The sequence below is a fragment of the Eupeodes corollae genome, chromosome 1 (assembly GCF_945859685.1).
Source record: "Eupeodes corollae chromosome 1, idEupCoro1.1, whole genome shotgun sequence".
Taxonomy (NCBI): domain Eukaryota; kingdom Metazoa; phylum Arthropoda; class Insecta; order Diptera; family Syrphidae; genus Eupeodes; species Eupeodes corollae.
In genome coordinates, this window is record NC_079147.1 from 80,426,317 (window position 1) to 80,489,061 (window position 62,745).

At 33.3% G+C, this 62,745-nt stretch overlaps 1 protein-coding gene and 1 long non-coding RNA gene across 3 annotated transcripts; one reads left to right on the forward strand and one right to left on the reverse strand.

Annotated features, from left to right (window-relative positions):
* Positions 1-11,526: 11,526 nt before the first annotated feature.
* LOC129953792 (protein Skeletor, isoforms B/C) lies at positions 11,527-60,740 on the reverse strand. Of its 2 annotated transcripts, none has more exons than XM_056067252.1 (9): positions 60,390-60,740; positions 29,297-29,446; positions 28,876-29,226; positions 28,550-28,809; positions 22,529-22,649; positions 15,172-15,356; positions 14,508-15,075; positions 14,200-14,393; positions 11,527-13,898 (listed from the first exon to the last, which is right to left on the reverse strand). In XM_056067252.1, the coding sequence occupies exons 1-9, from the start codon at positions 60,442-60,444 to the stop codon at positions 11,862-11,864; spliced, it is 3,921 nt and encodes a 1,306-aa protein (XP_055923227.1). In that variant the 5' UTR covers positions 60,445-60,740; the 3' UTR covers positions 11,527-11,861. The 2 variants fall into 2 exon arrangements, with proteins under 2 accessions (XP_055923227.1, XP_055923228.1); XM_056067253.1 differs by having other exon boundaries at positions 22,529-22,628; positions 60,390-60,738.
* On the forward strand, positions 53,414-53,862 carry LOC129953793 (uncharacterized). The gene is made up of 2 exons (XR_008782588.1): positions 53,414-53,520; positions 53,581-53,862. It is a non-coding gene; the product is annotated as an uncharacterized LOC129953793 (long non-coding RNA).
* Positions 60,741-62,745: the final 2,005 nt, after the last annotated feature.

Below are 62,745 nucleotides of genomic sequence, written 5' to 3' on the forward strand. Positions count from 1 at the left end.
TTAAGATAATAGAGAAGTCGAAAAAAGTGGGTCCCCTTAATCCGTTCGTTGGAGTAGATTGAGTTCAAACTTAAAAATTAAGGTTTAAAGGCGTTTTTTCATGTTTTTATTTGGCCAAGAATTGAAAATTTAAATCTTCTCATAGACGGACCAATAGGTTCCTATTAAATTGCCTCTAAAATTTGTTTTCTTTCAATAATAAAAACATATTTATTAACTTCCCATAGGAAGTTATTGTAATGGGTCCGATTTGTCAAATTAAAAATTTTGACATTTCTCGACGTTTCAAGGTCCCTAGAGTCGAAATAAAAGATTTTTAGAAAGAAGTCTGTGCGTGCGTGTGTATGTACGTCCGTACGTTTGCGACATTTTTTCGTCTACCATAGCTCAAGAACTAGAAGTACTATCGACTTTAAATAAATTTTGTTATACAGATAATAAAGCAGAAAAATGTAGAAAGGGTTCTCAGGGAAATTTCGTGGATGGTTTTTTTTACCATAGCAGTTTAAAAAAATGGCATAATGGTTAGTGCGTTGGACTGTCATGCCAGAGGTCCTGAGTTCGATCCCTGCCTGTGCCATCTAAAGTCCTTTCACGGGTACTGCCTCTTGAGAGGAATTGATAAATTCTCCAAGAGTAACTCTTGTCATGAAAAAGTACTTTATAAAACTAGCCCTTCGGATTCGGCATATAAACTGTAGTTCCCTCCATTCCTGACAACATTACTCGCACACAGGAATGGTTGAGAGTTGTAAGTCACTGGGTCCTAGTTCTCAACGGACTGTTGTGCCACCCACTTTCGATATTTTTTTATTAATCAAAAAAATTGTCACCTAGAAAATTTGACGATTAAAATATGATTTCTTATCTAAAACAATTTTGTGTAACGAAAAATAATGTTTTCGACGTCTGATAAAATTTTGAGAAAACTCGAATTGACAGTTTTTCTTACAAAAATAAAAACCTAAACAAAAAAATTAATAAAAGTTGGTAAAAATTGATTTTCGACTCAAAAATCTTTTCAAAAATTGTAGATATCGGCTTAAAACTACTTTTATCTTTCAAAAAATATTGTTGTTAACATTTAGTAAAATTTTGAAAAAAATCGAATTGACAGTTTTTGTACAAAAATTAAACTCTAAAAAAAAACAATACTAGAACTTGGTAAAAATTTACTTTCGACTCAAATAGCTTTTCAAAAATTAAAAAGAGGCTGGGATGCGACCCACACTGATAACTTCCCATCCCGTCTGTCGATTTGTCTTGCTTAAAAGTTTGTCTATATAAACTCGTATCAATTTTTACCAAATTTGCGTACTATTTTTTGTAGATTTTATTTTTTATGAAAAAACGAACTGTTGGATTTTTATATAAAAATATCGAAAACAATATTTTCTGTAAAATAATATAAGTTTCAAGCCAATATTTTTAAGTTTTGAAAAGCTATTTGAGTCGAAAGTAAATTTTTACGAAGTTTTAGTATTGTTTTTTTTAGAGTTTTATTTTTTGTAAAAAAAACTGTCAATTCGATTTTTGAAAAATTTTACCACATGTTGAAAACAATATTTCTTATAAGTAAAAATTAGTTTGAAGCTATTATCTCAAATTTTTGAAAAGATATTTGAGTCAAAAATCAATTTTTACCAACTTTTGTTTATTTTTTTTAAGTTTTTAATTTTTTGTACAAAAACTGTCAAATCGATTTTTTTCAAACTTTAATTGTATGTTGACAACAAAATTTTTTGAAAGATAAAAGTAAATTAAAGCCAATATCTCAAAGTTTTGAAAAGATATTCGAGTCGAAAAACAATTTTTACCAACTTTTATACATTTTTTTTTAGGTTTTTATTTTTTGTAAAAAAACTGTCAATTCGATTTTTCTCAACATTTTTCAAAATGTTGAAAACAATGTTTCTTATAAGATAAAATAAGCTTGAAGTTTAAATTTCAAATTTTTGAAAAGATATTTGAATCGATATTCAATTTTTACCAACTTTGAGTAATGTTTTTTTTTAGATTTTTATTTTTTATAAAAAAACTGTCAATTCGATTTTTCTCAAAATTTTATGAGATGTCAAAAACATTATTCTTCGTTGCACAAAATTAGTTTAGAGATGAAATCATATTTCAGTCGTAAAATTTTGGAGGTGACAAATTTTTTTTTCAGTTTTATTGATTTTAAAAAAAACCGTTATATTGTTTTTTTTTCAAAAAATATACTTGTTTGGTATCATGTTACAATATATTATATAAAATTTAATTCAAGTCTCTAGCGTTTTTGGTTCGTAAGATATTTGGGGTTAACCAAAATTTTCACCTTTTTTTCAAACTGCTATGGTAAAAAAACCACCCACGCAATTTTTTTGAGAGCCCTTTCTGCATCTTTCTGCCTTATTATCTGTATAGCAAAATTTATTTGAAGTCGATATCTCCTCTGGTTCTTGAGCTATGGACGACGAAAAAAACGTCGCGAACGTACGGACGTACAAACGTACGTACACACGCACGCACAGACATCTTTCTAAAAATCTTTTATTTCGGCTCTAGGGACCTTGAAACGTCGAGAAATGTCAAAATTTTCAATTTGACAAATCGGACCCATTACAATAACTTCCTATGGGAAGTTAAAAATATTGGCTTCAAGCTTATTTTATTTCACAGAAAATATTGTTTTCAATATTTAGTAATTTTTATATAAAAATCTAACAGTCCGTTTTTTCATAAAAAATAAAATCTACAAAATATAGTAAAATAAATATATAAAAATTGATACGAGTACAAATCAAATCAAATCAAATGGGGTGGCGCAACAGTCCGTTGTGAACCAGGGCCTAGTGACTTACAACTCTCAACCATTCCTGTGTGCGAGTACTGTTGTCAGGAATGGAAGGGACCTACAATTTTGGGCCGAATCCGAACGGCTAGTTTTGAGAAAGCACTTTTTCATGACAAGAATTACTCTTGAGGATTTGTCAATTCCTCGCAAGAGGCAGTACCCGCGAAAATTATTTTTTTAAATTAAGGTGGCACAGGCAGGGATTGAACCCAGACCCCTTGCATGACAGTCCAACGCACTAACCATCATGCTACGGGTACTACATCTACACTAACCATCATGCTACGGGTACTATATACGAGTACAAATAGACAAACTTTTAAGCAAGACAAATCGACAGACGTAATGGTAAGTTTTCAGTTTGGGTCGCATCCCATCCCCTTTTTTCTAATTCTTTTTTCGAATTAAGTTTTTGCATTTTTCGACGTTTCATGGCCTCTAGAATTTAAAATCTGTCGTCTTAGTGAAACTAGATTTTGAGAACAAAAATTAAAAAAGAAATTTAATGGTTGCATTAATTTAATCAAAACTTTAAATTTTGACTTACAACTCAGCTTAAGTGCCATTAGAAAAATACAAATGATATTTCTTGAAAGTAGAATTGACCTTTGAATAACTGCAATTAAATTCAAAATTAAAATTTTAGTTGACTCTTCAGTCCATATATTCTAGATTTTAAATCTATTCAGTAGGTTTCTAATTTATTTACAAAAAATACATGGGTTTTTAAATATAAACAACAGTACTATATTGTATAAGGTATTATGAGTTTGAAGTCAATTTCTTTTGTTATTCACAAGATATTTGAATCAAAATCAATTTTGGACACGTTTCTTGACTGACTTCGATTTGTTTTCAAAAATGTGCTACAAGTCAAAAACGTTATTTTTATTATTCTAGATTTAATATTTTGTAACAAAAAAAACTATAATTTTTTATTTTTATTATCTTATTCTGTGTGTCGTCACAATGTGCAAATATAATTTAATTAATAACGATATATGGCAAATCAGAACGATTGCAATGACTTCCAAGAAAGTTAAAGAAAAAATTATTTTAATTTTATAACTAATTGTGAAAAGGTCCAAACAAAAAATGAAATTTTATAAAATGAATGACATCCTTAAAGTATGGCACAATCCTTAGAAAGAGTTGCTCTTCAGATTTTTCTGTAACATAAAAAACAAAAAAAAATGCACAAACTACTGTACCAAAAATAATGTAGTAATAATGTCTGAGGTAACTACCTTCTTAAAACTTGATGAACCTTACATGCTTCAAATTTATTTCATTTTATGAATAAAATTCAAAATGATAGGAAATTGATTTAAGTGCTCAAATATCTTGAAAAGAAACATCTTTAACTTCAACTACTGATTCCTTTATTAGAAAGTCACCACTGGAAAGTTATAAAAGTTTTTCTTGGCATCATTTCTTACTGCCTTTGAAAATAAAAAATTTGTTCTACATCTAAAAAATTGCAAAACCAATACTTGACCTTTTTGTAAACTAGATAACAAAATATATTGAAGGTTTGAACCAATATTTAATTCAATACAAAAACCTCTTAAACAAATTCGCTGCAAGTTTAGGTATTCTAAAGCTTTTAATTTGAAAAGAAAAAAAAAGAAAGCTTTGTGTGTTGTCTTCTGTTTTAAAAACAAAAGCTTAATTAAAATACTTATTACCTGAAAATATTGAATTTAAGAAGCATCACACAGAAAGTCTCAATATCTCATTTTAATGAAATACATTTCTAGTTAAGTAAAATAAAAATAAGGACATCAAACGTTTTCTACAAATTGCATAAAAAAGACTCCTAAAATCTGTCCGAAATTTAGGTATTTTCAAAATTATTTCCGCTTCTATGGTTCCCAACACGTCAACATCACTTCATTACTCAACAACAAATCTTGTTTCCTTTATTTTTATTCCTGTTATTAAGTATTTCTATGGCTTGAGTTGACTAATCTGTGGCCCATCAAAAACACCAGCTTTAAATTTGTCTATACTTAGTATATTGGAAACTTGCGTGAGTTAAGTATGAAGTGGTGGAATTATGATGAGGTCTTGGCTAACTAAAGTATTGTTTATCACATTTTTGGTGCCAGCATTTAGATCTTGCCGTACTGGCAAAACTTTTTGTGACCAATAGTTTTGTTCATCACGACACGACGGCTGTCCCAGAGACACATGAAACAAGAGAACTTCGTGTATGTTGACTACATATTTTTATTTCAATACAAATGAAGGTTTTGTAATTTTGATAATTAATTTCTTCTTCTTCCTTGCTAATATATTTGTATTCTTCATTTAAAGTCACTGAATGTGCAATACGTATAATTCCGCACTTATTACCGTTATTAAGAAAAATAAACTTGAAACTACTTTTGCTAGGTTGGTACTTTTTGAATCCCATCTTTTGCAAAATACCACCAACATTGTTATAAAAACGGTTTTCGCAGCAATTGGTCCACTGGTGATCCATGGTTTATCTCACTGAACAGTGGAAAAAATCTTCACATCGTTTTGGTGAAAGTAAGATTTTTGTGCTTCATATTTCGAAATCATTTGATAAGTTTGGCATCAAGCTCTCTTATCGAAAATGCGTGAATTTGGTATTGATACATTTTTCTTCGTTGGGTTAGTTCCTATATTTCGAACGGTTAAACCAAAGAAGTACTGGGCTCCGTTTTTTCTCCGACATATTTTTTCTCTATATTTATGAAATGTATCAATGATCTTTTGGGTGAAACTTCTTAGCCACTAAATTGTTTCGCTGATAACAGTACCCTCAGCTTTTCATATTCGTTTTCAGATTCCCATCCTAAAAAATCGTGTAGAATTTAATGCTTCGAAAACTCAATGCTGTCTGCTGTCGCAAAATTTCAATTGAGTCCAATTGTGGAAGTACACTTCGTGTCACATGGATAGGGACAAGAATTATAATTAGAGGCAAGGGCCTAGCCAAGGAGGAAATAAGCCAAATTCGAGCTTACAGGGATTTCGGAAAAACCATCCGTTTTATAGCCAACAAAATTAAAAGAAGTTAAAATGCTGTATACAACTACACTCCGACTCAGAGAGGTATGGAAAAACCACAAAGGAAGAGTCAAGAAAGCCACATCATTTGAGGAAAGGCAGCTAATTTCAAGGTAGGAGCTAGGGTAAAAATGCTAGTAGATCGACTGTTGCTCAGGCTATACAGAATGAATATGAATAGTGATGAAGAAAAAACCATCATAGAATGCTGATCGCAAGAGCCAACGCCTTAATTTCGAAACAAATAATATCTGGTGGAATACAACTTGGTATGCCATGCATCGCCTTTTGCGATGAAAAAAAATAATTTGGACGGGCCTGATGGATATAGCTGTATTTCCTTTTTTATGAAAGGAAGACATCTATCTTGTAAAACGGCACAGACATGGAGGTTGTGTAAAGTGGTATGAGGAGCAATCACCTATCACGAGGCCGTGTAGCTGGATTTTCAAAGCTCTAAAATGACGGCAATCACATAAAAATCGATTCTGGAACAAGATTTTCCGCAGTTTTCTAAAGTATTTGGTGGACAATGAAGTCTAGGAAAGGAAAACAATACAAACAAATTACTGAAGAGATTATTGAAGCTATAAAGCGGTCCTGGGCATAAACTTCAAACTCAATTATATAACATAACTCTATGGTTCTATAACCCACAGTTTATGCTTGAAGTAACTCAGAAATCAGGAGGCAGCAGTTTTCTGTTTCTGATTTCTTAGAAAATAACGGTTTTTCATCATGAGTAATTCAGATCTAGAGGCTAGAGAGATGGCTTTTTGAGGTGATGTCTTCGATGATCCTATATTGACAGTGAAGACGAGGAACTTGTACCTTTACTGGATTTTGAAAACCTGGTTGGTAATCGTGAGGTGGAAATTCAAGAAATCGAAACTTTCGAAACTGGATTGGACGGCTCTGACGGCTTTTCGGAATCAGATAATATATCTTTTGCGGAATTGTTTGGTAGAAGACCAAAAAACGTACCACCAGCTACCTGCAATACATAAGGAATTTAAGGCTTCTAAAGCTATAGAAATCAAGATTTAAATTTTCAGAAGGACGTGACACATGTTTCATATGTCCCAAAAAGAAACAAAAATTACATTTTTGACAATGCATTACGATGTAGCAATTGATCCGCATTCGCATGCAGAATGCAAACCTGAAATAATTGCTTTTTATAATCGTACGAAGTGTGGTGTTGACGTTGTTGAAAAAATGTGCAAACAGTACAGTGTTCTAAGGAACTGCCGCCGATGGCCACTTACAGTATTTTTGATTTAATGAATATTGCTGGTACCAACGCTCTTGTTATTAACCAAATGAACGTGAGCCATGAAAAAATTGTGAGGCGTATATCTTTTTGCAGAACTTGTCATACAAAATGATAACCGGTTATCGATTGAAACAATTCCTAGGGAACTAAGGACTAGAATTCGGATGCTTTCAGGGAAATCTGAACAGATGAGGCGAGTTGGTAGATGCGCTGAATGTTGCAGAGCCCGAAATAGATCCACCAAAAATAGTGAAAGACTTACCACAAATGGATTTGCCCCCACCACTAAGCTGTAAAGAAATGATCTACCATAGTAGACAATGGTGGTAAAAAATAAAGCGCGTGTACTCCAGTAAATTCTATTTTATTTCTGGTCGCGATGTGAGAAGAAGCAGCCTAAAGCTTCTAATTGGCTAGAACAAGGCAACACATAACATCATAGGTTTAATAACTCTTTAAGGGAAGTTTAATAATTTAGGGCAGTGTTTTTTCAACTTTTACATGACACGGAGCCTTTAGTACGAACAAATATTTGGAGACCCCCCCATCAATTGCTTTTTTCGTACCGTTGAACTTCGATAGCTCGAACTTCGATATCTTGAATTTTGTTTAATTAACATAATGTGGCAATAGCCTTAAGAGCTTTTCTTTCATACATTCTAACATCTCCAACTTCTGAACCGTCAACTTCTACCGGAAGTGATGGAACAAAATAAAAAAGTGATGGAATTATTTGAAATGCGGATTTACTATGATTGCGAATAAACCACAGTGTGTTATTTGCTTTGAAACTTTATCAAGAGAAGGCATGAAGCCATCGAAGTTATTACGCCACCTCAATAAAAAGCATCCAAACGAAAAAAAATAACCCGTGGAATTTTTTGAAAGAAAATTCAAAGCTCTTCAACTTCAAAAAACTGTGGTAGAATTGCTAGCTAGTTATCGAGTAGATTTTCGTATGGCTAAGGCAGGAAAACATAAAACTATTGGCGCTAATTTGATTCTGCCAGCGGCTTTAGATATTGCGGAGATTATAATTGGCAAAGAAGAGGTCGAAAAACTCAAAACTATGCCTCTCTCTGACAATACCATTCAACGCAGGATAAGCGATATGGCGGCTGATGTTCGTGATCAAGTCATAGATAAAATAAAATAAAGTACTTTTGTGTCCATGCAAGTTCACCGATTCTGCGCAATTTGTGGCTTTTTTTTAGTAAATAAATGTAACTTTCAGTTTAGTTAAAACAAAATAGCAAAAAAGTGTAACTTTCAGTATAGTTAAAACAAAATAGCAAATAAAAATAATTTTTAGTTTACTTAACACAAAATAGCAAATGGTTTTAAAAACTTTAATCTACGTATATTGAAATCAAACTAGCAAAAATATTTCTTAAGAATTTAAAAAAAAATTTTTTGCGGATTCTTCTCTGTAGTTCATCGCTTCAATGGTAAATTTGTAGAGCACCATTCAGATAGTTGAAAGGAAATTCTCCTTGTGTGAGATTATTTTTCCCGAAGTTATATCGCCTAATCTTCTTAAGTATAGGGCAAGTCGCCACAAAGTGTAATGTCTTAACTTTCGTGTAGATTGCAAATATTACATGTTTCAGCTTTCTCTGTTCGATGTGGCAGGTAATTCAATTTTAACAGCTCTCCTCTTATTTTGAAAACTGTGCCTATTACTAAACAAGAGTAGGCATTGGCATAAAACTTTATCTCAGTCGACAATCTTTGTCTGTTAGAGATATTACTTTCGGACAAAGACCGTTTCTAATTGTCAGCATTCATGTCCAAGAAATTAATCGACATACCGTAGTTGGCAGCAAGATTAATCCAATCCTTACAAAATAGGTTTTTGTTAAGACCTGCATACTGAAGAATAAGCTTGGAAGCCTAGTGTCCTCCATTTTTTAAACTTTTAGCAAATAATCTGTATTTAATTTCAGTGTTGAAATGAAAAGTGTTGTGAGTCCTGTTTCCAGGTAGTACATATACTATGGGGTACTTATAGGCACGTAGACAATTTTTCTGAGAACAAATCTCAATATATATTCCACTGGTTCATATTTATGCACTCCCCAAAAACCTGGGCTCCGTAAAATAAGATATTCCACTATAATTTGCTGATTCTTTTGGATCTCCTTTCTTAAGAATTGGTAGTATCCAAGCTTCACAGAAATGATCTGGTACAGTTCCAAATTTGAAAATTATATTCAGAGCTTCTGATAATTTCTGCTTAAAAATGTTAGCACTGTATTTATACAACTCAGCCGGTATAACGTTGGAGCCCGCCGGCCGCTTTTCCATCTTTTAAGGACCTCATCAGATCTTCTACTTCGCCTTTCGTAATTTGCTCATCAAGTAAACTATCATGATAATAAGGTTGATTCGTTGAACTAAATAGATTAGCAAAGTGAATTTTCATCTCATCAACTGTAATATATTTTGTTCCCGCATTTCCGGTGAGCTTTTTCATTAACATCCAAAATTCCGCTGAATCTTTAAAATTACTTAATGTTATTCCAATTTTTCTTCAAAAGCCCTCTTTTTTTCGGTACAAACTTGTTTATATTGTTTCTTGGCTTCTACGTACTCTGCTTTGATTGTAACTAGATAATTTTTCCTCAACAAATTTAAGAACGACCGGGATTTTTTTTTAATTTTTCGCAGGTGTAGTCGTGCCATTCATTTTTTTTTTTTTGTGTAAAGTGGATGACTTTTTCATAAGACTTTTTCTTGAATAACAACTTCCAGTTCGCAGATTGGTATGAAATCTGCAATTGCTCTAGAAATTCTCATCGATGTTAACTGGCTGGCTTTTTCTTTAAATTCATTTGCATTTCTGCTAGAAGATCTCCATTTTAATTTATTAATTTCTACGGTTCTATCATCTACCAAATGAACTTGGTCACTATCACCTTTAACGGTTATAGTTATTGGAAGATGGTCAGAATAAGTTTGTTCTAAAACCGCGAAGTCCTGAATTATGTCATGCCACTCTCCACCTATGGGATTATAGTCTATAAGTGAGCTGCCCTGTTTTCCAATAAGAGTGAGCTCTCCTTGAATGTCTCCGTTAACGCTTCCATTTGATGTGCATAGACCAAAATCGTTACACAACTCTATCACTTTACTCTAAATCTCTTTGAGAATTCCTTTTGAAATTGACTTTTCTTTCTGACTTATTTGAGCATTTAAATATCTTGAATAAAAGTCTTCAAGGGCGGGATGAAAATGTCATCACTGCTAAAGACAAAATCCATGGCTTTACCAACAAAAGTGAATTTTGGTCATCGACTTTTAATCAAAACCACTTAGATTCATTTCTCTCGACACAATCTTTTATTGACGAAGTCGTATGTGAGATAAATATCAAGGAATTTATACCTAGTATGAAAATGGTGTTGAAAGAAGAAATGTGTCATTACTTCCCGATGGAAAAGATATCGAAGAATATTGGGCAAAGGTGGATTTTAAATCCGTTTTAAATGAAGTTGGAAATGAGACAAATTTGGCAATCAAGCTCAAGGAAAGTCTGCTGGATGTATCTGCCGATGAGATGCTGCAATTTGAATTTAAGTCTGTCAATTAAGATACCTTTTGGTTAAAAAAGAAATTAGAATACGCTAAATTAACATAAGAGGCTTTGAAGTGTTTGATTTTATTTACCACCTCGTACCTGTGCGAGTTGACATTTTCATTAATGGCCCAAATTAAAAGCAGGGAACGATATCACTTAAATTTGGAAAACGATTTAATTCTCAATGTAACAAAAACGGATCCACGATGGAAGAAATTGTTTTCTGAAAAACAGGCGCAACCCTCGCATTAAGAATATTTTTTTGTTAATTTGGTTCATTTTTTTTTTGTTTATTTGACTCCAATGAATATGTCCTTTAATTATCATTTTTCTTAAAATATCTTTTAAGACTTTATTGTTTTTTTTAACTACATTATTTTCTCAGCCTTTTGGAATTCCTCTTAAGTATCGTAGCGACCCCTGTAAAAAACCTAAGGGGTCGCGACCCACACGTTAAAAAAAAACACCGAAATGCATGTACAAACATTAATCTAAGTGTGGCGATAAAGTTATCAATCGCCAGCCCATAAACCTAACCTAGCTTACCTATACTTGACCTTAAAAAACAATTCCATTGCAACAACAACACACAATTTTTTCTGAACATATTTTTTTTATTTTGAAAAAAAAAGTTCACATACAAATATAAATATGAACGCTTTTTTAAATTTTATAAATTTCGTTTTTTTTTCATTAAAAAAATAAATCAACTTAATCTAAAATTATTCGAAAAGATTGTTTATAGCCTTCTTTTTTATTATTTTTGTAAAAAATCACTTAATTTTTATTTAAAAAAAATATAAACTAGCATCTTATTTAAATTTACTACATAAGGTACCTAATGAAACAAAAATGATAAAAAATTAAGTACCAAAAACAAACATTAAATATACCACAGAAAACACGTATGCATGGAGGTCTTCGTATTTGCGTACCTACCTAAAATAATGAATGAATACTAAAATATTACGAATATTCGTGTCACACCGGGGCCCATTCGTAGTCTCAAAATAAATTGAATCCCACTTCGAAGACTTTGCGAATAACCCACTCAAGAATACGAATATCCCGCTTTTATTATATTTATAGAGAAAATTTGCTAAGTTTTGTGTTAAAATGGACTCTCATCACGATGTTGATTTGAGTAGACTAAGTTTTGTTGAAATGGGTGATGACGTCACGCTACGAGATGTTGATGTAAGTCCTTCAAGTGTCAGAGGATTTGTGTACTCTGTGATTGGTTTTGAGAAAGATTTATCATTCTCCGCTGTGGCCAGAAAATCTGGAATAGACGGAGGCATTTCTCCTCGGAAGGGTCCAAATTGAGGAGTATTGCGAACTAGAGACTCGCTCTTTGACAGACCTTGAGTACTTTTGAGGGTGTCGCGAGCCTCAAGTTTTGGCGGATTTACCAGCGATGTGTCAAGAACTGCTTTGCCATCGTATGTCACAACAGCCCCTGTTGGAAGCGGCCGGGGGCTTGTTGTTGGCTTCTTGTCGGGCGGGAGATAGTAAGTGTCAACACGTTCAGCAGCGACGGCCATTTTGTCGTCGCCATCTTCTATCTCCATGTCACTCAGGTTGGCCGTCAACTTGGCAGCCGTGCTCTGATTGTAGATGATTGTGTCGTTGGTGCTGTCTGGTGGTGAGGGAATAAACATGGGTTCAAAGTTTTGGTTTTGGGAATTGTCCTGACTGAGGAAAAGGGTGTCGGTTTCCATAACTTCGTCGATCTCAGAACCGGGATCGTCTTTTCGTCGTGAAATTTGTACCACATTCTCCCCGATGACTTCTTCATCAGTCTTCTTCCGATTTATGGGCTTGAATCCACCCTCGACTACCACGGTATCGGGTTTGAATCCCTGGTTGACAGCTGGTTTCAGGGCAGTGAGATCGATATCTTCCTGGGACTCTCGCACTTCATAGGGGGTCTTATAAACGATGGTGGGAAGTTTTTCGGGCAACAGGGGCTTTTTTTCCTTGGGCGACAGGCCATTGCCGTTACCGTTGAAGGCAAAAACAAAGTTCTGGATTGTTTCTTGCGGGGCTATATCAGCATATGGTACTGGAATTATGCCATTCGGTTTCGGTTTGGTTGCCTTTAGAAGTGGTTCCGTTTGACGTTTGTAGTCCAATTCCGTCGGTTGACCTAGGAGCAAAACTGACGGTACCGGTTTAACTGGATATGGCTTATCCTTGAGGAAGGGTTTCATCATTGAGGGAATAGGTTTGCGGTAATGATTAATTATCATCGAAGGCTGTGGAATGGCAACTGGCCTTGGAGCTGGCATCATAGACGCCAAGAGGGATGGTGGATGTGGACGCTTGATAGGGTGACGGTCCTTTTTCATCGGATAAGGACGGCGTTTGATGGGTCTATAGGGCATTTTAGTTTGGGGTGGTCTCAGAAAAGTGATGGGTCCTGAACTCTGGGATGTTAGTGGGTCCTGTGGCATAGATGGATGCATGTTGGTTGGTAAGCTGAGGTTTTTCATGGTTTCTCCACTCAAGATTTCCGGGGCCGATGTTGAAATTTGTGGGAATTTAGGTGGAAACATCTGACCTGAAGTTGATGATGACGATATTGATGATGATGATGACGATGACGGGACCTTTCGGGTTTTTAAACTCTCCTCGAGAGCCTCAGCAGCGCGGATTCCATCTGAAATCAGTTTAGTTATTTCCGATGACTTCGATAATTCAAAACTCAATTTTGGCGGTGTTCCGTTCATATTGTGATTCTTAATCAAATCTGTTTGATGCTTCAATAAAAAATTATCGTTTGGGCTGACCTTAGTTTCGTGTCGAATCGATGATTCGGCTGTGTAATCCTCCTCTGGCTGGGCGATGGTTTCATCAATCTCCGAAGCTGCAGCACCCTCATCGCAACTATCGTGCACATGTATCTTCCATCCAAGATGGCGATGCGTGTAACAGTGATAGTAAACGGTGTCAGGTGTATTACGGTCTGGCGTCCAAGTGATCACACCAGGCTCGCCGTCGTCACATTCTAGCGTCAGGGTACGTTGATAGGCTCCGAAAGATTGGAAGTCATCAGCTGGAGGGCCATCGGGATCTGGGGTCCAGTTGCACAGGCGGCCAACGCCGGTTGGTGTGACCTTGCCAGACCGTGATTTGTGGACGCCAGCAAACACTTTTACAGCCTAAAACGATTTATTAAAAGAAAAGGGATAAATTGAGTACAATTTTATAGTCCCCCTACAAAAATTGGATGCCACAGTGAGCTTTACAAATGTCCTTTGAGGCACAAATTCATAGCAATAAGCTTTTAATTGAAATCAATTCGTAAGCAGCTCTAGGAGCCTTATAAAGCCCTTTTCCACCTATAAGTAAAATACCATCCAATTTTCGTTGTCAATTTTATCAAAATTAGGTCTTGGTTAATACTCTTCCATCGATTTCGAACACCACACACTTTGACCCAATCCCTAACCATATACTCACAGCCTTTTCTTCGTCCGTCTTGTATTCGAAACCACCAATTGGATCATCCGAAATATAGAATGGATGATATTTAGCCGGAATATCGGGATTATTTCCGCCTTCAACAACAAACGTGTATGCCTTTCCCCTGACCAAATGAATCTCGGGTATCAGTAATCCGTTTATGTACCACGATATACCCCAGCCAACGTGTCCTGGGAAGAAAAATAAGCAAACATCAAACACGCACAATGCAAATCAGAAAACTCAAATGCAAGGAACTACTCTCAAAGCCAAGCACTTTTAATGCAATCAAAACCTCAACCGACCGGTAATTGCCGGATATCCATGTTTGCCTCCAGTTGGACCCATCTGTGCGTAGAATACTCCATCTTCTGGTTCATAGCATTGAATTGGTGGTATGTCCCATGCTCCCTTGGTATTTGCTGGCTTTGGTGTAGGCACTGGTTTCCGGGAAGCTGATGATGATGAGATCTCTTGCCTTCTTGTTGGGCGCATGAGGGCTTGTGGGGTTGGCTTTTGAGTTCGGCTGTCATAGAACTCTTCTTCTTCTTCTGCGTCCGATGCATCTCCCTGTTGCTCTTCTGCATCATCCTCCACCGCATCTTGTACAGATTTTTCACCCTCAGGCATTGGACAGTTCCATGTCGGTTGTCGACCAAAATTCACTAAATGTACGTTTTTCGTGTACTTGGAATGATAGGAGACTTCGTTGCGTTGATTAAGTGGACCGATGGCCCACACAATAGCCTGAGATGTATTCATGACTATGGGTAAATCGTAACGGTCGGCAGCACCAAGAGAGCGTTGATACGTGACTATTGAATAGCCATTGACCATGGCCGCATTAAGAAGTCGAATGGAATTCGTGTTTTCCTGGCAAAACATTAAAAAAGGTTTTGTTTTTATTGTGGTTCGTTTTTGCCAGAATTTTTGAACAGGAATTGCAGGGTTTTGAAGTTAATAATTTACCTCGATATTCGCATCCGGACAACTACCACGTTTGCCAGAACACTGGGACTTGTCATCCAGATAATAGTCCTGGGCATAGCCCTTGCCAGTTTCTTTGTCTACCCAAGCAACTACAACATCTGATCCAATCATGACTGGCCGGTTATTGTTTGATGAAATTCCAAAGGACATGTATTCGCCATCCTCTGAGGAAGATAAAAACAAGAAATAAACAGAAAATTGAAATTTAGAAGGATTCAAATTGTAAATGACACTTAAAAAGGATTATTGGCCAGTTCGTGTTTTCATTTGGTCATAACTAGTAAGCTGTTTTAGGAACTGAGCCTAGAGCAATGACGAAGGAAAAACGAAAGTTGGGTTCTTAAAAGTTGGGTCGAGAACTTTATTGACCGAAAATTCTATATTTACGTAACGTCGTAACGTCTTATGTAGATTTGGGAATTCATTTTGATGCTTTTGATGTTTCACCTACCAAATTTGTAAACTGTTTTTCTGAGAGCACAAAATGATGCTATATTTCAGTATAGTTAACCAATGAAGATATCTGTGGTTTATTTTGACCATTTGGTAAATATTTTAAATAAAACTTCATCAAAAATAAAAAAGATAGCGAACTTTGTATGCATCTTCATTCTTTCGATTTTAGGACTTCAACGAGTTGAGACTCACTTATTTGTAAATAGTGAGCCATATGAAAGTAGCTTTTTAAAAATGCAGTAAAATGATCAAGGCGTCGGACAATACGCCCAGTTTTGACCGGAAGATATGACCAGTCTGAAAAAAGTTAATCTTGACCAAAACGTGATGTTTTTCGATCCCCAGATGTGCCAATTTTGTTTGTTAACTTAACATCTGAGACGACAATGCGATCCGTCAAAATGTATGCGGTAAAGAAGCCGTTTTTAACTTCCCATAGGAAGTACGTTTATACGTTCGCGACGTTTTTTTTTTCGTCGTCAAGAACCAGAAGAGAATAATATAGACTTCAAATAAATATCGACTTCAACCAAAAATTTTTACCATAGCAGTTTAAAAAAATGTGAAAATTTTGGTTAAACCTAAATATCTCATGAACCAATGACGCTAGAGACTTGAATTAAATTTTATATTATATATTGTAACGTGATAAAAAAACAATTGTTTTTGGAAAAAAAATCCAATTAACAGATTTGTTTTATAAATCAAAAAAAAACTGAAAAAAAAATTTGTCACCTAGAAAATTTTACGAATAAAATATGATTGCATCTCCAAAACAATTGAATTTCGACACAAATATCTTTTCAAAAATTTAAGATAATGGCTTTTAACTTATTTTAACTTATGAAAAATATTGTTTTCAACATTAGGAAAAATTTTGAGAAAAATCGAACTGACATTTTTTCTACAACAAATAAAAACCTAAAAAAAAAATAATAAAAGTTGATAAAAATTGATTTTCGACTTGAATATCTTTTAAAAAATTTTAGGTTTTGGCTTCAGACAAATTTTATCTTATAAGAAATATTGTTTTCAATATTCGGAAGCATTTTTAGAAAAATCGAATTGACAGTTTTTTTTACAAAAAATAAAAACCTAAAAAAAATCAATAAAAGGTATTAAATATTGATTTTCGACTCAAATATCTTTTCAAAACTTTGAGACATTATCTTTAACTTTTTTTATCTTTTTAAAATACTGTTGTCATCCATCCAGTAAAAATTTTGAGAAAATTTCAAGGTACAGTTTTTTACAAGAAATACAAACTAAAAAGAAAATTCAACAAAAGTTGGTAAAACTGGATTTTCGACTCAAATATCTTTTCAAAACTTTGATATTATGGCTTCCAATAATATAAACTAACAAGAAACATTTTAAAACATTTTGAGAAAAATCGAATTGACGGTTTAAAAAAAAAAAAAAAAAAACCTAAACAAAAAAGGTAATAAAAGTTGATAAAATGTGGTTTTGGACTCAAATATCTTTTCCCAAACTTTTAAGTTTTTTATTTAACTACTTTTATCTTTTTATCTTTTAAAAAATATTGTTGTTAACACTAAGTAAATTTTTTTTTTACAAAAAATAAAAACTTAACAAAAAAAATAATACCAATACTTGGTAAAAATTTACTTGCGACTAAAAAGCTTTTAAAAATTAAAAATATAGTCTTTAAACTTTTTTATTTCACAGAAAATTTTATTTTCAATTATTAGTAGTTTTTCTTTATAAAAATCCAACAGTCCATTTTTCCATAAAAAATAAAGTCTACAAAAAATAGTGCTCAAATTTCGTAAAAATTGATGTTCAGTCCTTAATATCTCTGAAATTATTTTCATTCATCCAATTTGTAAAAATTTAAGAAATGCTAATAAAATTATTACAAATTTGTTTTCAACTAAAAATCTATTTAATGAATTTCGATTTTAAAACTTAACTATTTCTTTATATGAAAAATATTATTTGTAATTTAAAAAATTTTAAGAACAATTCAATTGACAACTTTTTTAACCGAACACGAAAACCTACAAACTTTCAAGCAAGACAAATAGACAGACGGGATGGGAAGTTATACGTGTGGGTCGCATCCCAGCCTCTTTTTTCGTTTTATTGTTAAGTGAAGTAGACATTGTAGGCGAATAATCCGAGATCCTTGCTCAGGATTCTCCTAACGCCTCTGCATAAAAGGTATAGCTGTTAAGATTGTAGTTTTGACTATTTGTCAAGGTTTTAAGCACTACAGAACCGTTAAAATAAGCTTTGGTTTAAGTTTAGAAACAACTGGGTGTCCCACATTTCAACAAACAATTTTTGCTTTGCAGCTTTGCATTTTTTTCTTTGCAAATTTCTTTTCAGCAAACGCAAATTTGCAAAGAGGAAATTATTGAAAAAAAAAAAAAAACAAACTTAAATTTGCAAAGTGTTCAAATGGTAGACATGTGCATTCAAGAGGACACAAGCGTCCACAGGTTTTTCTTAAAACAAACCTCTGTCTATCAACTCCTACTCTCACCTCCACGTGGTGAACATCGGGTGCCTAGTACCTCAACTAGAGATTGGGTTCCAACCCCAGTGGAAAGTTGTTGGGGGCAGCAAACGAGAGAGGTGGGGAGAGGTGTTTCCACTAAGGCACCTCTCCTTATCCAGACGGCAGCGGAGGAATTCCCGAGATGGAATCAACGGTGGCGTCTACAGTTCCAGTAAGGTTGAACTACTTAGTGAACACCTTATAGGGCTTCTTCGACTTATTCGGAGCCCAGGCCTGTAAGGAGCGGTTTTATCCGGCTCCCCATCCTTGGAGTTATACTTAGGATCTGGCCCTCCAGGTTGGGGGTTGTGCCGGGCAGAAAGAGGATCAAAAACTGCAATATTTACTATGGTCACTGCTACCACGAAAACCAACAGCGCTTATTTGGATGCGGCTTCGTCATTGGAGCCAGACTTAGGCAAGAAGTCTTGAGCTATAGGTGCATCAATGAGCTCCTCATGACCATACGCATCAAGGCTAAATTCGGCAACATTAGCCTGATATGCGCGCACGCCCCCACAGACGAGAAAGACGACAACACCAAAGATATGTTCTTCGAGCTCCTAGACAAAATATATGAGCAGTGCCCTAGCTACGATATTAAAATTGTCCTGGGCGATTTTAATGCCAAGCTTTGAAGGGAACACATCTTTGGTGGAATAATCGGGAAGAACAGCCTGCACGACAATACTTCCGACAATGGATTCAGGCTCATAGATTTTGCTGCGGGGCAAAACGTCATGGTAGCCTGTACGCGTTTTCCACACCTAAACATCCACAAAGGAACTTGGACTTCTCCAGATCAATCTACCGTCAACCAGATTGACCATATTGCGATCGACGCCAGACACGCTTCCAGCATTATAGATGTACGAACTTTTTGAGGAGTTAACATTGACTCGGACCACTACCTCGTTTTAGGCAAGGTAGCACTTCGGATTTCCAGACCCAAGGCAGTGAGGTGCTGGGAGAAGGTATGTACAACCTCGAACGGCTACAATCGCCAGAGATCGTCAAATCCTTTTCCGACCGAGTTACAAGTTACCTCTCTCGAAGTTCTCTGCCGCCAACACAATGTATCGAAAACCAGTGGCAACATTGCCAAGATGCAATCAGAGAAGCCGCCTCTGATGTGCTGGGTTTTAAACAGCCACCAACAAGGAACCCCTGTTTTGATGAGGAATGTCGGCAGGCAAATGTAGCCAAACAAAAGGCACGCAAAGCGGCGCTGCATAAAAATACGAGAGCTGCTCGTGAGCTCTATGAGCAGAAGAGGCAAGAGGAACGCCGACTTCTCAGAGGGAAAAAGAAAGGGCATGAGAAGCGTGCGGTCGAAGATGTTGAGAGGTATAAAGCAGGAATGAGGTTCGAAAGTTTTATGAACAGGTGAAACGAAATTCACAGGTAAATAAACCTAGAACCGAAGGCTGCAAAGACGAAAGCTTAAACATCATAGTGGAACCGCAGTCAATGCTGAGAATATGGAAGGACCACTTCTGCAGACTGTATAACGGCGACGACGAACTGAATTCCGCTGTCAGGCAGGATGATCCATTCAACATAGACGACGAAAGCCAACAATCCCGTCCTCCCGACTTAGACGAAGTAAAGATTGCCATATCTAAGTTGAAGTTTTATAAAGCCGCTGGAGCGGATGGCTTGAATGCCGAGGTCTTTAAAGCAGCTGGAGATAAGTTGGTTAGGAGCATGCACCAACTTAGCTGTAAGATATGGTCGGAAGAAAGCATGTTCGATGAATGGAACCTCAGTATTGTTTGGCCGATCCTGAAAAAAGGAGACCCTCTAAACTGCACCAACTATAGAGGAATAAGTCTACCTAACATCGCCTATAAAATCTTCTCTGCCGTAATATGTGAACGTCGAAAGCCCATCGTCAACAACCTGATTGGTCCTTATCAGTGTGGTTTCAGACCAGGAAAGTCCACAGTTGATCAAATATTCACATTACGGCAGATCCTGGAAAAAAACCAAGAACAACAAATCGACACCCACCATCTTTTCATCGATTTCAAGGCCACATATGACAGCATCTACAGGGACGATCTGTATAGAGCCATGTCTAGTTTTGGCATCCCTGCCAAACTCGTCCGTTTGTGCAGGATGACCATGGAGAATTCACTCTGCTAGCGAAGGGTTGGAAACAACTTAACAGAACCTTTCGATGTCAAAAAAGGTTTTAGATAAGGTGATGCGCTGTCATGCGATTTTTTCAACCTCGTGCTTGAAAGAATAGTGCAGAGCTCATACGTCAACACTAGATGCACTATATTTCAAAATTTGGTCCAATTACTAGCATATGCTGATGACATTGTCTACCTAGGCTCTGCTGTAAACGCAGAAAACAACACCAGCGCTGAGATCAAACGCAGAATAACTCTTGCTAACCGCTGTTTCTTTGGACTAAGAAAGCAATTAAGTGGTAAAGTCCTCTCTCGAGGGACCAAAGTGTTGCTATATAAGACCCTTATCATCCCCGTACTGCTATACGGTGCAGAAGCATGGACTATGACAAAAGCGGATGAAAGCACCTTGGGTAGGTTCCAGAGAAAAGTTCTTCGTGTGATCTATGGTCCCGTATGCATCGAAGGGGAGTGGAGGAGAAGATGAAACGACGAGCTGTACGGGCTGTACAGCGACGTAGACTTAGCCAGAAGGGTAAAAATCCAACGACTAAGATGGCTGGGTCACGTAGAGCGCATGGAAACCAATGCTCCGGCCCGGAAAGTCTTCGAATCCGCACCCACAGGACAGCGCAGTAGAGGAAGACCGCGGATCAGGTGGCGCGCACAAGTGGAAGGTGACCTCACCCAACTTGGAGCGCGAAACTGGAGACATCTAGCTAGGGACCGAGCTAGATGGAGACGTTTGTTGGGTGAGGCCCTAGTCCACACAGGACTGTTGCGCCACCTTAATTAAGTTAGTAAGTAGAATAAGAACAAGAAAAATTAATTGTACCAAATATAAAAATTCTATAAAATATATCAAACATGAACTTTAATTGCACTTTGTTATTACTTTTGTATCTGAAGTCATTTTGGATGAGAAAAACATTTAAACTTTTTATTGAAGGGGTATACGAATATGAAATTGATGCACTGTGTATCAACATTTTCATAACAATTGAATTCTTTTTAGTTCTTTTTAAATGTTTTATACACATTCTAAATAAATAAGCAATTAGGAAGAAAATGCGTTCATCTTTTATTTCCTTCATTAGTTCAAACCGAATGCTTTACGTTGAAAGTAGTATGTCAAAGAATTATTTTAAATCATGGATCTAGAAAGCCAACGTCCTAAGACTCTACAATTCTTGAAAATGGAAACAGATTTAAATTATTATTGCGATAACGGGTAAAGGTATTCAGCAGAAATATTTCTCCTTGGTCGTCGTTTTCGTGTCATTATGGTAACATGTAAAACATGCTCGCTCTTACACTTCTTACATTTGCCTTTCCGCAATGTTATTATGCAATAATAACACAATTACAGTGAATCCCGATCCGCCATATTATATTTACAGTACATAATATTGATGCAGTTGCTACTTAATGCATTTGTATGGTCTTGGACCGGTCGGTTTAAGTGTCGGTGCCGCTCCGCGTGCTATGTGCTGTTAGTGTTTACCGGTGGACTAGACGGACACATTGGGTACCTGTATACGTTTATTTTTACTATAGTTTCCCTTTGCGTGCCAAACTGTTAACGCAGAAAAATACATTAAACCGTTGTCAGGGGGCTCGAGGCTCTGCCAATAACATCATTTGCCACTGGCCATATGAAAGTTGTCCGACCACAATACGACCATACAAGCCATGATATACAATCATACGACGACAGCCGCGCCAACCGATCCGATATGTTCCATCGAATGGAGGTGATATTGGATACCTGACTTGATGGAATGTGACCTGTTATGTCATCCGTTTTGTGTCCATGTTGTTTTGATTTTTCGTTTTGCTTTTCTTTCTTTCTGTTTACACCATAACATTTCACTTTTATGCGGAGTTTTGCTCAAGCTTACTACACGTTGTTTTTTAGGGGGGACTTCAATGGCAGCGCAATAACCTTTCGAATGATTATACAAAATAAATGCTTATGCTTCTAGTCGGTCGGCTTGCAGGCTTAGCGGTGTATTTTCTTTGTATATTACGACAGTGATGAAAGATACCGCCGCTAAGTGGCGGACATACGTATAATCAATGCGATTGTTTTGTGTACTTGAAGTTGTATTTTTGTTAATGACACAAGTGTCACAATTTGTCATTAATCAATGAGTAAGACAACAAAGAATATTTAAAAATAAAATGAAAAGTCTATAAAAAAGCTAACACTTACCTAGTTTTGCAACAAGTTGCACAACGATACTTTCACCAGCGACAGCCCAACGCACTTCAAACGCCAAATCATCATAAAGTACTTCGCAATTAAGTTTTGACTGTAAATGTAAATTTGCACGCTAATGAAAGAAAAAGGGAGAGAGAGAGAGAAAGAAACAGAAAGAAAAGGGATCAAATCAAACCAATTTGCTTAAGGTGACAGTTTTACTAATAGAAGATCTTCCTGATGTTCTTTTTATTTTCTTACTTAATCGAGAACCACATTTTCCTTTTATTTTTGTATGACGTATGGACATTTGAAGAAATTGACATTTTTATTTCGATGAACTATTTACCATGGACGCTTAAGTGGTAGAAATTTGTACCTTTCCTTACCTAAAACTAATATGTGTATGTTTATGGATTCTGTAAACTTAATATCGAAGAAATGTACCTATGTTTGTATGTGTATATGTATTGTTAAATTAATTTTGACATGTAATGCGTGTGAAATGTAAAATGTATGGTATGTGTACTAACGTTCGTTTTAATAAACAATTTTTTTAAAACGGTGTGTCTTTCTTATATAAAATAAACTTGAGGAACAATATAAAGATTTTAAGGGTAGCCTCTTAAAAGAATAGATAATAGGTATGTTTTGCTTATTGAACTGTCAAAAATTATGATATAATATAAACGTCATTTTCCTCTTTGAATTAGGCATGTTCAAAATACTAAGCACGTAGGTACTACTAAATACTTGACAGTATTTTTGTGAATGTTTCACATTAGTTTAGGAGAACCTTAATAGTTGAACTTGCAAGATGTTGTTAGAAGACGTCATAAACCAATTAAAAAGAGTTTTTTGAACAGTCAAACACAAAACTGAGAGATATTATATGTAATTCACTCTATCTTCTTTTCATACCAAATATTTGCTTCGATTTGGCGAAAACTTACGATCTTATGATTTGTTTGAATTATCAACATGTCTTTTTATCACTGCATGCCGTAAGCTTTTGTGTCTTTTCGGAACATTCGGCTCCGATTTCGTGTTGGATTTGAAAAAGCTATCATCTGATTCAGTAACAAAAGTTGTTCATATAAACGTTTGTGTGTTTACACAAATATTAAACGATATCAATGGCGGACCCAGGAGGGGGTTTCGCATGTGTCATAACCCTCCATGGAAGATTATTTTATTTTAATTTTCCTAGGAATTCAAACGAATTCAAAACTTATCAAATTGCACTATTGGATATGACCCCCTTAAATTTTTATTTATTTACTTTATTTCACTGCTTTAAGCTTTGTTTGCTTAAAATACTACTTTTACTGAGGACTTGACCAAGAATCGGAAATACAGGACTATTCCAATCACTAAGCAAAAGTTTATCAACTTTTCTACAATTAATGATCTATGGGGGTCATATGAGCCATAAAGCTTATAGAGTTTAGTTGTAAAAGTGAAGATTTCATCTAAAAATTTGTTAGTAATTTACGAAATTTAGCAAAAAGTGGTTTGCTATCAAAAACAACTAAAATCTTTGTTTTCACAGTTTAAAATCGTAAGTAATGCTTTAAATTATTTTCGTAAGATCTTTTCTGAGAGAAAGAGCAAATATTCATGTTCCTAAGAAGTAACCTTGAATAAAAGATTTGATACCAAGTTGTCTTTAAATTCCTGAAACTTGTCTTCGCTTTGATGCACAAAAAAAGTGTAAGACTTTTTTAAAGAGATTTTTTTTTTCTTTCAAAATTGATTTTCTATAAAATACAAAAGCTTTTAAGATCCTAAAAAATTAAAGAAATCTACTTTTTGAAGTTAATTTTATTTGGATGCTCTAGAACTGAGATTTAAGCACGAATTTCAAGAATGTCCAAAGCACAGTGAAAGTGACACTTTCATTAAACGAATGGCTGATTAAAAAATAATAAACGTTTCATATTTATTAATTTCATACAAAAGCTTTGTTTTAAGTTTTATTAACTTCTTTGAAATCAAAATATTATCAAAAGGTTCACACAAAACAGTATTTTTTTAGAATTTGTCTTCTACCATCAGTTCCTACCTACGAGTAAGTAGACTTGGTTATGATAGTAATAATAGACTCCCAAAAATAGAGTCCGAAAAAATACGTCAGAAAAAGCCATTCAATTCTTTATAGCAGATCATGTTTTATTTTCCTATACGAAAAAATATCACATTGTTCCAGCAAACTTCTTCATTTTCTGGCTTTTTGCATTTATATTTTTCAAGCATTCTTCGCATTTATAGAAGTGCCGACAAGAACAGAATATATTATTTTTGCAAAAAAGCTACGTTTTATTACAATTTCTAACATTTTTGCGTGAAATGCATCAATAACCCTGTAAGCTATTGTATTTTAACTCTTAAATATGGCAAAATTTGGAAGATTGGAATGCTTTCATAAGTTTTCCAAATTGAATAGTTAGATCATATCTTGCTGGACAATAGTGTTCTAAAATGATCTAATAACTAAAGTTGTCTCTTTACCCCTTGAAACATCTTAATGTAAGGTTAAGTTACATATTGTGTTTTTTAAATATTGTCAGCCTCTTTTAGGGAAAATTTACAACTCATTTTTATATTAAGTTTGTGGAACCTCCCCCCCTCCATTAAATGTCTGGGTCCGCCCTTGAACGACGACGCACGTTCCCAGAAAACCTTTTTTACTTTTATTTTATAGATGTAAATGTATGTGTATTTTGACATAACAATGCTGCCGGATGTGAAGACTCGGATTATTCGCTTATAAGGTCCAATTGAAGAAGCCCGACCATCGTTAAATTGGGTTTCAGAGCAGTTTGAATTGTACAAAGATTTTTGGGAAAAAAAAACACATTTTCTGACCATTTACAAACTAGAGTGACAAAATATGATATTGCGAAACCAGCCTGGACAGCCACTTAAACGAAGTTAGTTAAAATGTATTACGTCAACTTTCAGTGATTTTAATTTTCAAAAACCACGTGCATATATAACGCTTTTTGATGCTATCTTAATTTATAAAGTAGCTTAATAAAGTCCGTGATGGTTTTCAACATCTATAATCCCTATAATCGTATAATATATTCGAAAAATCTTTATAAGTTTAAGACTTCACCTGTCGTACAAAAATCTAAAAGAACCGCTAAACCATTTATACTAAATTGGTTTTCAATAGAAAACCACAAAACGGTTTGAAAGTAAGTTTTGTTCTTGTAACGAATCTGTTGACCTAAGAATCTAATATATAAAATTCTTCTGCCACAGTGTTAGTTGCCATACTCCTCCGAAACGGCTTAACCAATTTCAATGAAATTTTCCATAAAAATTCGGTAGGTCTGAGAATAGGTTTTTATCTACTTTTTATATTCCTAGGTGTTATTGTTTAATTGCATCAACATCGCACAAGGTGCAACGAACTTAAAATAATATTCAGTGACGCTTTGTTTTGTACAATGAAGCATTGATGTCTATTGAGGATCTTTGCGTTATCATTGCCAACTTTCCACTCAGTCGTTTCGGTAGGTATGCATTCACCAAATCGAATTGCATCTGATTTAATAGACACTGAATTGAATCGTGAACTACAATACAATACTGTAAAAATGGCAGCGATTGTTGCTCGCAATGTCCCACTATTAAAATGAAGAAAGAACCATTTTGGACCACATCATGCTCGCAGTTTCGACAGGGATAGGTGGATTCTTTTTTTTGGAGGTACCAGGTGGAACTGACGAAACATTCCTTATTCACTAATTCTTACTAAAATACTATCAAATAATGGTATCGCATCTTATGGCATTGCGGCAACTTTATTAGATGGAGGCAGAACAGCTCATCCAGTATTTAAACTGCCACTAAATATTCAAAATAACCCAGACGCTGTTCAGATACAACATTTGTCAGCAGGAGACTTGGTGTTATACAAATCTCTTGATACAGTTTGTGATGCTTCTGAAGCTGTTAATAATCTTAGTGAGTTTTTTAACTCATTGGATTTACCAGGAATGCCACCGCATAATTTACAACTGAAGGTTGGATCTCTGGTAATTTTGTTTCGTAATTTGATTAGTAATTACAAAATAAAGAAAAATGTTATCGAAGCCATTATTCTAAATGGCAAATCCCGAGGTGAAAATATTTTACTACGGCGAATCCCTTTTATACCCACAGATGTGACAATTGAATTCAAACGTCTTCAATTTCCAATTTTATGTATATGACAGCACAACGTTTGGCGAGTCAGCTAGTTTTATTATATAAAATGTTTAATACATATTAAAAATAATAAAAAATGTTGAAATCGGAATATTGACCAAATAGTAAAAATTAAAGCACTAAAAATGTAGTCAAAAACTTAAACTTAAACTTAAACTTAAACAAAAACAAAAAATGTGACAGAAACATTTTAAGGTGAGATTTAAAAAAGTATTGTCATCATTGTTGAACAGACTAAATAACGTAATTTCGTCGACCTGTGTAATTAATATGAATATTTGCTCTTACTCTTTAAGTGTTAAAAAAAGAAAAAAATGTGTGTGAAGTTCTCTAAATACTTGATTTAAGCCAACATTTTTCCATAGGAAAAAAAAGACGTACTAAAATTAATATCCACAGAATTTGGTATGCTGCTATCAACATATTTCTTTTAAATATTTTCAAATTGCGGATTTTCCTAAAAGTTGACTTCAAGGTTCTTCAAAATTTATTCAAAAAATTACTCCAAAAGATCAACGAACTTTTCTTCAGTAGTTTTTTTTATATATCTATAGTTGATTAACATTAAACAGCCTAATCTAGTCCTATAAGATTTAAACAAGAATATTTGACACTTCCAATAAGTCCATGTTAATAAATTCCCTTATTTAATGTAGTCATATTTTTGATTCGTTTACATGAATTTCAAATGTCTTACCATCACTTAAGCCTGCCTTAAAATGGACATGAACAGCAGTAGAGTAGGCTTTTTTAAAACTTCCGTAAAACAAAGTAAACAAAAATGGTTTGAGAAAATGAACACCTGAGCAAATTGATTTGATTAGTCCAAGCACCACAACCAAAAATATTAAAATTATTTTTTTTCTCTTTTAAACAAAAGCAGTTTTCTGTGAATAATGTAACGAAAGATGTTTTAACAAGCTTCAAAGGCGTTTTATCTGAATTATAATTTTTGATTGTATGTTTCCGAAAAAGGTGTGAATTATTAATAAATTTGATTGGTCGAAAAGGTTAAAAAATAAATAAAAATGTATTAATTATTATTTTGTTTTTTGATTGTATTGTTTTTGTTTTTTATAAAGAGTAATACAAAATGAAAAATTGTTAAAGCAAAGTTTAATTGAAAGAAAATAAAATAATAATTATTGTGTAGCAATTTTTTATGATTTGAGGAAAATTTTGAAAAAGATAGACAACTGCAATAGTTAGTAGCCAATGAAGAAGAAACTTAAAATTTTCTCAAGAAAGAAGGAAAAAGATTAAGCAAGAAAAATATTTATAAAAAAAAAACTAAGCAAATTTGAATACAGCTTCCATTTAAAACTTGAGAATAAGAATCAACAAAATAAAAATAAACAACAAATGACGAGAGCATATCAACGAATTTAAAATTAAAACAATTTTTCATTTTGTATTAATAAATAATAATAATTTATTTCCATTAATTCTAAAAACTGAATTTTTAAATTCCAATTACAATATTATTTTAATTTTGTAAGCATAAATATTTATAAATATGTTTTTAATTTTGTTTTGTTTATATTTGTTACGAATCACAATTGCTGCGCAAATAAATTTTTAAATATTAATTTTGATAATAAGCAAACAAAATAAAAGATTTTGTCAAAATAAATTCTTCTTAAGAATATTAGTTAAATATTTTAACATAAATAAATATTGAAATTAAAAAAAAATAAAATAAGGAATATATTATTATGTAATGTAATTTTTAAATATTTTTGAGTGCATATATTTACTACTCTACGAGTTATGGATAATTAAATTGATTTCCGAAGCAGATGGCTTCTTTACCTGAGGACTAATACCGAGCATTTTCAATGAGGGTGGAACATTAAGGCCGTCTGGGATTCGAACATGGCCAAAGTCAACTGTGAAAGCCTCGCACCAAACACCAAAATGACCAATATCGAATATGGTTAGATCGGCTGGGAGGGTTAGAACAATGGTCTTCTGGTCGTATCGACGTAATGCGTTTTCCTTGCCATTTTCATCGGGAATCCGGAGTCCTTGTGGGGAGGGTTTGGGACCGCGGCCAACCCAGAATTTGGCATCTAAAATCAACACAAAACAATAACAATAAATTCTAAGCTTTTTTTTTTTGGGTTATTATTTCGAACCTGGTGCTTCACCATCATAACTGAAATTTGGAATCAGCAAAGTTTGAGCATCAACAATCACAATACTGTCTGATCGAACACCATGAACTCCCTGGAGTGAAGCGATCTTCTGGGGTCTTGGGAAGTCTAGATTTGGTGGAATAGAAACGTCTCCGAAGTTGACGGAAAATTCATCACACCACACGGAAAACCATTTGATGTCCCGTAGAGTTTTTCCTTCTGGGAGGGATAATGTGATGTCCTTGTTGCGATAGCGACGTGTTAACGAAGAAGTTCCACCTCGTTCATCTCGGAGACGACTGGCACCCTCATTAGTGGGTTTCTTTGAGTTTCCAACATAGAAGTAGGCAGCTTTGGAAAATTTGAATATTTTTAGTAAAAAGACAATTTTGAGTTTGAATTAGTTTTTAAAATTATATACCTGGAGCATCTCCATCGTAGTTGAAGTTTTTCAAAAATATTGTTCGCGAATCAACGGCATAAACATCACCACCAACACCATGGTGAAGACGTTTCAGAGATCCAATTTTTGTGCCATAATATGGGAATGAAGCTTGAGTTTTTGGAATAACTGAAAGAAAGAAATAAGTACATGAGTTAAGCTTTACACTATTTAGAAATATTCTAATTGTTCGAAAATCTGAATCCTTTGTGTTATTAGGAAGCTAAAAAATTGTACTTAAATTCTACATTTAAACACGTCTTAAAAGTGACAGTTTATAGAAAAAACAAACGAACCTAAATCTGGGGAACGGATCTATAAATTTGAAATGTCAGAATCTCGAATGAAGATTTGTGATTTGTACCTAAATTTGTTTTAAATTATCAAAAGTTGTTTCTTATTAGTAACTAATTTATTAAAACGTCTTGAACAACTTGCTTAATAGTTTTGAGTGTTGAATAACATAACAAACATCAAACAACTAATTTGTTATTTTTTGTTTTTCTTAGGACTTGTTTTGAAATTTTCAAAATGCAAAGCTTGTGAAAAAAAAAATTATTTTTTAGGTGTTACAGCCAATGATTTATAATATTTTTGTAGATTCACTTTAAAGAAACTTTTTAAATCGTAACTATTTTCTTAATAGTCATTTTTATGCAAAGCAGCAGAATTGTTTAATCCATATTTATTTATCTTAAGCAGAACTCTTGACTCAGATTGTGAAATAAACATTCAAACCTGACTCCATTAACTCAGGTAGATATTACAAATATATTATTAACAACTACCCTATAGTGAGAAAATTACTATTTGTTCCTTTTTAAACAATAAAATAAATAACAACAAAAAATATAACGAAAACAAATTTACGTAAACGATATTTTTATTCAAATTTTAGTGCCAAATTTAAAAATATAATATTATTTTTGTTGTGAAATACCATGTACAGTGGACTATTTGAACACCTTTAGTTGGATAAAAAATAATAACATACAAAAAATTAATGAATAAGTCATTGTTTCTTATTCTCATCTAATTTTTGTACACATTCAAGTTCGTTGACATTTAGATTTCAAAAAAATATATAAAGCGATCACAAACACCATTGAATGTTATTCGAAAAAAAAAGAATACAAAAAATATTTTAAAAAAATTGCATAGTAAATAAAATTTAAATAAAGAAAAATGTTGTAGAAAATAGTAAGTTATTTGTTTTAAATCTATGTCAAAGTAAATTGAAGAGCCCGTTTTAAATATTTGCAATCCACAGACTCCAAAACTTGAAAACACATTTGAAGAACCAGCTCCTTAGACATTCTTAACTTAAAATTTGAAGTATTTATTAATTGGTTGTCATGATAGTTTTTTTTAATAATAAGCGCACTTAAGTAAGTTGCAGAAGCACCAGCCCAGCATTGGAAGTTATACTCAAGCTTTGGACGTATATAAGTCTTGTAGATAACAACCAATTCAGAGGGGGAGAAAAACTTCTTGCATCGCCTTAGAAAACCCAAACATCTTGCGTCATTTTTGGCGAAATCGCTTATGTGATCGTTCCACAAAAGGTGATTAGTGATACACATACCAAGAATATCGAGATGTTTAGTCTCCTTGATGCAAAAGCCATCTATGGATAATGGAAAGAGAAGTATAACTCGCTTTAACGATAGAAGACAGCATTGGGTTTTCGAAGCATTAAATTGCACGCGGTTTCTTATTCCCCATTGTACAATGCTGTTTAGGTCAGAATTTAATGAGCTTATCATATTTTGCCGTTGCAGTTCCACATCCGAAGAAGAGGAATGTGAATCTGAAAACGAATATAAAAAGCTAAAAGTGCTATCGCCAGCGAAACAATGTATTCAATTAGAAGTTGCAGACAGGAGATTATTAATGCAAATGAGAAAGAGTGTTGGAGATAGAACAGAGCCCTGGGGCACACCACACCAGCATTTATTTTGTAGATTTCAGACTTGAATCCATCCAATACAACTTGCATTGAACAATTCGAAAGGTAATTACTAATCCAATTATGGAGGGATTGATGAAAACCCAAAGCACGCATTTTTGATAAGAGAGCAATATGCCAAACCCTATCAAATGCTTTTGAAATACCAAGTGCAATAATATTACTTTCTCCAAAGCGGTATAAAGATTTGCTCTACTTTTCGGTGAGATGAACCATGAGATCACCAGTGCTACGGTATTGTCGGTCATTAAAAAGCTTTCGATCTTCGAGATATTTCTTGAGCTGATAATTATTCAGTGTTTCCATGACCTTGGAAAGAAGGGACCTAAGTGCAATCGTCGGTGATTAGATGGCGAAGAAAATTCGCCTTATTCATATCTTATGCAAACGACCTTTAACTGTGGTCAAAAACTCATTAATACCTTAGAAAATATTTAGCATAGTAATAATATGTCCAATGAAACAATAGGAATTATAACTCCTTGAGTTGTTTATTGTGGCTTAGTTTTAAGGACAGTTTTCGAAAATGTAAGAATGCGACAAAAACAGCGAACTTTTCCTTCCAGAGCTGGTTATTAAATATTAAATAAGAACTTGTTTACTAAACTTTGGAAAAAAAAGTTAGTCCATATACTAAAATTAAACATTTTTCAATATTAAATATTACCACATACTTCAGACTTTCTCAGACGACGACGTTTAAAACTGTCAAATGTCAGAGATATACTCAAAAACAAATATCTCACGAATACATAATTTTGTCGATTTTCAGAGAGTTGTGTATGATGTTATTCTAAAGGGTAGTTAAATGTTAAGGTCCAATGTTGATTTAAAATAAAACATACATTATTTAGGAAATAAGTGTTATTTCTTTTTATTATGATAAAATGGTGTAGTTCAATTATGTATGGAACAAAATAATTGCCAATTGGCCACCGTGACTTCGGCGGTACACCTAAATCCAATGGTCAATATTTTCGATGGCAATGAGGCATTGATGTTCTGTGCCTTTAATATGCCTCATTATTTCATTCTTTAAGTCTTGAATTATTGCTGGCTAATTAACGTATACCTTTTATTTCAACTAACTCCAATGAAAGAAGTCCAATATTAAATCAAATGATCCTGGCGGCCAATTGACATCGCCACTACTTGAGATAACATGGCCATTGAACTTGTCACCCAAAAGATCCATTGTTTTTATAACTGTGTGGCTACTGTCAAAACCACATATTGTCCACATCCATACTTTCCAATTCAGGTCATTAAAAGTTCGTTGTCGTCTCACGATAATGAAAACCATTTACAGTAACTTCCTGACCGGACTCATTATGGAAAAAATACGGCCTATTGATGCTGCCAGCCCATAAACCGCAGCAAACATTCCCTCTCTGTGGGTGCATTAGTTTTTCGACAATCGCTCTTGGCTTATAAGTCGCCTAAAAGCGCCAATTCTGCTTAATACCGAATCCATTGATTTTAAAATATGCCTCATCACTGAAGCTAATTTTCTTCGAAAACTGATCATCCAATGTTAGCACTTCTTGCCACCATTCTGACCCTTGACGACAGCAAGAGGCTTTATTTCTTTAGTCAACTGCAACTTGTTTTCATATCTTCTACATATCTTTTTGGATTGTACGCTTATTTGGACAATTATATTGAACAAAAAATCACAAAGTGGACGATATGAAGTTTGATTTGAACATCCATTTTCAGAATATATTCAGAATATAACTTTAACGCGTAGTTCGTTTCTGTATCTTTTCATGGTTTAAATTGAATAAGTCTAAAATTGAGAAATGTTACATGAAATGCAGAAAAAAAGTTTGACGTTTAGGTGTGGGTCATATTCAACATCTGCCCTTAAAATTTAACCATACTTTTATAAATAAACTGGTACTCGATTGCCGATCGCAGTATAGCCAAAACTTATAAAAATATTTAAATTTTTGTTTATTTCTATGAGTTTTAAACTTATACAAATTATCTTTAAATTGAGCCTACGGACACTTGTAAATATAAGGGTTTTCAAATAACAGCTTTTCCAAAACTAGCTTTTATACGATTTTTTTTCAAATTCAAAAAGTGAAAAACAGTATTATTGAGTGATCTTTTTTAATCAAAATGTTTTGTCTACTTTTGGAAATTAAAAACGTGGATGGGACAGATAACTTCCCTTTTTGCCCTTTAGAATGACTATTTTTTGCTATAAGCTCTATTATCATCTAAGGAACTTCGAAGAGTATGCAGTCTATAATTGAAGTTTAAGCTTATTTTTGTCGAGGTTTTCTGACCTTTTTAGGCTTACATTTTTCTACAAGAAAATTATCAATTGCGTTTTTCGAAAAAAAGATTATAAAATGTGTTAACAATACAGTCTGATAAGAACTAGGGCCTAGTGACTTAAAACTGTCATTTCTGTGCGCGAGTTATGTCAGGGATCGATACCGAATCTAACCCTTTTCATGACATGAATTATTACTCTTTGAGTATTTGTCAATTCATTGCAAGAAGCAGTACCCGTAAAAAAAAAAACTTTTGGTTTGAACAGTTAGGGATTGAACCCCAGCCCTGGCATGACGGTCCTATGCACTTTAAAAGTCCTTTCTTCGCATCCATGGTTTATTATCTGCAAACCAAAACTTATTTAAATAAGTCAATACCTCTGCTGGTTCATACGAAATAGCCAAGGAAAAAATTTTCCCGAACGAACTCAGAGGCGTCTCTCTAAAAATTATTGATCTAGATTTAAGAAACCTTAAAACCGCTTGAAAACTCAAACTTACTGCACTTTTCGAATATTTCGTTTGAAAACAGAAAATACATCACATTTTTAATGTCTAATTTTCCAGTTTTTATAAAAAAAAGAATATAAAATAAAAAGAAAATAAAAATGACAAGTTATTAAAGCATTAAATATTTTTTTGGTAAAGATTGTGAAGTTATTAACGTTTAAAAAGTAGTCTCGTAGGTGAGGAAATTAAAATCTAAACAAAGGTCAAATTTTGAAAAGTTTTACCCCTTTTTAACATTTTATAAATACCACAAACTCATTTTCCATTATATGTATATACTTTCTCTCACTTAAGCCAAATATGATTTTCCCAGGTTAAGAAACAACTTATTGTTCGAAGGAAAAAAATTAATGATTTATTATGCCTACCATTCTATTTTTATATGAAAAACATGTTTCTTCTTTTATTATTAATTAAAAAACCTGACAACTAAGAGATTAAAAAAATAAATAAATACAACTAATTTACATATAACGAGGATTTCAAGTGGTAATTATCCGTTGATTCAATTTTAATTATAATAAATGCTCACGCTCTTCACCTGGCCAAGACACTCTTCAGAATCCACTACAGATAGTGATACCACTACGAGTATGAATGTTCAAAACATTAAACGAAACCTTTGCCACGTTAATTAACCGCAAATGACCATTGAAAGTGAGACTTGTTATAAACTTAATAATGAATTTAATTCTCACCTATTATTTTGTAATATTTTATAAGAAGGTATTATTCATTTTACACGAGTCTTCACTCCCACACTTTTTATTCAATGAAGAAAAAGTAGACATATCCATTGTTTCAAAGATGAATGATGTATCTTCATCCATCATCCAACATTTAAATCAACTATTTGAATCTTAGACAATTGAAGAAGCTTGAAATTCGAGAAATATACAAACATTAAAAAAGATAGGTTCAGAAAAATAGAGGTACATATATACTTTCCATTAAAAATATGTTAATTTGTTTATGTTGTTATTTTTTCTTACTTTTTGTTTGTTATTTTTGCCGGGATTAATTGATATGACATACAAAACGTAAACATGTTTAAGTTAATTTTAATTTATTCAAAAAGAATTGTGAAAAATATGCGCAATTTGATACCACTTTAAGTCAGAAAATATAAAAATAAGAAACAAAAAAAAAAAAACAATTGGAATTAAAAAAAGAGTTAACGATGAAATTGAGAATTGGACTTTGTTTATCATGATCATGAGAATTAATACAATATTTTATTTGTTTCTTTTTTTTCATTAAAAATAATTTAACCCAAAATGGAAATTTTAAGTAATAAAAATGGAAAATTTTAAGATTACGTTACAGACTTAATTCCTGTCGTTATTTTATTTTAAATACAAATGAGATGACGACCCTCAAGCGAATAATATTTATGGTTTTAATACAAATATTTCGTTATAACTTTCAATTATAGGAATTCATTAATATTGTGACTCAAGTCAGTAGTTTTATTTAACTCAAACAATTCAACATTTGATATTAATTTATAAAAAATTCCAAACACTGCATTACGCATGAAGTCCTAAAATGGTCTTGGTTTATTGGAATGAAGTTTTAACCAGATGATAGTTACAAAGTTGCTGGGAAAATTAAATGTATATAAGCCGACACTGATAACTTCCCATCCCATCTGTAGATTTGTTTAAAACTTTAACAATATCTTTCTTTGTCCTCATAATCCTTTACTCGAAAACCATTTCATATCAGTTTTTTGTTGTTTCTGAAGGTTTCCAGTTATTTTTTCTTAAAACTTAACTAAAAATCACCAATAAAATTTTCCGTGTTCTAAAATAGTTTCATTTCAAAATCTATGTTCGTTAACAAAATTTTTAGTTCAAAAAGCATTTTTTACCAATTTCAGAAGCATTTATTGTATTTGTATTTCATATATAAACAAATACAGATTAGGGTTTTTAAGAATAATATTTAAGCGCAGAATGAAATAGTTTAGACAGTAGAAGACAATACATTCATTTATTCACCGAAAATCGAATATTGGTTTTTACCAATTTTGGGCAATATTTCCTGTAAATTTTCAATTTGATGAAATTAATTTGAAGCTTATATTTTGTAATGGGTCCGATTTGTCAAATTGAAAATTTTGACATTTCTCGACGTTTCAAGGTCAATAGAGTCGAAATAAAAGATTTTTAGAAAGATGTCTGTGCGTGCGTGTGTACGTACGTTCGCGACGTTTTTTTCGTTGTCCATAGCTCAAGAACCAAAAGAGATATCGACTCCAAATAAATTTTGTTATACAGATAATAAGGCAGAAAGATGCAGAAAGGACTCTCAAGAAATTTGCGTGGGTGGTTTTTGTTTCCATAGCAGTTTAAAAAAAAGGTGAAAATTTTGGTTAACCCTGAATATCTTACGAACCAAAAACGCTAGAGACTTGAATTAAATTTTATATAATAAATTGTAACGTGATCTCAAAGAAATATATTTTTTGAAAAAAATCTATCTAACGATTTTTTTTATAAATCAAAAAAACTGAAAAAAAAAATTTGTCACCTCTAAAATTTAACGACTAAAATATAATTTCATGTCCAAAACAATTTTGAGCAACGGAGAACAATGTTTTTGAAATCTGATAAAATTTTGAGAAAAATCGAATTGACAGTTTTTTTTATAAAAAATAAAAATCTAAAAAAAAACATTACTCAAAGTTGGTAAAAAATGAATATCGACTCAAATATCTTTTCAAGAACTTGAAATTTAGGCCTAAAACTTATTTTATTTTATAACAAATATTGTTTTTAACATTCGATAAAATTTTGAAAAAAATCGAATTGACAGTTTTTTTACAAAAAATAAAAACCTAAAAAAAAAATAATAAAAGTTGGTAAAAATTCATTTTCGACTCAAATATCTTTTCAAAACTTTAACATATTGGCTTAGATTCACTTTTATCTTTCAAAAACTATTGTTTTCAACGTGCAGTAAGATTTTGAAAAAAACCTAAATGATAGTTTTTTTACAAAAAATTAAAAACCGAAAAAAAATAACAAAACTTGGTAAAAATTGAATATCGACTCAAATATCTTTTCAAAACTTTGAGATATTGGCTTTAATTTACATTTATCTTTCAAAAAATATTGTTGTCAACATTCAGTAAAATTTTGAAAAAAATCAAATTGATAGTTTTTGTACCAAAAATTAAAAACCTAAAAAAATTTAACAAAAGTTGGTAATAATTGATTTTCGACTCAAATATCTTTTCAAAAATTTTAGATATTGGCTTTAAACTTATTTATTTTACAGAAAATATTGTTTTCAATATTTTATGATTTTTATATAAAAATTTAACAGTCCGTTTTTTCATAAAAAATAAAATCTACAAAAAATAGTTCGCAAATTTGGTAAAAATTGATACGAGTACATATAGACAAACTTTTAAGCAAGACAAATCGACAGACGGGATGGGAAGTTATCAGTGTGGGTCGCATCCCAGCCTCTTTTTAATTTTTGAAACGCAATATTAGTCGAAAACCAATTTTTGCCAAAATTGTCAATTCGGTTTTATCAAAACTTTATACGATGTCAAAAACGTTATTCTTCGTTGCATACAACTATTTTGGTTTCGTAAAATATTCGAGGCGACAATAATTATCTATGTTCAGTTTTTTTTTTATTTATAAAAACATTGTTTGGACTTTTTTAAATTTATAGCACTTAGAAATCACGTCACAATATAATATAAAAATTAATTGAAAGCGCTAGCGATATTGGTTCATGAGAAATTTTGGGTTAAAACCAATACAATTTTTTGAGAGCCCTTTATGCATCTTTCTGCATATCTTAATTTTTTTTCAGATAACTCCCATATTACAATAACATTTATTGAATAAAAACTCCTCAAAACAAAATAGGGGCCACCCAAGATTTTTTTTGTATTTTACATAAAAAATACTTAATTGGTGAAAATTGCGGAAGCCCAGCATTTTGCTTTGAATAACAATTTTACCGATACCTCAAGTGAAAGGAAAAAAGCCTGTCTCTTGAAAAAACGATCAATGCAAAAATCGTTCCATATGTTTTCTCAGCCCGATTCTAGTGTTGTTGGTAAGTTTTTCTTTATTTAATTGTTGTTCTTTATTTCACCGTGATTAAACGTAATTACAATGCCCGGTCTTAGACGCCATTTGGATACTGAAAACGCAATAAGAGCAAAGAGTGTTGCTAACAGCCCGTTCACACAATTCGATATTTGTACCGTATCGGATATTTTTTTCCATTTGTTGTCTATATAGATAAGACATAGATATAGCTGTACATTTAGAAGCAGTTGGAAGTCTCTCTACTGACTCGTTTTTGGCAGCTCTCGATAGATTTGTAGGACGAAGTGGTGTGCCCCAACAGCTTTTTTTCCGACAATGGTACTAATTTTGTCGCTGCTAATAAAGTTCTTACTAATGAAATTCGAAAGGTTTTGGCAGACTCAACCTCGGACGCTGAAAAAACGTACTTGCCTAGGAATTTGAAATGGAACTTTATCCCACCAGGTTCTCCTCATATGGGCGGCCTTTGGGAGGCCGGAATAAAGTCCTTTAAAACTCATTTTAAGAAAGTTGTTGGAAACTCTATAGTTTTTCCATTGGAGTGTTTAGACGGTAAGGTTATTTAACCGTACACCGTACTCAACCCTACACCGACGACCCACTACGACTACATACTAGCAATAAATCATTCGACAGTAGCCCAGACGAAAAATGACGCAATATCGGTCAAAATATCGAATCGTCTGAACGCACTGTCTTTAAATACATTGCCACTATAAGCCGAATCGGTTTTCTTACCGGACGACCGAAAACGATTTGCAGAGACAAAACCGAATGACAAAATCGACCTAATCGGTAATTTTACCCTATACAGTTAAACGCCGTATCGTCTGAATACACTCATTTAAATTATATTGACACTGGCGTACACGGTAAAATCGACGATACGGCAAAACCGCCGATTCGGGATCGTGTGAACGGGCTCTAATTAAATCGGTGTGTCCGGTGAATTATCCGAACCGTGTGGGAACGCTTCCAGGAAACCGTGAGTGTAGCAAAGAGACCAAGATCAGGAAGAATTCGGGCCACAACCCAGCAAGAAGACCAGTTCATTCGAATAACAGCCGGTCGAAAGCGTATCATAACCGGCCGGGATTTTCAAACTCAACTGTGGCAGTCGATTGGCATCACATCAGTGATCAAATCATTCGCAATCGACTCCACTAAGATGTTCAACGTTCCAGAGCGTGTGCTATTCAGCCCAAACTTACACTGGCCTATCAGACAGAGCTTAGGGTACGCCCGTGACAAATTAAATTGAACCTTATACAACTGGAGGTCTGTACTCTGTAGAGACGAATGCAAAATCAAATTTTTTAGTAATGATGACCGAGTACGAGTGTGAAGAAGGGCAGGTCAACGTTTTACCAATCCGTACATTCACGGAAGTGACCGATTTGGGGGCCCCAGTATTATTGTATGGGCTGGAAAAGTTTGCTAAGCAAAACAGAGCTGATTATTTTGAATGAGGCCATTGTTACCGCCGCCAGTTACATTGAAAGTTGTGCTCCCATTTTCACAAAGAGTTGACGATGGGTTTGTTGTTATTCATAACAATGCTCACCCGCATATGAGACGTAATACGAAATCAGCTATTTCTGACGTCAATACAGAGCACAGACCTCAATCCGATCGCGCAATGATAGGACCAGTTTAAAAGAAGCATAAAAAAGCCACCATAGTGTCAGCACTGCACAGGAGCTTATAAAAGGGTTAAGCCTGAAAGATTGAAAGCGTACCAGATAGGCTTATACAATGCATACAGAGTAAAGTCGGCCCTACACGCTACTAGCAAAAGACATAAGCCAAAAATCGTCACAAAAAATAGTGATTTTTATTTTTTGTAAACTTTCCTTTAAAAATGTTATTTTTTAGTGTAACTTGAATAAAGAATTTTTGGCCGTGGTAAAAGTGTATATACTATTATTTAATACTTAACTGAAACATAATAACCAAAAACAACAATTTTTTTTCAGACGAAAGCCAAAAAACTCTGTGGGCTCTATTTTGTTTTGAGTAGTTTATTAATTTCCCATAGGAAGTTATTGTAATGGGTCCGATTTGTCATATTGAAAATTTTGACATTTCTCGACGTTTCAAGGTCCCTAGAGTCTAAATACGTCCGTACGTCTGTACGTTTCTACGTTCGCGACGTTTTTTTCGAAAAGATATCGACTTCGACTGTTATATAGATAAGAAGGCAGAAAGGGCTCTGAAGAAAATTGCGTTGGTGGTATTTTTACCATAGCAGTTTTTAAAAAAAGTGAAAATATTGTAACCTGATATCAAACTAATATATTTTTTTGAAAAAAAATGCAACTAACGGTTTTCTTATAAATTAAAAAACTGAAAAAAAAAAAATTTGTCAACTCGAAAATTTTACGAATACAAAATGGTTTTATCTCCGAAATAATTTTGCACAACGAAAAATAAAGTGTTTAACATCTGGTAAAGTTTTGAGAAAAATCGTATTGGAAGTTTTCCTACAAAAAATAAAAACCTAAACAAAAAAATACTATAAGTTGGTAAAAATTGATTTTCGACTCAAATATCTTTTAAAATCTCTAAGATATGGGCTTAAAGTTACTTTTATCTATTAAAAAATATTGTCTTCAATTTTTAACAAAATTTTAAGAAAAATCGAATCTACAGATGTTTTCTTACAAAAAATAAAAACTTAAAAGAAAATTTAACAAAAGTTGTTAAAAATTGATTTTCGACTCAAATATCTTTTCAAAACTTTGAGATAATGGCTTCCAGCTAGTTTAAGCTTACAAAAAATATCGTTTTCAACTTTCAAACAAATTTTGAGAAAAATTTAATTGACTGTTTTTTTTACAAAAAATAAAAACCCAAACAAAAACATTAAGAAAAGTTGGTGAAAATGTAATGTAATGTAAATGTACCTAACAAAAAAAATACTAAGCTTTTAAACTTTAAACATATTATCTACCAACTCTTTTTATTTTACAGAAAATATTGTTTTCGATATTCGGTAGTTTTTTTTTTATAAAAATCCAACATTTCGTTTTTCATAAAAAATTAAAATCTACAAAAAATAGTACGGAAGTTTGGTAAAAATTGATGTTCGGTTCTTGATAGCTGTCAAGTTAATTTCATTCATAAAATTTTGTTCGACTAAAAATTAATTTAACAAAACTAGATTTTCAAACTAAACTATTACCTTATATGAAAAATATTGTTGGTAATTTTAAAATTTTTAAGAGTAATTTAATTAACAACTTTTTATATCCAACACAAAAAACTACAAACTTTTAAGCGAGACAAATCGTCAAACGGAATTTGAAGTTATCAGTGTGGGTTGCATCCCAGCCTCTTTTTAATATAAACTTTAAATTATTTTCAATGTATTTTAAAAACTAAATATGAGAGCCTTTTGTTTGAACGAAAGATTGATTTCAAAAACAGAAATTACTTTAAAATCGGTTAGCCTTTTCCTGTTAGCATAAATAGTCCAATGTTTTCTTAAGATTTATTTTAAACCATTGAGATCCAACAACTTATTAAGATTTGTTTGAAAATTGAATTTAATACTGAAAATATTTAAACTAAATGTTAAAGATAGGGGTTATCAATTTGCAAGATTATTAAAAAACTAAAAATAAATAAGGTGGCGCAACAGCTCCTTAAGAATCAGAGCCTAGTGACTTACACCTCTAAGCCTGTGTGCGAGTGTAATGTCAGGGATAGAGGGGACCTACAGTTTTTATACCTAATTGGAATGGCTAATTTTAGGATACAAATACCAATGTTTAACTTTATTAAATGTGGCTGATTTAAATAAAAATGTTCTTAAACTAGACTTAAATTTTCTGCCTTAAATTGAAAATTGTTTCTATTATTCTATACTAAAAATATATTTAAATAAGCATTTCATAAAAATGGTGATGTGTGTAATTTAATACGGTATTAATTTTTATATCATACCGTTTTTATACATTTAACAAAAGAACACATTATTTTTCATTTTTTTTTGGTTAGAAAATAATTAAATGATTATATTCATAATTTTATTGAATATGAAAATGACAACTTTTTTGGCAATTTTTAAAAAGATCTTTTACGAAGGCGTTATTTTGTTCATTTTTAGAAACAAAAAATTGATATAAAGTTGCTAAATATGGTAATAAATAATAAAAAAAAATTGATATTTTTATGTTCACTTAAATGATCACTGATTCACAAATATTGTAAAAATGGTCAAGACTAGTTTCAAATAATCATCAGTGTTAAAATAACAACCCACGTTTAAATTTGTATAAAATTATTTATTTTTAAGTGCGATTTTCATTAGTTCTATTTTACTATTAATTGGCTTCTTAATATGGCAAATGCTTACAGTAACAGCTATAAAGTAAATTGATACATTTCATTTGGACATGTTAATGAGATGTCTATTTAACGATCTTGTCTAGACATTGCGGGACACAGAACCATTTTTCGATCCAACTCAATAAAATTCTTATAAAGTAAGGTCTTTAGGGTATACTGTAGTTGCAATTTTATTTCCGTATAAATGCATTTATTTATATTATTTAATATGTTAACTTTTATTAAACGATCAAACTGGTAATCGACCGATATTGACCACCCTTGAATCTGAAGTATGAATTAAAAAACAAAAATCCTTAATTAAGTTACCAAGGCAAAAATAAAATCGCAGCACTCAATTCATTAACTGCGACAATATGGCAATGAAGCCGGGAAAATTAATTAAAATATAAAAATAAATAAACAAATATTCGTAGTAGTAACACAAATATACATTATTCAATAAAAATCAGAGGGGTTGTGGTTATTTAAAGCTATGAATATGGAATAGTTTAATTAATTGATTGTTTATTTTTATAAATACTTTAAGTTCATTCGAGTTGATGGACTAATTACTGAGTTCAGATCATTGTAATTTAAACAGTGTCAATTCTTTTTTTTGTATTTAATAAAGAATGCATGTAAATGTTAACAAGACTAAGAAAGTAATTTCGGATTGCATGAACTTAAAGCCAATAATTGTTTTAATAAAAATTCGATTGAAGATAACTTAGCATCACTTTATTTAAGTGCTTTTTGTGAATATTTTATAAATTCATTAAAATCAAGGTGCATATTTATTTAAAAATAAATAAAACAAGTGTGAATTCTTCTCCAACTCCTCTATTAATAAATCATGACTAATTAATAATTTTGTTAAATATTCATCACTTATCAAATACATAATATGTTGTCATATTTTTTGAACTTAGTCATTATTTTTGTTTTGTTTTTATACATATATGTATATTTCTTCCATCTTTTGAAGATTATGACATATACTTGATTCGAATCTCGTATAATATAGTTAACACAATTTAGAAAATGACATTTGATTTTTATATTTGTTTCTTTTTATAAAAACATCGTGTTCAAGGTTAATATAAACACATAATTATATTAAATTATAAGATGGACTTGTTTATCAAGTAGGTAGATGGTTCGAGTTAGATGAATATCTCATCCATATTTATTTAACAATAATGGATTTATGAGAACATTAATTAACAAATTAGGTGATATCTGCATGATAATACCATAATTATGTATATATATAATTGACTTATAATTTGTTTAATTGTGTTAAGATAAAATTATGTATTTCAACTCGAAATAGTGTCAAAATTGTGAAAAATTATACAGGAACACTCAAATTAAACATTTTACGTATTTTTCCATTCCTCGATTATGCCTAGAGTCGAAATTTATTGATACAAACTTGTCCACGTCGAGTTTTGATTGGAACCATCTCTTGAAATAAAATGAGTTCAATTATCGAATTTGATAAGAAACAAGGTTTTGTTTTAAGTAGAATTTACAGAAAATTCTTGTTTAAGCTTTTAATGGATATTGATACATTTTATGTGAATAAAACAACACCCTGGAACATTCTCTGTCCGACAGACGGCAAATTTCGACATTGTCATTTCATTCATTTAAAAATTGTAACAAAACAAAATGTCAAAACTGTGTTAAATAAATGAATTTTAATCTTATCTTAATCTTATCTTAATCATTCTCTGTCCTGAAAACTCTTATTAAGCGTCTGTTAAAATGTTAAGCTTTCGATGAGTAAGTTAGTAATTCATTAATTGAAATACGATTTCTATTGCAAAGTATGAGTTACATATTCTGAATTTTAAGGCTTTAACTAAGACGTCTATGTTGAGAATATGGAAGACCACTTCTCCAAATTATATAACGGCGATGACGAACCGAAGTCCACTGTAGGGGATCTATAACCACTCAACCAAGGCGACACAGATCAACAATTCCGCCTACCCAACCTCGACGAAGTGAAGATAGATATATCTCTACTTAAGCCAAAAAAAGCAGCTGGAGCTAAGAACATCGCTGCCGAACAATCCAAAGCAGCTGGCGATGACTTGGTAGGGAGCATGCACAAACTCATCTGCAAAATATGGTCGGAAGAAAGCATGCCCGATGAGTGGAATCTCAGCATAGTTTGCCCGATACATAAGAAAGGAGACACTCTAAACTGTGCCAACTACAGTATCATCAGTCTCCTTAACATTGCATATAAGATCCTCTCTGCGCTATTATGTGAACGTCTGAAGCCATTCGTCAACAACCTGATTGGTCCTTATCAGTGTGGCTTCAGACCAGGAAAGTCCACTATCGACCAAATATTCACAGTACGGCAGATCTTGGAAAAAACCCAGGAGCTTCAAATCGATACCCACCATCTCTTTATCGATTATAAAGCCGCGTATGACAGCATCTATAGGGAAATCCTCCACAGAGCAATGTCTAGTTTTGGCATCCCTGTCAAACTTATCCTTTCGTGCAGAATGACGATGGAGAATGTACGATGCTCTATCAAGTTCGGAAAAGATCTCAACGCTGCATTGGATGTCAAAAAAGGTTTAAGATAAGGCGATGCACTGTCATGCGACTTCTTCAATAACGTTCTGGAAAGAATTGTGCAAAACTCAACCGTCAACACTAAAGGCACAATCTTCCAAAGGTCCATTCAATTACTCTGATACGCAGATGATATTGACATAGTTGGAATTTCAAAGCGTGATGTCAGTGGAGCGTTTTTGAGCATTGCGGTGGAAGCGAAGAAGATGGGTTGAGTGGTCCATGAGGGCAAGACCAAGTTTATGCTGTCATCAAAAAAGGACACTGAACGATGACGTCACCATGGACAGCTATAACTCTGAGGTAGTTAAGGACTTTGTCTACCTAGGAACTGCTATAAACACAGACAACGCACAAGCGCTAAAATCAAACGAAGAATAATTCTTGCAAATGGCTGCTTTTTTGGACTTAGAAGGCAATTGAGAAGTAAAGCCCTCTCTCGAACATCTAAAATCACCATCTATAAAACACTCATCATCCCGGTTCTCATCTATGGCGCCTGGACCCTGTCAAAGAAAGATAAGAACGTGTTAGGATGCTTCGAGACAAAAATTCTTCCCGTGGTTTTTGGTTCCGTACGCATAGATGGACAATGGAGGAGAAGATACAACGTCGAACTGTAGGCTCTACAGCGACACTGACCTAGTTAGCAGAATTAAAGTCCAACGGCTTCGATGGCTAGGTCATGTAGAGCGAATGGACATCAACGCTTCAGCCCGGAAGGTCTTCGAATCCAATCCCAAGGGACGGCGCAGTAGAGGAAGACCGCGACTCAGGTGGCGCACCCAGGTGGGAGAGGACCTCAACCAACTTGGCGTGCGAAACTGGAGACATCTAGGTAGGGACCGAGCTGGCTGGAGACGCATGTTGGTTGAGGTCCAGGTCCGCCCGGACTGTAGCCCCAACTTAAGTAAGTAAGTAAGTAAGATAAAACTGCTTTCTGTGATGACCCCAGATGATTTTAAAAACTTTTTGCAAGAGGGTTACTCTAGTATGAGACGAACTGACCGATTTTGAACAGGAATGTGGTCCGACGAGACAATTGAACAAACTCTAATGCGTGGAATGAAAAGTGAGTGGCTTGACACGATGGCATGAAATAACTGAGAGTGTACTTAGCAATGGGTTTTTAGGACTGACTGCTACTCATACAATTTGCTTATCACTCGAAGAATTCACTGCCGTTCTTTTTTCTTTTAGTGAGCAACATGAAGATTTTGGGGAGGCACGTTAAATTAAAGATAATACAGACATTGCAAAGCTGTCAAATTGGTTCCAAAGCCATCCTCCATTTCCAGTTACAAATGAAATCATGTCAATAGCGAGTGGCAACGTTGAAGATGATAAAGTAACTTGCTAGAATGCTTATTCTCTAGGCATGCAGGCAATGGGCCATATAGTGGGCCAACGAGTTTCAGAAGTAGGAAGGGACATACAAATTGAATACTCCGGTTTTTTTCTGTGGACAGTTATAGACACAAAAAAATGCATACCACATTTTTAGGAAATTTAATAAGCATTCTTTTCGTGTGAAAAAATTCCGATAGAGTTATTTAACAAACTAAAACAAGTAGAAACAAATTAATATCATATTTTTTTAGTAAATTTAATAAGCTCTAATTTTGTAGAGGATCATTTTTTGATACTACACGAAAAACTGAAAAAACCGTATGTTTCTCTTCACTGCTGCTAAAGTTATTTTATAAACTATAGGAAACACTAAAAAATATATGAAACCTTTTCTTATAAAATTTAATGAGCTTTACTTTTGTGCAACAAAATTTTTTGATACGGCAAATAGTTTTCGAGAGAAACGTTAAAAACTGAAACAAACTCCATGTTTCTCTTAACTGCCGCTAGAGCTCACGTCGGAATCTTTGGGGACTTTTTTTTCGGTCATCACCAGACACCCCTTAGTAAGTGTGCCAAGTTTGAAAAGTATTTTGTTGGGTTGAAGTCAAATTTTTCCGTTCATTGACTGGAATGCTGGAAGACATTCTGTTTGTGAAAAATGTCTAGATTCTACGATAAGTCAGAAATCAGAATGAGTTTTATTTTTCCCTATGAATTTAGAATTTTATGGCCTTACTGGTTATAAAGTTTAAGAGTTCAAAATTTGTTCGAGTTTGTACGTGTAAAAAGTACCAGTTTTTGAAAACCAAACCTGAAATTTTTCTTAAAATAAGTAAAAGAAGAAATAAAACTTGTGTATTAATACAAATTCATGCAATATTAATATTTCCCAGAAAACGATAATTTTTCTTAAAAACTTGAACTCGAAAACAAACCATTTTACATTAAAAAAAATGTAATATTTAAAAAGAAGTTTAAGTATTTTTTTATGTTTTTTTACTTAAATTATGGAGCATTAGCATAGACCTAATCATTGTAATTATCACTTCGAGATATAACATGATTAAAAATCTTTTCTTGGTTAAGTGCAGTTCTTGTCTATCACCTTTTTTGTAGTGAATTTTTAAACGTTTAATACGTTGTTGAAGCAGATATTATTCCATTTTAATTAATAGTGTACATTATTAAACTAGTCAAATTTTGAAGGATAAAAGATTTTAAAATGACAGCAGCTCAGACAGAGAAAGCTGACACTTTTGTAAAGAAACTTCTTATTGCAAATTCAGTATCTCAAAAAAAATGTCATTTGGATTTTTAATTCAAGTATGTTTATCCATTTTGCCATGGAAATTTCTTATTGAAATTCATGTTGGTAAGAATTCTAGGACCGAGTAAATTAGAACTTTCAAAAGTACCACCCTAACGTATACAAATATCAAATTCTAAACAATGTAACTAAGCTCGAAAAATTACCATATTCAATGAAACATTTATCATAACCCGGTATTTTGCATTAAATGAAACCTCCCACTTACAATAATTTAGTACCTTCTATATGTAGGCATGATAAATAATCAATAAATTACCTCCGAGAAACAAGAATCAGCATCGTAGCAACAGTGAAACAATCAAAACTTCTACAGCAACAAAAAGATATTTCAAACAAACAACAACAACAAAAAAAGGTTAAAACAACGATCACCTTTACCTTGTAAGAGTTTCATTTTATATAGTATTATAGTACGTAGTTAGGTCATTACAGTGGCACGATAAACCAGATTACGATTTGCAGATAAATTCAAACCACACTTCTTCTTCTTCATCTCATCTCATCTCATCTCATCTCATTCCAAACGAACCGTATAACTTTGCTGCATCATCATAATCTATCTTCAATTCAATTTCAACTTATCCGCACTTATCTATCCATCTTTACATTAACCTAGGTAGCTTAGTTAGGTATCTATGAGTATGCATTCATATAACTTATCTACGACAAGACAGTCTCGCTTGGTGTTGTTGCTGCTAGAATGCATTTAAGTTTGTATGTCTTGAATTTTATTGAATCGTGATAATGCGCTTCTCGCTACCTACTTTTTGGAACCTGAAGTATAACGACACTGAAATAAACGGAATAAGCTGAGCTGAGCTGAATACCATTCAAAGCCAAATGACTAGAAGATGATGAGTGCCCCCAAATCCGATTATTTTTTCAGCAATTAAACGCTGCGGTTGCCTAAGTTAGATACAACTTTTATACAAGTTAGTAAGTAAAATGTGATCAAACGTAAATAATGACAGTTGTTCCAAATATTATGTTTCGGTAGCTGTCAAATTCACCAGTGATATACAGCTGTCAAAATATTCAGTCTGATATTTCATGCTTACATTATAAAAATATAAAGCTTTGTCAAAAAAGGAAAAGTTGTAACGTGAATACACTTTAAGTCTGCAATACGACGAAGATTGGTAAACAAGGCAGAAAAGGCCACTGCTTCGACTTTTTGTAAGCCTGCGTCGGTCGCTTCGTTGTGTTGAAATAATCTTAATTGCACTTGGGGATTAAAGTCAAGCTGAAATTTTCAATGACAACTATTGGGTCAAAGAGTTCTGTTGACAGATAAATTTAAACTTGTGTATTAATATTTCGAAATTTAAGCACTAAAAACTTAATTATAATGATACCATAGTGAAGTATTAAACTGTATTGTCTAATCAACCACATTTTCGAGAAAGAATGCTCCGATATTGCCCCCAGGCCGAAATGCGAGTCGAATAATCATGCTTTGTGGATTAATTTATGTTTCACCAATTACTCGTGGGTTTTCTGAACGCTTACTGCGACAATTTTGATATTTGAGAAGGCCATTTGTTGGAAATACATTTGGTGGCACACCAGCTCTTAAACCAGGACCTATTGAATTACATCTTTTTGGCATTACAATGTATACAAGTGATTTCAGGATGGAGAAGACCCACAATTTGTATGATGAATCCAAACGACAAATCTAATAAAGCATGACGGTCCTACGCACTAACGGTCTACCCACAAGTACTAGTTCCAAATATTGCGAAATAATAATCGTACGTTGTTCATTTGTTCAGCGCTCCATTTTAACTAACCTCAAACCAAACTGACAGCTGTCATATTGTAAATAATTTTGCTTTGGCAACAATTTACTATTAATTACTGCGACATTAAAACTTCAAACTAGTTTCTATACTATTTGGTTTTATTAAATAAATTCAATGGAATCATATGTGAAGCATCAAATGTCATTTCAACATGATTTCTTAATTTCAACTCAAGCCCGTGTCGAAAATATTATGGTTCCGTTATTCGATCTCCTCATTATATTTGAAGTGAAGACAATTCGCAAATCTTCTACCAAAAATATGAACATTTGAACACAACGATAGTACCCGTCGTGTTATGGTTAGTGCTTAGGACTGTCATCCCAGAGGTCTTGGGTTTGATGCTTACCTGTGCCATCTAAAGTGTTTTTCACTTCTACTGACTCTTGCTACGAATGGACAAATCTTATAAGCGTAGTTCTTCTCATGAAATTTGCCTTCTCAAATAAGCCGTCCGGATTCGGCTTAAAACTGTAGGTCCCCTTCATCCCTGATAGCAATACTCGCACACAGGAATAGTTGAGAGTTGTAACTACGCTCTACGCCCCCTCAACGGACTGTTTCGCCACGTACTTTATTTGAACTTGAACCCTTCTAGACACAAAATATGAAATACTGGGAACACAATATATCAAAACAAATGGTTTATGTATTTGAATGAATTAATCGATTACACAAACCTTATTTTTCGATAAGTTATTTTCACGGTATTTTGTATTTTTTTTTGGGATGAGTTATTTCGTATGTTCTTTTGAGTCTTAGAATGGTTTAGTCCTCGGAATCAACAGTTTGGAATGTTTTGTCTCGTGGTTAGTATCAGCTTATCCTTAGGGACACCCCATACTGGAAACAAAAACTGATCCTATAAGAAAAATATAACACTGGTAATCAATTAACATTTATGATTTGTGTGTTTCCTCTTTCCGCTTGGGTTAGATAAGGTTAAAGTGGCTCTTGACGGAAAAACGAACACACTTCGACCAATAGTTGGTCTGTTGTGGTACCACATGGATCTTTACATCTACCTAGCTTGTCGAACCAGTGAAGCGTTGGAGACAATAGATGTCGGAATTTTTTAGATCACTTTAGTAAAAGGCTCTAAGGTGACAGAGTAGGACATCCTTCTGCAAATATATAGCCTCTGCAAAAATCGTTGACAGAAGCTTCAAGTCGAAAACCATGGCTATCCATTAAGCAGAGTCATGTAAGGACTCCTGTAACTGAGTTAATGTGCAATCTACCAATCGCAATGAGTAGCTTAGGGTGTTTAGCATTAAGCATTGGTTAAATTAATTTGGTTGACTGACAAACGCTTGTGATTAATCTGTGATTTGCTTTAGCTAGGGGTATACCAACGTTGAATTTGCTGACCATCAAAGGTAAAGTATATCCATTTTTTACAATTTCGTCAAATATCAGACACCCAAATAAAGTGAACGTCAAACTCATCCTCCATCTCTTGAAGAGGTAATGTACATTTTCGGGCTATTAGTGAGTCTATTGAGACAGATTTATTCTTTGGCAGCTTGACTATCTGAGAAGATGCGTTTATCGATATTTTATATCGTGTTGTCTCTTTAATAACCAGACAATCTGCTTGGAACACTACATTGATTGAAAAGACGAAGACGAGAGACATAGATTTGGTACGTTGGTTTAAACGTCTCTACAAACCCCGTATAAAAGCCAATTATTTCATCTGTCAAAAATGACTTATTCTCCAAAGTCCATCTTTAAGGGATGGAAACTTTGAAGTTTTTGTGTATTTGAACCTTATCCATTTTGAGTTTTTGTTTTCAGAATTTTCTATTCGTCAAAAAATAACTTACACGAAGCATGCCATTAAGCTACCTCTGAAACTTAGCATATAAAATTTGTATTTCTTAGTGAATATGTTACATTTAACTTATTTTCTTATTTATTAATAACAAAAATCCGACATAAATACTCTGTTAAGTTATTATCAAATTCTGAAAAGTGTGCTTAATTATTAGAACCACACTGTAAGCTTGACCGAAATACCACTCATTAAGTTATGCAAAAGATTAATTCAACTGACCACAAAATATCATTAAAAAGACGTTTGCAATATCAAAATAAGTGTATTTTTGCATTCACATTGCGGCGACCCACTCAAAAACAAATAAAAATCTCAAATCCAGAAATGAGACTTCCGAGAAGTTCAAAACTTGTGTAACAAGCCGGTGAAACTGGTGCATAAAGCATACTGAAAGTCGTGTCATTACTTAAGCTTTAACTAACTTTGTAGATATATAAATGAATGTGTATCTTAAAAGATCGGGTTGTTTAATTCATAAATTAACTTTAACTTTTGTTGTTTCCTTAATTTAACTGAAGTTATTGCACAAAAATAAAAGAAACAACAGAACAGCAACAAAGCTTTGTTCATCAACTTCAACATCAACTATCGCATTATCATTTTTGTCGGCCGGCATGATTTCGATGGTGATGGTGATGGTGATGGCGATGGCGATGGTGATGGAAACACCGCGGTGAAAAGTTGCAATACATGGATTTTATTTTGTTCGTATTTTGATTTGTTGTTTTTTTGTTTTTTAATTTTAAGTTTAATTTAGTGAATGGGATGTGGTTTTGTGTTACGACGGCCTTGGATAAAGCTTATTTGAGTTTCAACAGAGAGGAGATAGATCTAATAAAAGATTGCATTGAGATTAAAATATTGACTTTGAAGAAATACGCGCGTCAGTCGTATAGTTGTTTATAGGTTAGGGGTACCCATATTCAATCTATTCCATACCCATTAACTATACTATAGACCTTACTTATACCAATCTATGTTTAATTCTTTATTATAAAAATGAATCATGAATCGATTTACATATTGCAACTATTTAAAACAAACGTGAGAAAGAATTTTATCGATTTTATAAATGTTGTACTTTGCTCATAGATTTACTACAGAGCTGTGGGTTCTTTATTGTTTTTGATTCCTTGTACTTATTTATGAATATACATAAATCCAATTTAAAAGTGATATTCAATTTGACAGTACATGTCAGAATGGCATTTCTGTCGATTGATCTCAAAATAAAATAAAAATAGTTTTCATCGCTCTTGCTCATCGCTCTTTAGCAAACAGTACTTTTTGAAAGACACAATACGTTTTGACCATGGCCAACTTAAAGTTGTTACAAATATAGCATTATATTTGAGAATATTTCTTTCCCGAATTGAATTTATGTTTATTTCATTACGAGGAAGTTATACCCTATAAACAATATCAGCCAAGTCGTCACCCCTGCTACGGTATCATCACGATTATCAAACAAATTTCCAGGACCAATTCAGACATTTTCGGTTGTATGTCTTCAATAGCTTTATGAATTCTATTCCCAATTAATTGAAACTACTACAAAACATTGGCATACATTTCATCTTTTACGTGAGTTCAAAAGAAGTCTAAGGGGTTTTAAATCACAAGAAACACCACGCTCAGAAAATCTGTTTGCGTTGGATTTTAAAACAATAAATGCGCTTCTAAAAATTGTATCAATCTGTTTTTAATATATTTAAATAAATATCGTGTGTTCACTGAAGGGGATATGAATGCCCTTTTAATGATTTAACACAGTGCGAATAATTAGGAAAGTATAGGATAGGAATGGATTGGAGATACAGATGCACAATAATTTTGAGTGTCTGCAAATGGTAATACCCGTGTTTTTTTTGGCATTCTATAAATAGTATAGTAGAAAATTCCCAAGAAAACGCATCGGCAGTAGCCACATTTTTGTATTTAAAAATTGGTACAACTGAAAGGAGGTCTGTCAGAATAATAATAAAAAAAACACAAATAGAAAAAAGTTTTGTGAAAATCAAAAGTAAAATTTAATTTCAGCAAAAAAACTAACTTAAACTAATAAAATGGACAATTTTCAAGAAGAAAGGGTAAGAAACATCTGGAAATTAAGATTCTATAAACAAAGTTAACTTAACAATTACTTCAAGGAGGGGGTTTGTTCGTAGACTACTACATTAACATGTGATGGTGAAGCGATCTTGAAGCTCGCCTCAGTTCTATATATACCTCAATCAATTTAAAACGAGCTTAATTCGACTCGATTCCGGTCAGGGATTGGAGTCGAGTCAAAATTTCTGAACAACAACCTGTGTGGAGGAGTTGGTTTTACAGATAATGCATTATAGCCTATTTATTTGCTTTTTTGTGTACAAAAAATATTGTTTTGTTTTAATCAAATTACAAATATGGGCCATTTGGTATTTAAGAAAGTGCTGTCAAACTTAATCATTTTTAAATCTTCTTGTGCGGTGGAAACACCAAAAAGATTTATTTAATCTTAACTGAGATAAACCTTTAGTGGAACCATAGAAACTTTTCTAATGTTTTTCTTGCAAAATAAGCCCAGTTACTCCATTTTCGCTAAGAAAACTAAATAATATCAACAGTAATACATTGAATTTATTCCCCAATGGAAAACACATGATTCCAAATGCACAATTACTCAACGAACACATCCATCGAGATACAAATTCAATATCAACATTTGAGAACGAAATCACATAAGATCCATTCGAGACTCGTATAAATGTCAAAAACTCATCTCTAGTAAGATTCTCCTCTCACTTGTATCGCTAGTATTCATACTATGGATAATGTTTTTGTTATTTGTGTAAAATCTTACTATACTATTGATAGATTTTCCAAAAAAAAACACGGGTAATGACTGGTTACAATTGAGTCTGGTAAAGCATTCCACTTCTGTGAAGTGCAACTAAAAAAAGAATCTGTACTTTACAGTACGTTAAAAATTGGGCTCAAGGGTAAATTGATGGGTATTCCTAGAATGTACGGGTATTACGGTTGCATTGTTTGAGGGGTGGAATGCAACTGGTGTTTTGCTATAATGATAGACAAAAAACCTTGTGACGGTGCTCAAGAGACACATAAGTTTCAGTTGTACAACGGTCACCTATTATTTTTAAAGTATTCTTTTGAATTCGGTCTAAGAGACTCAAGTGGGTTATTGGAACAAGTGCCCAGATGTGGGAGTTGTACTCAAGTTTAGGACTAGTACATAAGGGTTAAAAAACTTCTTGCAACGTCGCGGAGAAAACGTAACATTTAGCAGCGGTTTTGAGGACTTCCAAAATCCGATCAATGCACAAAAGATGGCTTGTGATGTCACACCTAGAACTGAAAGCCGTTCAGTCTCCTCAATGCAAGTACCACCCATTGATAGTGAAATTAGGGAAAGGTAACGCTTTTGCGACAGGAGCTAGGATTGAGTTTTCGAAACATTAAATTTTGCATGAATTTTCATGAGTATCAGACAATGCTGTCAAGATCAGAATTTAATGAGCTTATCATAGGTTGATAGTCCACATTCGAAGAACAAGGATGAAAATTTAAAGCGAATATCAAAATCTGAAGGTACTGTCATCAGCGAAAAAAAAAATTAGGATAAAAGTTTGAGACTAAAAATCATTTATAAAAATAAGCAAAAAACGATTAAGACAAAACGGAGCCCTGTGGTACACCAGCGTTTATTATGTAGATATCAGATTTCAACCTGTCCAAAACTAATTGAATTGAACGGTCCGCAAGGTAATTTCTTACCCAACAAAGAAGAGATTCGTCAATACCAAATGGACTCATTTTTAATAAAAGAAATATCAAGTGCATTCATTTCACTTTCTCTAAAACGATGTAAAGAATTTGTCCACTGTTTGGTGAGATATACCATGAGAGCACCAGTGGATCTATTGCTATCTATTGGTCATTAAGAAGCTTTTATTCTTAAAGATATTTTTTAAGCTGAAAATTGATCAGTGTTTCCATAAACTTGGAAAGATGAGACGTAAATGAAATTGGACGACAGTAAGATAATGTGCAGGATTCTCCTCTCCTAGGGACGGGGTGACCAAATAATGTTTTGAAGGAGTAGTGAGACCAGTAGATTAGGAGAGATAGAAAAGCTTGCACAGCGGTTTTACCAGCGTTGAAGAACACCTCTTCAGAACAATAACGGGGATACTATCCGGGCGAGTAGATTTGTGAATGTCAAGATGACGAACATTCGTCCGATAAGATCGTTTACTCTTTCAACTTTTAGAGCTTCAAAAGTGATAGCTCCCCAAGTAGAAGACTATTCATTGGACAACTCCATATTTGAAATATTTATATATGAATACACAACTTATTATTAGTCTACATTTTTGCATGTTTCCTACGCATGTTTTTATTGCGTCCTTGTTCACCACTTTATTTTTAATAATGTAGAATAATCAATCACATACAATAATTATTTATATTTTTTTGCACAGTACTATTTATCATAAAAATAGAAAAATAAAGTAATATTTTAAATATTACATATCGAACTTCCGTAAACGGGAATTTTTCATGTATTTATGTACTTAAATGCAAAGTTAAATGTTTGACATTTATTAATGTTAATTTGTTGTGCTTTTTTATTACCATTTATCTTACAAGTTCGAGGTAAATATTTAAATTAACTTTTATTGAAATTGAGAAAGGCGATTGAATGGAATATTAGTTGTTTTTTTAACTCATTTCAGTGATGAATAATTTAACGTTGTTTTCAATATAAAATAAGTGAATGCTGTCTGTAAGTATTTTAAATAATAATTAAACGGAAGGAGAAAGGGTACTAGAGTCGCCTAAAGATGATAAGGCAGCTGGCACAGACGGGATACCCGCAGAGTTCTTCAAATAAATTTCCACCGAATTTAAGCAAAAACTGGCCCAAGCATCCAATATCATCTTAAGTTTTGCTGTACATCCCGAAAGCTTGGATGAGGCTATTATATGTTCAATACTTAAAAAGGGTGACCCAAACGACCCAGAAAACTGTAGGGGAATATCATTTCTTAATGCAAGTTTGAAGATTTACACTTCAATACTAAATAGAAGACTTATGAACTGGGTAAATTTAAACAACAAACTGAGCGAGTATCAGTCAGGGCTTTGGAAGGGTATTCTACAGCCGATAACATTTTCATTCTTGGATGTTTAATACGAAGCAAATTCAACCGTAATTCTAAACTTTATACCTTTTTGATGGACTTGAAAGCTGAATTTGGTACAGTTCACAGAAAAACGCTGATCTATAAACTTAACAACTTAGGTGCAAAAGCAGTTCCGTTTTTTGGAGCACAGATCTGTGGTGTTCGGAAATACGAAATTGTTGAAAATTTGCTTCGATTCTTCCTTAGAAAAGTATTTCTACTCCCTCTAAGTACGCCTAAGTACATGTATCAATCGGAAAAACTGGATTCTACAAGGATTGGATTATCTTGCTGCAAATTGTAGTATATTTCTAGAACTGAATGGATGTCTCCAGATGAAAAAAGCACTGTACGAGGTTATCTAATCGATGGATGAAAATGAAAGGAACACATTTACGGAAAGGGTCATTTATTCGAAAATTTATTATAATCTTAATGAATATAATAACTTTAGGCTCGATTTTTAACTGAAGAGAAACTGTTGGAACTATTCTTAAAGTAAGAGGTGAACTTCTTAACATAAATTATATGTCACACAGAAACGATTTGGTTAATATTAGCTCCTTATGCAATTTGGGAGTGAACGAAAACACTATTCACGTCATCGGTGTATGTCCAATATTAAAGGAGCTAAGGAGACTATTTTTTTGAAAAAGCTATCTAAGCGAAAATGAAACAATAAGTTACCTAAATGGAGAAGATTGGTTGATGATCCAAAAACTATGGAAGAAGAATCATAGATTTTTAAACTACCTTTTTTTAATTGTTGTGTCTACTAAAAGTCATGTTTTTCTTTGGATTTTGTAAATAAACTTAAAGTTAGCAAATTTTCATTTTTCAGTAGAAGTAATCAAAGTAATTTTGTTTGTTGTATGATTTTAAATTGAATATAAAATTCAATAACATTGTCAGTTGGGCAGACGACATTTTTTTCATACCTTATTATTTATTCCTTAAGCCAAAAAATGTATATGACAAGAACCTTAAAATTATTGAATAGGAATATTATATCTATGTATCTTATAATTAAAATAAAATAAGTTAAATTATTTTTAGGATTCTGTACAAAATTCTGTAAAATATATTTAGATTTATCGCAGATCCCGTCGAAGATCTCTTTTTTAACAAAAACATTTGTCATGATATTCGGATTTCGAGAAAAAAGTAACTCAAGTTGCAAACTATGTGGCGATATTAAATTTACAATTGGAGTTTTGATGGTAAACTTATTTATTGTTAAAATATTATCTTTTATACATAAAACAGATAAAGATGATGAAAACGGATGTCTATCTATTTCAAAATAAAACTCAAGTTATTGCAAAAACACTCGTTATTACACATCTTAGTCGAGATACGGTGAGATGAGAATATGACTTCAGTAGAGACTCAATCAAAGAACACGCACTAGCCTAAGCTTAGGAAAATTTTGCAATGTTCGCTTACAAAGTCCCATTGACGCAAAGAGTGACAATTTGATGCACATTGTGGAGTAGTGGCATAATTTTATCATTTTTCTATTGCCTTGAAATAAAACCAATTGAAATTAGGCAAAATTTCAAGAATTGGCCTTATTTCACTTTTGTAAGGTGTAAAAAAGACTATTTCCAACAGTTGGTCGTATTTCACTAAAACAAAGTGATATAAAGCATAATTTCTTTTTATTTCACTTTCAACAAAACACTCAACTTCGCATCTAACCCAAAGCCTATAAGGTGCATACCTCAGTGTAAATAAGTTGGTCTTATTTCTCAAAATAATTTGGCCTTATTTTACTTTGCGAAGGTGTAATATGACCAACTGCTGAAAATTTGCCTTTTTTGTAAAGTGCAATAAGTCCAATTTTTGAAAGTTGGTATTAATTAATTTGGCCTTATTTCATGACACCCATTTTTCTTCCAAATTGAGACTAGGAACAACATTTCCATATGTAAGCCACTTTGTTTGTACTGAAAATGAAGAGATGTATTAGATCAAAATCCAGGAAAATCATCACCAAGGTTTTGGAAATTAGATTGAAGTAACGTTTCATAACAATCGGGAATATTATAACAATAAAGCCATTTCTTAAATTTCATTGAATTATTTTAACTTTTATCTAAGCCCACATTTTATATCTTCGTTACCAATCTGCAATATTTCAAAGAATGACTAAAACTAGACACTTAACTTATGTGTTCATGATAAATTTAATAAATTTCGGTAAGCTGCAGCCAGCTTAGTCTCTTCATCATCTTCGAAAGTTGAATAAAACGTTTAACTAAATAAAAATTAAACGAAAACAAGAAGAAGAATTGTCAAAAAAAGACCACAGACCAATCAGGGCCACAGTTCTTAAAATACCTATACCATCAAACCGAATTCAAACCAATTTTATGAATTTGTAGGCGAGTATTTTAACTAGATGTAAGCCGAGCCCACAAGTCTATCTTAAAAATTCATGATCAAAAAATTTTGAATTTCTTTAAAACCCTAAAATTTTGAAGAGAAAAACAACGTACGACATATTTTGAAGACCACACATAAATTGATTTTTTTTAAAGTCTTCCAAGAATGAACAAACATTTTTTAAATAAACAGAGTTAAATTTTTTAATTCCAGTGATTTTAGCGAAATTCATTAAAATTTGTTCACTTTATTTAACCTTCAAACTGCACATAACAATATTTCATGTTCTTAAACAAAAGAGTTGACGCAAAAACTTCTCATCCAAAGAAGGAAAAGAAGTAACAAAATTAGTATTGCAATTGAGCAAAACCGCTAATAATACCATGAATATTTCGAAATATTTCTCATTCTTTGAATGACATACTTAACATAGCATAGCGTTTTCCTAGATGGATTTAAAATCATTTCAGTTTTAATAATATAAAATTAATTGGCACACTTTTTCCATTTGCAACGATAAAAATGTTCTAGAAAACTATGAACGTAGAATTCAAAAAAATGTATGTATATAAATATTTAAGCCTTGCCTTGGCATCACAATCATAACCACATTCCTACCCCAGTTGTATGTCAAACTGAATATCCACAGCAACTAAACATCTAACATTATCATATCTGCGCAATAAATGCAAAAATAACGATGAATAAAATGAAGAAGCTTTAAAATTACCACTAAATTTCATATCATCATCATCGGAAACACGTCTCTTAATTGCTGCACCATCAACATTCAAAATGTGGCATCAAAACGGTTAGACAAGACACCAATCTATAAAATATACCACTATCTATCTAACATCCCGTAAAGCATCATCAAGATACACACAGAACCAACAACAACACCAAACTATGCTATAATTTTATTTGAATCGTAAAAAAAGTGAATCAAGGAAAATATATACAAAATCAAAAAAAAAAAAAAAACATCACTAGCAGCATCACAAATTATTTTATAACATTTTCGCCTTTGGCAATATTATGGCCAACTTAAATGCATAAGACACCAGTTAAGCGAGTTTTGTTGTGCTCTTTTTTTCGAATCGAATCTGCCTCGCTAATGTTGTTGCGGTGTGTTTTGTTGCTTATTAGTTTAACAATTTTATTTTATTTTTGAATTAAAGAAGCCCGTTAAAAAAAAATATTTGCAATAATATTCTCAAAAGATAAAACTAGTTGATTGATTTTTATTTCTTTCGTTTGCCAATGGACAAAAATAGATCTGTCCACGAGCGTTGATGGGTCTGAATCTAGTTCAATAACTGATGTTGTGAAAATACTTTCCAATGATAAATCAAGGATAGTGTGAGGCTTTTACTTACATGCAATGTTAAGTAGTCCAATAAGGAGAAATGCAAATTCCTTGAAATTGATCATGATTTGATTCGTTTTCTTATTCTGTTTTATCAAAACACACTTTTAGGATAACCGAGATCCTTTTTTCTAAAAAATAACCTTTATCCTCGAACCGTTTTGTTTTTCAAAGCACTTCACTTTAAACTATTGATTATTTTATAACTTCTTTTTGTATTTCATAGACGAATGAATATTTTTAAAAAACAATTTATTTTCTTAACCATGCAGAGAGAAAAATCAATCCAAACAGTTGTGACACCCAAACCACACTGAATTGAAGATCTATAGTGATTCCAACAAGCAGCAGTAGGTACACCTCACCTCAGATTCGATCCAAACTTAAGATCAACTATACGAACGCCGACAACAACGACGGAGACTACGAAGCCAACAGTGACGATGATGACGACGATGTCTAAGAAATACAGAAGAAAAAAAAAATCTAAAAGAAAAGTCTCACCCAAGCTGTTGAAGCTGTTTGTGGTGTTTTATTTTTGTTCAGACTTCAGAGGCAAACGAATAATGGCACAGTGTAACAACTTCCACAACATTGCTATGGATGATTGTCGAACAAAACGTAACTTATAAAAGTTAAAAGCCATCTTATTGTATAGCCATGGTCGACGATGGCTGTTGGTTTATGGTAGAACAGGAGAGGACTAGCCAACAAATTTGACTTGATTAACTTATCTATACTAATGTTATAAATCGGAGACTCAGTTTGTTTGTTTGTTTGTTTGTTTGTTTGTCCGCTCTTCACGTCACAACTGAGCAATTTTATGACATGATTTTTTAAATGAGTGTAGTTACAAGGTTGAACTCTGTTGTAAGCTCCTTTTTGACGCTGTAAAATATGTAATTTCCAGCTAATTCGAGCCAATCTGTCGGTAACTCTATTACTAAGATATTCAATATTTTCTTTTTTTAGCAAAATAATTAGTAGCATATCTTTAGGTACTGCCTTCTTTTGGACCCATCATCGTTGCCTATCATTAGACGTTTCTTATAAATACTTCCATTAACGCATGAAACTATGCTGAAACCCTATTAAAAATCAATGCCGAAGGCAATGTGATCCTAACGGAAGATCAATTTCTCTGTCAAATAGCAATTCTAACACCAACAAACGATTTTGCTTTGGAAATAAGTTCAGGAGACTCAGGACTTACATACTTATCAACATGCGTCTCCACCCAGCTCGGTCCTTAGCTAGCTGTCTCCAGTTTTGTTAAGGTCCTCTCCCACCTGCGTTTACCACCTGAGTCACGGTCTTCTTCTACTGCGACGCACGTCCCTCGGGACGAAGACCTACCGCGCTGGAGCGTTGATGTCCATTCACTCTATATGCCACAGCCATCCAAGTCGTTATACTTTAAATTTGTTAACCAGGACAGTGTCCCTGTATAGCCCGTACAGTTCGTCGTTGTATTTTCTCCTCCATTCTCCATCTATGTAGACGGGTCCAAAGATCACCCAAAGAATTTTTTTATCGAAGCTTTCTTAGACGCTCTCTTACCTTTCTTTGACAGGGTCCAGGCTTTAGCGCCATAGATGAGAACCGGGATGATAGAGGTCTTTGCTACTCAATAGATAGACAAAGTCCTCTACCACCTCAAAGCTTCAGCTGTTCATGTTGACGTTTTGTCCAAAACGTCGTCGTTCAAATGTTATTTTTTGACAACAGCATCTACTTGGTCTTGCCCTCATTGACCACTAAACCCATCTTCTTGGCTTCCGTCGCAATGCTCAAAAACGCTCAACTGACATCACACTTTGATCTTCTAACTATGTCAATATCATCTGCGTATCCGAGTAATTGGATGGATCTTTGGAAGATTGTGCCTCTAGTGTTGACGGTTGAGTTTTGCACAATTCTTTCCAGAACGTTATTGAAGAAGTCGCATGACAGTGCATAGCCTTGTCTAGAACAAATGCATCCGTAGGATCTGTTCCAACCTTGATAGAGCAGCGTGCATTCCCCATCTTCATTCTGCACAAAAGGATAAGTTTGGCAGGGATGCCAAAACTAGACATTGCTCTGTAGAGCTCTTCTCTATAGATGCTGTCATACGTGGTTTTAAAATCGATAAAGAGATGGTGGGTATTTGAATTTAATCTGTTTTTTTCCAACATATGCTATAACGTGAATATTTGGTCAATGGTTCACTTTCCTGGTCTGAAGCTACACTGACAAGTTTGACAAACGGCTTAAGGCATAATACGGCAGTAGACTGATGCCTCTGTATTTGGTGCAATATTAAAGAGTCTCCCTTCTTGTATTGGGCACACTATGCTGATATTCCACTCATCGAAAATTAAGAT

Coding starts and splice junctions, on each gene's coding strand:
- LOC129953792 (XM_056067252.1), bottom strand. CDS start 60,444: ATGATCAATTTCAAGGAATTTGCATTTCTCCTTATTGGACTACTTAAC. Junction 29,227..29,296: donor CTACGATGGAGATGCTCCAG/GTATATAATTTT, acceptor AATTTTCCAAAG/CTGCCTACTTCTATGTTGGA. Junction 14,394..14,507: donor TGGATATCCGGCAATTACCG/GTCGGTTGAGGT, acceptor TTTTCTTCCCAG/GACACGTTGGCTGGGGTATA.